Source organism: Rhinolophus sinicus, chromosome 10 (assembly GCF_057876585.1).
Source record: "Rhinolophus sinicus isolate RSI-liver-muscle chromosome 10, RSI-T2T, whole genome shotgun sequence".
NCBI lineage: Eukaryota > Metazoa > Chordata > Mammalia > Chiroptera > Rhinolophidae > Rhinolophus > Rhinolophus sinicus.
Window position 1 is genome coordinate 16565403 of NC_142510.1, and position 70488 is coordinate 16635890.

At 51.5% G+C, this 70488-nt stretch overlaps 1 protein-coding gene, 2 long non-coding RNA genes and 1 pseudogene across 4 annotated transcripts; 2 read left to right on the forward strand and 2 right to left on the reverse strand.

The window, feature by feature from the left end:
- Positions 1-5525: 5525 nt before the first annotated feature.
- On the reverse strand, positions 5526-7657 carry LOC141569438 (uncharacterized). Its single transcript, XR_012493054.2, has 3 exons — positions 6912-7657; positions 6481-6763; positions 5526-6278 (listed from the first exon to the last, which is right to left on the reverse strand). It is a non-coding gene; the product is annotated as an uncharacterized LOC141569438 (long non-coding RNA).
- Positions 7658-10472: 2815 nt separating this feature from the next.
- Positions 10473-11421, forward strand: LOC109438292 (membrane-associated progesterone receptor component 2 pseudogene; annotated as a pseudogene).
- An 18-nt stretch (positions 11422-11439) lies between these two features.
- Positions 11440-21746, reverse strand: LOC141569437 (uncharacterized). Its single transcript, XR_016022640.1, has 5 exons — positions 20584-21746; positions 16146-20393; positions 14487-14579; positions 11909-11978; positions 11440-11639 (listed from the first exon to the last, which is right to left on the reverse strand). It is a non-coding gene; the product is annotated as an uncharacterized LOC141569437 (long non-coding RNA).
- Positions 15867-47994, forward strand: IL4R (interleukin 4 receptor). 2 transcript variants are annotated; one of them, XM_019718087.3, is made up of 10 exons: positions 15867-16020; positions 28776-28863; positions 30372-30519; positions 31984-32135; positions 33268-33419; positions 37893-38049; positions 41302-41401; positions 43189-43267; positions 44614-44663; positions 45481-47994. In XM_019718087.3, exons 2-10 carry the CDS (start codon positions 28794-28796, stop codon positions 47054-47056), a joined length of 2484 nt encoding a protein of 827 aa, XP_019573646.3. In that variant the 5' UTR covers positions 15867-16020; positions 28776-28793; the 3' UTR covers positions 47057-47994. The 2 variants fall into 2 exon arrangements, with proteins under 2 accessions (XP_019573646.3, XP_074178691.2); XM_074322590.2 differs by lacking the exon at positions 15867-16020 and adding an exon at positions 25685-26403.
- Positions 47995-70488: the final 22494 nt, after the last annotated feature.

Genomic DNA, 70488 nt, shown 5'->3' on the forward strand with positions numbered 1-70488 from the left:
CCTAGCAGAACTGGTATCATGTCCTACCGTAACTACTTGATCACTTTCCTCCAGGTGACTACTGCTTCTTGGGGACAGGGACCATGTCATATTCACCTCTGCAGTCCCTAGCTCCTAGGCTGTGATGACACATCATAGGCAGTAATAAATATTTATGGGATGAATGAATGAACTTCAGGATTCTGGCTGACAGGGTTTTAAATAAATGCGCCTGATTCTTTCCCAGGACCCGTCCTGCTTATCTTATTGTCCTGTACCTCCGATTTCTTAACCATTGTGTTTTAAAATCTCCTTGAACCACCTGAGGCCTTAGCCTTTCAGGTTTCCTCTCTCAGGCAGAAGACAGAGGCCTTTCATCATTGTTACTTCCTGCCAGACACGCTGAGGCAAACAACTGTCATTATGAAGATGACTTCATATCCTTATCTTTGTGGCCTTTGTCCCAGAACCCTCCCCAGGCTTGCCAGAGTGATAGCAATTCTGTGATTGTGGAGGAGGTGTGTCTGGTGGATGTGCCCATGCACGTGGAGAGGTGTTCACCAAACTGTCACAGTGGTATCTGAGATTCCAGATGATTTTCACTTAATAGTGTATGCTTTTCTGCACGGCTTCAACTTTCTAACTGAGACTCGCGTCAGTTACCGACTGCTGTAGACATGCTGCCAGAAGCCCTCCGAGGTCTACAATGTAAGTTTCTGGCTCGCACGCGGAGGTCGGCCAGGTGGCTCTGTCGTGGCTGGGCTCTGTTATGTCCGGGTACAGGCTGGAGGTGGTTGATCTAGACTGGCCCTCGGCTGGAGATGTCCTCATGGTAATGGCAGCAGGAAGTCCAATCGTGGAAGCACATTTCAAGCTTCTGCCCCATCCCGTATCCTAACATTCCACTGGCCAAGACAAATCGTGTGGCTGAGCTCAGAGTCCAAATGAGAGACACTTATAAATTAGAAGGAGCGTGGGCACAGGGAGGGGTAAAGAATTGGCACCATCATTGCAACCTCCTACGTACATGGGCTACCTTTATATTCAGAAAAAGTAGTAGAGCTGCTTTCAAGCAAGATGGCTACCAGAGCTGCAGCCCTACACCCTCCAGGTGGTAGAGGTGAAAGACACCGGTGGAAGGGGCAGGTGACTCCATTTCAGCTGCCCCAGAGAAATCTCAAAGCGCCTCAGTGGCTCTGGTGGGTCACATGCCCATCTCTGATCAAATCAATAAGGCGAAGGTTCTGATTGGCCCTCCTGAGTCACACCCACTTTTGGAGTCGGGGCGGGGTCAGTTCTACCTGATTTGTATGGACTGAGCTGGGAAGGGAGGTTCATCAGAGGAAAATCAAGGATGCTATAGGAGGGGGGTGACTTAGATTAGATAGCCCCCCGGAAGTCCCGAGATAAGGACTGACGGGCACTTCATTTACATGAGACGTGATCCCAGAAGACACCTGAGAGAAGGAAGCTGGTGCAGGCACGTTCAATGAGCAGATTAATGCTTGGGGGCTGGGGCTGCATCTCTCTGGGACCTCTGGGAGACTGCTGAACATGCCATCAGACTTGTCCCCCCACGTTCCCTGAGAAGTGAGGAAACTGGGGTATTTATTCTCCAACTCCAATCCTCATTGGCTGAGACCTGCTTCTGCAGGCATTAATTCTGACACTTCCGCCTGCTCCCTGTTCAGGTGAAGCTGGCTCCTCTGGCCAGAGAATGTCCTTGGACAGAGTCGCAGGTGCTGGCAGTGCGCTGTTGGGACTGGCAAGCGTGAGGGGATATTGACAGCATCTCCTATAGTGGGAACAACAGGTCACAGTGCTAACCAGTTGTTAGGACATTGGCTTATTTTGGACTGGGTCCTGCTCTCGAGGAAAGGAAGCCCATAGGTGCAGCCTCTGGATAGGATCCCAGAGAGGAAACAGAGTGGCTGAGGGCACAGGCTGTGGTGTAGAGGAGACCTGGGCTGTGGTCTGCTTTTACCACGTGCTAGCTGTGAGACCTCGGGCGAGACCTCTCTGAGACTCGATTTCCTCATCTCTAAAATGGGAACATTATAGGGTTATTTGAAGGTCCAATGAGACAATTGATTATATGGGACTGAGCACATGGCAGGTTTCTAGGAAATGAGAGCTACAGGGCTGAGTCCAGGCGGGAGGAATGACGTTCCCCAAGGAGTATGTCCGAGTGCCCTGAGACAAGGGGAAGGGAGGAAACCCAGCCAGGCGTGAGTGGAATTAAACACTGAAGATGGGGATGGCCCGAAAGGACATCACCACGGCAAGCATCCCTGAGTGTGGCGAGAGGTGGCGGGAAGACCCAAGAGTAAAGTCTGGAACCGGGAAGGCACTCCATTCAGGAAACATACGCCAGGAATACGAGGCACACATTGCCCTACCTTGTTCACAGCACCTGGTGCTCTGCTGCCTTTTCTTGCAAATCATCCAGAGGGCAGGAGTGGGTGCCACGGGTGTCAGCTTTGCCACGGTGCATCCCTGTGCCCTTCCCTTGGAGATTAATCTGTACAAATATTTCCTTGCCACAGGCTGAGCATCCAGTAGGACAGAAAAATCCAACAAACTGGGTTGAGGAAATGATCAAAATGCCCGGGGTAGGATCTGGCTGGCTTCAGGCCTGGCTGGATCCAGGAGCTCAGACAGTGACGTCGAGACCTCCTTTCACTCCCTCTCCATCTCTGAGTCCATTCTGTGGGTTTCCGTATATAAGAAGGCTCTCTCCTGGTGGTTCTAAGATGGTACACGCAATGAAGGTAAAATTGCACGGCTTGCACACTCCAATCCAGTGCAAAAGGATATAAGTACGCTTGTCCAGCAGTCCCACGACAAGTCGAGGCTCACTTGATTGGACTAGCTTAGAGCACTTAGGTCACAAGCTTGCCCCTGACCCAGCTCTATGGCCCTGTGGCCATGGAACTGCTGGTTGCACTGAATGACTATGCCTGGGCCACACGCTCCAATCCCTGGCTGGGTATGGAGACCCACGCAGATATGTGGATGGAGAGACGGGAGGAGGCAGATCTGCAGAGGCCAGTAAGGGCTGTTGCCTGGCACCCAGGGGCCAAGTGTGTGTGGGAAACAAGCCACCCACTATGACCACAAACAGTCCTGTGTCTTCAGCCAGCTACCTGAGGAGGCAGAGCCCCGCCAGGTGACAGGTGGTAGTCCCGCCACCAGGGGAAGCTGCTCTTGGGACACAAAAAACCTCCCAGAAAAGCACCCAGTGTGGGGAGAGCTGGTTTCCTCGTCCCTTAGATGCCTGGGCTTCAGCTCCTCCTCGGCCACTTCCTGCTGAGCAGTTGCAGGGGAATCACCGATTCTCTCTAGGTTGCAGCTACCTCAGCCATCCCACTGTCCGTTCATTCATTCGTTCATTCATTCATTCATTCATTCATTCATTCATTCATTCATTCATTTGCCAGGCCCTCTGTGGTTGCCAGGGCTACGCAACAGTTGTTCATGGCTCTTATCCCAGTGCCTGGCACATAATATGTGCTCAATAAATATTGGTCAAGCGACAAATGAGCAAGACAGAGAAAGTCACAGCCTGCAGTGAGCTCTAATAGAGATAAAAGGACACCAAGTCTGGGAAGCTCAAGAATTCTCCACCGAGGAGGTATCAAGCCCTCAAGGAAGAGGGTGATTTCTGCAGGCCGAGGAAAGGAAGAAGCGCACAGCTGGCCGGGAAAACGTGTGAACAAGGCACAGAGCTGGAGGACGGCACCTCGTAGTATTAATTACTTACTCTGGGCCAGAAACTTTGTATTTGTCTTTGCACTCTTGGGAAGGATTAGAATGTATCCACCATGACATAGGAGGACGCTGCCTCTTGGCACGTCTAGAATCCTTTCGCCTCTTGCCGGCCCCTCTGCGGGGCCTCGGTTCGCACTTGGATTATTGGGTCACCAGCTATGTCTTCCCTCAAGTTCACCATCCATGCCTCTGCCAGGGATTGTCCTACAACCCCTGGGCTGAGCCTCTCGTGCCTTGGTTTGGCATCTGTGATGGTCCACGTCACTCGAGGCTGGCGTTTAAGACCTTTGGTAACACGGCCCGTGGTGCCCCACCCAGGCGCTCCCTGAGACATGTACCCCGGCCCGTGTTCGTGCTGCTCTTCCTGCCTTGGATGCCCATCAAAGCTCCTGTACCTTCACCTGCAGCTTCTCGCCTCTTCACGGATGCCCTGCGTGCCCTTTTCCGAGGATGCCCTCCTTGGCACTCACTCCCCTGTTGTAGGCCCGTCTTTCCTACACCACTTTCTGTGGGTGTGTCCAGTCTTGACCCCTCATTGCTGTGAGCTACAGATAAAATTTGGGGTCAGGGAAATGAGATGAGGAGAGCCCTCTGTCTGGTGGGAGAGTCTTCGGACAGACCTGTGGTCACGTTACTTTTTACAGGTCATCAGCAGCCTTCCTTTAACCCAGGAGTTCTAAGCTGGGGGCCATTCCCCACCCCAGGGACGTTTGGCAAAGTCTGCAGACATTTTGGTTGTCACCACTGGGGAGAGGATGCTTCTGGAATCTGGTAGATAGAAGCCATAGATACTGCTAAACATCCTACAGTGTACAGTTTGGCCCCCATGACAAAGAATTATCCAATTCAAAATGTCAGTAGTGCCAGGGCTGAGAAACTCTGGTTTAACCTTTAAGCAATGGGAAGCGCCAGGGGAATTCTCAACAAGGAGAAAGAGAGAGAGAGAGAGAGAGAGAGAGAGAGAGAGAGAGAGAGAGAGAGAGAGAGAGAGAGAGAGAGAAAGATAGGGACAGATATTGAGGTTGAGATTCAACTTGCTGAACTCAGACAGCTGAGTCAGTGGTGGCCTAGAGGAAGGAAGCCCACGAGACTAGTCTGATTCAGGACTTTTTTCCCCCTTTCCCCAACAGATCAGTGAGGTAAGCAGGCAGGAATCTCAATCGTCATCCAGATACTAAGCTCTGTGTACATACCGTGTTTCCCCGAAAATAAGACATAGCTGGACCATCAGCTCTAATGAGTCTTTTGGAACACAAATTAACATAAGACCCGGTCTTGTAGAAAATAAGACCAGGTCTTATATTAATTTTTGCTCCAAAAGACACATTAGAGCTGATGGTTTAGCTAGGTCTTATTTTGGGGGAAACACGGTATTGCAACAAGCAGTGTGAGCACGTAACGTCTGTTAGGTTCCTGGGAGAAGTTTCTGTCTCCTGATGAAGTGTGTTCACTCAGCACTCACAAGCTCGGGAATCTTGAGCAAATTACTTACCCTCTCTGTGCCTGTTTCCGCATCTGTAAAATGGACCTAATAACAATATACCTCATAGAGTTTTTGTAAGAATTGATTACTATATGACAAGACCCTACAACAGGGTTGGCACATAGTGCCACACTGCTTGTATTAGTGTTAGCACTTAACGTCATCCTGTTATCACCCACCACCACCATCATCCCCACCACCATCATCATTGTCTCTATTATTCAGTACCATCACCACCACCACCATCATCCCCACCAGCACCACCATCATCAACACATCACCATCACATTCGTTTAGAGAAAGCCTGTTTATTGAACCTGCCTTGCCTGAAGTATGATTGGATGTCATTCTTCCCTAAGGGTGGCAGCCAAAGGGATCGACCCTCAGCCCTTTTGACCTTTGACATAAGTCTCCTGGCTTTACCCAAAGAGCCTGGCTCAGGGTTGTTGGCAGTCCCTCTGTCTTCACCCACTAAAACCAAGTGAACCATGCCAGCTTGGAGGTCCTAGATGCTTCCAATTCTCAAAATAAGCCCACTGGGTCTACAAAATAACAAAACCGCAAAATAACAGAAAGCCAAGCCACAGAAGCACAAACAGAGGTTCAGCTTTCTCCTAGTATTACACGGATACTGGAGGTTAGGCACAGCTGGTGTGGTTCAGCTGCTCGAAGATGTCAGGGATCCCGTGTCTGGAAAATTCTTCTCACCTTACAAGAATTCCAGATATTGGCTGTTGCTGCAGTTTGTTCAGTCGTTCATAGACGTCAGGGATCCCACACTGCAGTTGTCGGGGCCTTCCCTCATGCTGACAAGATGGTCTATATTCACAGCAGGAGGGCCCCTTCTAGCAGGACTGCTAACATTCCCCAGAAGTACCACCCCCAGACTTCCATTTGTGTTTTGTTGGCAGAACTGGGTCACTCAGCCAGGCCTAAGAGAAGAGAGATTGAGAAAACTGCAATTGGAGAGTCATAATTAGCTGAAACAAGTCTTTATCCAGTGCCTCAGGTCGGGTAAACTGCTGCCAGAGATGAAGTCTGGGTTCTGTGGGCAAGGAATACAATACCGGAGGTGAGCGTTGTGGGTATGTGGCAGCCAGGTACTGTAGCTGCAAAACAAATGATCCCCAAACCCACTGGCATTTACTTTGCTCATGAGCCTGCAACCTGCACCACTGCGTGGGGACAGCTTGTCTCTCTTCTACTTAGCATCGGGTTAAAACAACAGCAACATTTATTTTGCTCACGATTTTGCAATTTGGTCAGCGTTCGGTGGGCTCCGTTCCTCTCTGTTCCCCGTGGTGTCAGCTGGGATGGTTCTGGAGGCTGGAACCATGGGGGCTGGAACCATCTGAAGGCTCATTGTTTTATATCTGGACCTGAGCTGGGAAGTCCCTGGGCTTCTAGGGGTTCCCTGGGCTTCTTACTCTACGTGGTCTGTCTGTGTGCTCTCTCCAGCATGGTGGCCTTGAGGCAGCCGAACGTTTCACATGTCAGCTCAGGGATCTGAATATCTGAATGTGCTTAGATCTATTAAAGAGATTGAATCAAAAATTAATGTAAAAAAGCAGCAGGTCCACATGAGTCAAATGGTGAAGTCTACCAAACATTTTAGGAAGAATTGTACCAATTTTCTACAATCTCTTCCAGCAAACAGAAGCAGAAGAATACTTCTTACCTCACTCTTGGAGGCCAGCATTACCCTACGACGAAAACCAAGTGAAGACCTCACGAGGAAAGAAAACTGCAGACGAGCATCCCTGATGAACACAGATGCAAAAATCCTCAGCAAAACACTAGCAAATCCTACCCAATCATGTACAAAAAAAGAATTGTACCCTACAGCCAAGCAGAACTGATTCCTGCTGTGTAAGGCTGGTTCAGCATTTAGAAGACAGTGGTGGCCATCACACCCAAAGAAGAAGAAACACAATCCTGTCAACAGGGCAGAAAAAGCATTTGACAAAAACCAACACCCATTCAGGATAAAAACGCTCAGCAAACTAGGAGTCGAGGGGAACTTTCTCAGCTTGATGAAGAACAGCTACAAAAAACCTACGGCTACCAAAATACTTCATGGTGGGAAACTGGATGTTTTCTCCCTCAAGATCAAGAACAAGACAATGATGGCCCTTCTCACCATGCCTACTCAACATCCAGTTCTCGGCAATGCAATCAGATCAGGAAAGGAAAAGAAAGGGTATACAGATTGGGAAGGAAGAAACAAAACTGTTTTTGTAGATGACATTATTGTCTATGTAGAAATTCCTAAGGAGTTCACAAAAAAATAAATAAATCAATAAATAAATCTATCATCTATCTACTATCTCCTGGAACTAGTAAGCTTTTGTAGGAAGGCTGCAGGATACAAGTAAGGTTGCAAGAGTCAATTGCTTTCTTATGTACTAGCAACGAACAGTTGGAATTTGGAATTAAAAATACACCATTTACATGAGTGCACGTGCACAGACACACACACACATACAAACAACACAAGTATAAATCTAATGAGTTATATGCAAGATCTGTATGAAGAAAACTATCGTACACTGGTGAGAGAAACCAAAGATCTAAATAAATGAAGAGATACTCCATTTATAGCTAGACAGACTCAATGCTAAGATGCTGGTTCCTCCCAACTTGATCTACAGATTCAACATATCCCAATCAAAATCCCATCAAGCTATTTTGTGAATATTGACAGACAGATTCTAATGCTGAAAATAGCCAACAATACTGAAAAGAACAATACTGAACAATCCTGGGTTCAGTACTCAGTATTCAGTATTGGGTTTGGTTCACCTGATGCAAAAAAATCATTCAACAGATTGTTGAATACTGAACAATACTGAAAAGAAGAAGAAAGTTGAAGGACTACCCTTTTTCCCCGAAAATAAGACCTAGCTGGACAATCAGCTCCAATGAGTCTTTTGGAGCAAAAATTAATATAAGACCTGGTATTATAATATATGATATTATATGATATATGATATTATATAGACCCGGTCTTATAGTAAAATAAGACCCGGTCTTGTAATAAAATAAGACCAGGTCTTATATTAATTTTTGCTCCAAAAGACGCATTAGAGCTGATTGTCCGGCTAAGTCTTATTTTCAGGGAAACACGGTAGTATTACCCAACTTCAAGACTTATTATAAAGCTACAGTAATCAAAACGTGTGGTATTGGTGAAAGAATAGACAAATAGATCAATGGAACAGAATAAAAGCCCAGAAAATAGCCCACACAAATATAGTCAACTAATCTCTGACAAAGGAGCAAAGGCAATTTGATGGAAAAAGCATAGTCTTTTCCACAGCGGTGCTAGGATAATTGGATATCCTTTTGCAAAAGAAAGAAAAGGAGGAAAGAACAAAGAATCTAGGCACAGACGTTTCACAAAAACAGCTCTAAATGGACCATAAACCTAAATGTGTGATACAAAACTGAAACCTCTGGAAGATACCACAGGAGAAAATCGAGGCTCTGGGTTTGGCAGTGAATTTTTAGATGTAAAACTAAAAGCATGATCCACCCAAGAAAAATTTTGTTCCCTTGGACTTGATTAAATTGAAAAACTTCTGCTTTGCAAAAAACACTGTTAAGAGAATGAAAAGATAAGCCACAGTCTTGGAGAAAATCATTTCAAAACACATACGCAATAAAGGGCTTGTATCCAAACTATACAAAGAATTTAAAAACCTCAACAATAAGAAAACAAACAACCCAATTTAAAAATGGGCGAAACAGGAGTCCGGTCAAGTTGGCAGAGTAGCAAAACATATTGAATGTGAACTGTAATTGAAAACAACAAAAAAAAAAATGGGGAAAAGATCTCAATAGACAAAAAAGATATACAGATGGCAAATAGACATAGGAAAAGATACTTACCATAATATGTCTTTAAGGGAATTGCCAATTAAAACAACCCCAAGATACCGTTGCACATCTACTAGAATGGTTAAGATCCAAAACACTGACAACGCCAAATGCTGGCGAGAATACAGAGCAACAGAGACTCTGGCTCATTCGCTGGTGGGAACGGTCCAGCCATCTTGGAAGATATTTGGGGTTGCTTGCAAAACTAAACATATTTTTAACATGTGATCTACAAATCGCTCTTGGTATCTACCCAAAGGCGTCGAAAACAGGTTCTGCACATAAACCTGCAGACAAGTGTTTGTAGCAGCTTTATTCATAATTGCGCCAAACTGAAAGTCACCAAGGAGTCCTTCAGTGGGTGACGGGACACATAAACTATGGTACACCCCGAGAAGGGACTAGTATTCAGAGCTCAAAAGAAAGGAGCTATCAAGTCGCGACCGGGAGGGACCCTAAAAGCATATTACCAAGTGAAAGGAGCCAGTCTTCATAACTGCATATTGTCTGATTCCAACTATGACATTCTGAAAAAGGCAGGACTCTAGGTACAGTAGAAAGATCAGCCTAGAGGATGTTTAGGGAGGTGACACGATTCTTTTACATGCTGTATCGGTGGACACAACCATTATGCATTTGTCAAAACCCACAGCGCTGTGTACAAGAGAAAGAGTGACACAGAGGGACAATGCCGACTGTCCTCTCCCCGCAGCCACATACCTGTCTTCCCCCCAACCCCCGTAAGTCACGGAAGCCTCCTGAGTCACCGTCCCTCCACTGGAGCCCAAGAGCAGGTCCCAGGTTTTCACAATGGGGTGAGGGGCACTGGACCAACACCTCTCATAGCCGTGGCAGCCTCTCTGCCTCCACGAGCACATACTCCACCCCCGTCCCCAAGGTTGCATTGGAAAGACCCAGAAGTTCTGGGTGACTGATGAACGCCCACCCCTCACAGAAGGATGGGGACAGGGTGATGCACACCCAGAGACAGCACCCACCCTCAGCTCCATTTGCTCATCTGTCAAATGAGGAGGTTGAGTAAAACGTCTCCCTAAGGACCCCATTGTGCCAACCTTCTGTGATTCTGAAACACCGCCTCCCCCATAAGTGCTGAGGACCATCTTGTCCATAAATAAACTGGTGGAGCCAGATGCTGAATTTCTAATGGTCAAGAGCATCTTTTAGTCAGGATGGGAGCCCAGGATTTCCCCTCTAAGCCAAATAGGCCAGATTGGGACCCACCAAGACCTGCAACAATGACACACTCCACATCTGTAAAAACGACTTCTCTGGGATGACATACTTTATCTTCCTTATGAAAATTGTTCATCAAAATAAAAAATAGACACATACCTTTGGATCCAGCAATTTTACTTCAGGAAATTTGTCTTATAGGAAAGTCATACAAGTGTGCAAGGATGTCTGTACAGAGATAATTTTTGCAACATTCGTTGTAATAGTGAAAAACTCAAAGCAACTTGAATATCTATTTTAAAAAGATGGATAGAGTGATGGCGGGTGATGGGAACGTGAAGCGAGGCACCTTGGCGCGTGGCAGCGAGAGCCGCAGCGAGAGCCCGAGAACCCGGGCGGCGCGGAAGCGACAGCAGAAGCGGGTGGCTGGGCAGCAGCGGCGGTGACGCTTTTGACGGGGGGCGGGGAGAGGCTGCTTAACGTGGCGCTAGCGGCCCTGGTGCTGCTGGGGGCCTCCGGCTGCGGGCGCGCTGGGGGCGCAGGCAGACGCGGGACTTCAGCTTGGAGTCGGCCCCGCACCCCGCTCGCGGTCAGTGGGAACGTATTCGACGTGACCAAAGGCAGCAAGTTCTACGGCCCTGCGGGTCCGGACGGAATATTTGCTGGCAGGGACGCCTCCGGGGGACTGGCGACATTTTGCCTAGATAAAGACGCACTTAGAGACGAATATGATGAGCTCTCAGATCTGAATGCTGTGCAGATGGAGAGTGTTTGAGAACGGGAAATGCACTTTAAAGAGAAATATGATTATGTAGGCAGACTGCTAGAACCAGGCCAGAACCATCAGAATATACAGCTGAAGACCATACCAAGGACCCCAATAAACAGGATTGAACTTTGTAAACAACCAAAGTCAGGGGCCTTCAGAGCTGCAGTTCTTACTCCCTTTCACAGAATGTCTAGAGTCTTTGGGTTTGGTCCACCTGCTGCAAAAAAATCATTCAACAGATTGTGCACAAGCTAACTGAGTCTCACTGTGAAGATTTGAATACTAGACATTCTTTATGCTGCCAAACTCATTTGTTGCAGTTGTTTGTCATGTCTGGTGGGGCTTCATCATCCTGAAAAGAAAGACAGGGATTTTTTTTTTTTTTTTTTTTAGAGAGTAAGAAAGTTACGAGGTTACTTTTTCCTTTTTTCTTTTATTTTTCTTTAAATCAAAGACAACCAGATATGTATTTGCTGCTTGAGTGCACACATCTGAGAAACAGCAAGGGGGGATTCCTATTTCACATGCTCTGCCTTTGTTTTAGCATCGAGGGAGGGAGGAGACCTGGACAGAGAGGTGGGGTTGCACGTTAATTGGAGTAGTTTAGGCTACTGAAACATTAAAATGTGAATTCCCCAACTTTTCTTTTTTGGGTTTTGTCAGGAATTAGGGATAAAAACCTTTACTTCTAACAAATTTTTGGAAATTAGATGGGATTTCAAGTGGATTTAAGTCAAAGCTAAATCCCCAACAGTAAGATCATTTGAAACTAGTTTGCATTCCTTCCCTTCCCCTAGGTCAAATCAATATTACTTGTGCCTTATTTCACTTACATAGACTTGAACAAGCAGCATTAAGACGGAAGTTGGAATATTCTGTTGACCGCAAAACTTTGATGTCATGCTGTGTATAGAGAATGTAAAAGGAATATTCAGTGTTACTGCCATATATGTTAATATACACAAACTTAATTAGCATTGTAATGGCCAAATGCATTCCCCCATGCTTTTCTCTTCAAAAAAATTAAAAAACAAATCAACAACTCTGTCCCCCAACAGCTGCCTAATTTTAGGAGTCAGACCCTCATAGCTCACTGGTGTGGGTGCATGGGGTTGTAGTATGGATGTCGTATGGGTGTGTTTGAATGTGTGACAGCGCCTTGGAAGGGACTCTGCAGATACTGTAAATACCAGTACCATTTTAATAAAGCATGTACAATAAACCAAAAAAAAAAAAAAAATGGATAAATAAATATGGCTCATATATAGAATGGAATCACCATGTAGCTATTAAAAGACATAATAAGGAAAATCTATAAATGCTGACATGGAAAATTGTTCAAGATACAGTGTTGATTGAAGATAGCAGATGCAGACACACACACACACACACAAAAGAGTGAACCTTAATTTAAGCTACTGACTTTAGTTAACAATAACGTATACATGTCACTTCACTAATTGTCATAAATGTACCACATTAATGCAAGATGTTAATAAGGGAAATTGTGTGCAGGTGGAGAGGGTCTGTGGGGGCTCTTGTGCTATCAATTTTTCTGTAAATATACCACCGTCGTAAAACTTTTTTATTAATTTTTATTAATTTTTTAAAACCTGAAGGCTAGGCTTAAAAACAAGTGTGTTGTGATGTAATGGGAGCTGAGCTTGATTGGGGCAACACGTAGGAAGCCCCTGGGGTGAGGGCCTGAGGTTTTATTACTTTGGGGCCTCCAGGCCCCTCTTCCGGGCCTGACACAGCCTCTGATCAAGTTTGGACAGTGTGGGCAGGAACGTGAGACGTGGAACTGCATGTGAGATGACCAGCTTCACATTCATTATTTCTCTTGGGACTCGGGACAATGCCCTGTTTTCTTGAACTATTTTGACATAATTTCAGACTTACAGAAAAGTTACAAGAAAAGTACAAAGAATTCCCAGATTTCCCTTCCCCCAGATTTCCCAAATGTCTTCACACCCGACCGCATCCTTTTTTGTCTTTTCAGTTTCCAGCCCCGTTTCCCAAGCAAGCAAGCAGGCCTGCCAAGGAACAGGTCCCAATGTGGTTTCTTTTTCATCTTCATTCCGGTAAGAACAACCATGGACATTGACTAAGCACCTTATGTGTACCGGACACCGTCCCTGGCACTTTTCACGTATTTCACCACTCCACCCTCCCACGGCCCCCTGAGGGGTTCTGTCATCAACCTCGCTTTGCACACGTGGAAGCTGAGGCCCAGGGACTGACCCACGTTGAGCAACAAAGCCACATGGTTGGTCAGTAGCAGAGCTGGTGTGCAGACAGATGGAGGCAGTCTGGTGGCAAGCAACGAAGGAGTGAGGAATGACTTAAAGACGTACATAACAGGGTGGGAACCCAGTTTGGGAGCCAGGCCAGGAAAGCAGACAGCCCACGCCACATAGTCCCAAGGGAGACTTCTGCTGTTGTCTCCAGATGAGACTAGGCTCAAACTCAGACACACCACGCCAGGACAAAATAAGTTTCTTCTTTACAAAGGGAAGCGGGCGGAGTTCATTCCAAGCTGCCCGGGATCAAATACCGATTGTGCGTGTGTGAATGTGACTGCAGGTGTGGGAGTGTGTAAGGGGCTGCTGCGTGTGTGAGTACATGAGTGTGGGTCCGTGTGTGGGTGTGAATGTGTGTGGATGTGTAAGTGTGAACATGAGAGGTGTGTGGGTAAGCGTGAGTGGATGTGAACACGTGTGGTATTGTAAGTACCTGATGTGAATGTGTATGGATAGATGAATGAATGCAAGTGTGTGTGTGTGTGTGTGTGTGTGAGTGTGTCAGTATATGAGTGTGAATGTGTGTGGGCAGGTGAGTCTGTGAATGTGGGTGCGTGGGACACACTGTGTGTGAGCTTTTCTAGGCAGGAACAAACCCTTCTCCGTGAAGCATCCTGCTGGAGCGGCCTGGGTAGGGGCTTTGTGGAATTCCCATCCAATGTGGGATTCCCATCTGACCCGTGGAATTCACACCTTGTTGGCCAATTCCTACTCCCTCTGGAAGCCCAAGCTCCCGGGTCAGGTCGGAGGCCTCTCTCCTCTCTCTCTGCTGCCCCATCACAGCCGTCACTATACTCAGTTGTTTGTGTCTAATTATGTGTCAGGGCCCCAACCAGACCCCCAAGGCTAGGAAAGCAGGGGCTGGGTCTCTTTCTGTCTCTCCCACCCCGGGCTCAATACCCTGCACGTGCAGGCATCAATAAATGATGCTGAATAAATAATCGTAATTTTTCCCACCCCCATGGCACAGCGCACCTCCAAGTGTTTGCGCATGCAGTCACCTCCACCTGAATGCCTGTCTCCTTTTCCCAAAGGACACTTAGAGACACCATTCAGAGGCCACCTCCTCCAGGAAGCCATCCTGGACTCCCGGGACCAAGTCACTTACTTGAAGGCCGGTGGCTGTCCGGCCCATGTGGTTGTAAGGTCTCAGAGGGCAGGGCCATGTCTGTTTCATATCTTCATATCTGCATCCTCAGCACTTGTCACAAGGTTAAGCACACAGTAGGGCCAAGAAAGAATGAGTACGTGAAGAATAATGAAAGAGAATTGATGTACTGTGCCCTCTCCCTAGAAAGCCAACCCTTACCAGAGGCTTCGCTGCTTCCCTGGCCCACCCTCCTTGCACAACCCCATTCGGCTGACATGTCCTAGGCTCTGAGGAGTTTGCCTCCACTCTCAGACCAGCATCTCCTTGAGCACGAGGTAGGGTGTCAGATTACTCTTTGGGTCCCCGCACTGCTGAGCCTGAGTCTGCACATGTTCTACCTCACCTCCTTCTGCCTTCTCCTCCTCAAACCTACCTGGCCTTCCCGCAATCCCTAGACATGTTAAATTGGTTCCCACCCCAGGGCCTTTGCACTTGCTGTTCTCATTTCCTAAACTAGTATTCTCCCCTACCCTCTTTAGACTCACAGCTCAAATGTCTCCTCCCCAGGGACACCTAACTACGAACGCCACTGGCCTCATAGGTCCCTCTCTGTTTTTCTTTCTTCTAATTTAGTGTTTGCCTTGCCTCGTGGCTACATCAGGGCTTTTATGGTGTCCCGTAGTTAGTGGTCTATGGAGCCTGAGTTCAAGTGCCATGTCTGCTGTGTGATTCTGAGCAAGTTTCTCCTCAGCGGGTCTGTGCCTCAGTGGCAGGAACAGAGTTCCCTCACAGGGCAGCTGTGGGGATTCAGTGAGTAAATACAGGGAGTGCCTTAGCACAGGGCCAGTCAGGTTCTACTAGCTATGCGCTGAAGGGTTGTCTTACTCTCTATACATTTTTCTGGAGCCCAGCATATAGTAGGCGTTCAGGAAACATTGGTGGACGGTACAGCACACATTGGCACTTAGCAAGAGTTGGGTTGCTGGGAAGGGGGGAAGGATTCAAGTTGCCCAAACCCCTAGCTCCAAACACCTGCCCACCTGCCGGCTCTACTCTGCGGGGAGGATGCGAGCTCCCCCCCCCCCCCCCCGCACCCCCCCCCAGGAAGGGCAGCGGGAGGGGCGGAGGGACCGGCCAGAGCCTAATGCGGGGGTGGGGGGGTGTTGTTGGGAGATGGGATTTTATTCTGAGAGCGTGGGGGAACTACTGCGGGTTCTCCGTGGGGCGTGACCTCCAGCTCCTTCCGGGGAGACGGTGTGGGGGGTGGGTGGGGGGTGCCCCCAGGGGAGGTCAGCGGCCGGGCCTGGAGTGGGCTGAGGGGACATCGACAGGGACGTGGGATTCGGCGCCCTCCGCGTGGAAGTGGGGGTGTGGCGGCAGGGCGGGGCATGCAAATCTGGGGGCGGGCGCCAGGCGGGGCGCAGGAAGCTGGGCGGGCTGAGTCCCGCGCCCAGGAAAGCCCCAAGTGGCGCCGCGGGGCCCGGCTAGGCCACCCCACTGTCTCCACTTCCCGCTTGGGCGCTGGCTCGGCGGATGGACCCGGAGCGTGGAGGTAGGACGCGGGGCTGGCTCGCGGGTCCGAGGCGGGAGGGATCGTCCCGGGCACGCAGCGGGCCTCTGGGAAGTGCTGGGCCGCCGCCAGGGTCCCGGGCGGAGGGTCCCTGGGACCTGCCTTACCCGCGCTAGGACCGCTCGTGCACGGAGAGCGGTCTGCTCTGTCCATGTCTCCCAGGGGCAGCCGAGACGGGGGCTGGAAACGCAGGCTGGCCCCTGGGCGCTCAGACACCCGGCGCGGCCCCCAAACTCGTGCCGAGACATCTCTCCGAGCCGTGGGAAATGACGGGAGCGTGGGGTAAGGCAGGTCTTGGGCCACGCAGGTCCCCTTCTCTGGGCAGTCACCTCTGGCCCCGCGCACAGAGAGTTGATGAGAATTGGGGAGGAGAGAAAGGGTGGGGAAAGTTCTGCAAACTGTAAAATTGGATACTAGGTGAAGGAATCTGGGGAAACAACGCCCTTTCCACCTTTGTACTCCTTATTTGAATATTGCTGGATGGATCCAGTACCAGCGATCGTTTTTTTCTGGGGCTTCTTTTCTTCAGGCTCTGTTCTGAACACGGTCAGTATTTTGAGTTAAATCTGAAAATAACCTTTCTGGTCGTGCTGTGTATGTATCATGGCCATTTTTCAGATGAGGACGAGGAAGCGAAGGCAGCTTAAGTAACTCGCCCAAGGTGATGCCCTCCCCCCACCCCCCAAAGTGTGGATCAGGGTGGGGACCCAGGCCATCTGACGCCCGAGCCCTCTGCTCTCCACCTGTCAACAATATTTGCCAACCTACCCCATAAATGAATTCTCCAGGGGATTTGATTAAAGTGCAGATTCCTAGGCCCGGTCTGTGAGATTCTGATTCAATAAACCCAGGAGCCTGGATTAAAAAAAAAAAAATCTGTATTTCCTGTAATCAGGAGAGAGTGGAGACCAGTGACCTGGTGGCAAATGCTGGGTTCCCAGATTTCCCCCAGGCTGCTATGAATCCTGCGTGAATCCTAGCTTCTGCCTTTCCCCAGCCTTCTGTGAGCTGTGGCCCCTGTGGGAGCTGGAGCCTTTGGTGGGACATCAGAGCTTGTGTTAAAATCCTAAAGTTCGAGGGGGAAACTGAGGCTCAGGTGTCCGTTTGGCCCAGGTTTCTGCACACTTAGGGGATCCAGACTCCTGCAAAGGTCCCTTGGACTCAACTAGGATTGGGGGGTGACCGGCCCAGCCATTCCCTCACTCATTAGTCCTTGGCGCTCCTGGAGGCTCTGCTCCAGCGCTGTTTAGGGCATTGGTGTTTACCCTCAGGGCCTCCCTCTGGGGAGAAAGAGCACAGCAGGGGTGATCAGCCCCTGGGGGGAGGCCCCGTGAGAGGCTACGGGGAACAGAGACCTCTGAGCCAGCCTTGGAGCATTGGAGGAGCTCGGCAGTAGGAGAGCGGGAGGGAAGGGTACGCTGCTTGGGCAAAGACATGGAGATGTGAAGGGCGCTTGTGTGGCGCCAGGGAGTGGGGAGAGCAGTGGCGAGGTGGGGCTGGCTGCATTGTGGAAAGGCCTCGAACGTCGTGCTGAGAAGCAGGCCAGTGTCTTCCCTTTGCCTGAGCCATCGGAGTCACAATGCAGATTCCTGGGCGCCAGCCTGGACCTCTGGAGCCAGATCTGGAGGGAAGCCATGGGAAGGCGGCAGGGGGAAAACCACTAGCGAGTCACCATGGTTACAGCACATCCATTTACCGGCAAGTCCGGATGACCTGAGCATTTCCACATTCTGGGCAGTGACTCAATCCGGATGGGTTTTATACAGTACCGTCTCGGTCTCATACAGCACGACCCCGGGATCGCTAGGTGCAAAGGTCCTTGAGGTTTAAAAGGTTAAAAATAGTTGCAAAAACCACAATGACTTTTGCACCAACCTCATAGCAAGGCCCTGAAGGGAAGTCAAAGAAGTGAGGAGAGAGACTCTTTCCTGGACCCCTCCCCCTCTCCTCTCCAACCCTACCCCAGGATGGAGGAGCGGGTTCGAGACCAAACAGGCCACTGAGCTCAGGTGCCCTCCATGCACCTAGGAGGGGGTCAGGGACAGAAGCCTCCGGCTGCTTTGTTTCCTCACCCTGGTCAAAGTGAGCTTTCATGCAGGTGAATAGCATCGTGTTTTATATGCCACTTAACACAGTTTCCCACACCTAGTATGTCCACAGTAAACGTGCGTGTCCGCTGTTACCTGTCAAGACGTATAGCTGGAGGTTAAGAACAGGGACTCTGGAGCCAAATTGCCCAGGTTCAGAGGCTGGGTTTGCTGCTTCCTAAGTTTGCTGCTTCTCAGGCCCTCAGTTTCCCCATTTGTGAAATTGTAGTGACTATGCTGTTGTAGTGATGATGGAAAGAATGAATAAGTGTCAGGCACACAGAACGGGCTGGTACGGAGTAAACACATGGATTTATAGTAAATCAATGAGCCCCATTGGATGGGGTTTCGTCTGCCCATTTTGCAGGTGAAGAAACTGAGAATCACAGCTGTGTGCAGGGACTTTGCCTAAGGTCCCATGTCTAGGAATGACAGAGACATGGAGGGATTAGAACCTGCTTTCCTTCCCAGCCCGTGTTCTTTCCCACTGTCCCAGTTTCCTGGGGTGAGCAAGAGGAACATATTTCCCAGCATTCCTCGTGACTGGCCCGGTGGAGACATGCCTGGTCACGTTTGGTCATATATCCCTTCACTAGTCTAGAAGAGAGGCCAGCGGCTTGCCTGGATGGTGTATGAACTTGCCCTTGCAAGAACGTGGATGGGAGAACCCCACCTGGTGGCTGAAAGGTCCTACAGGACCCACCATCAGATGGGCTATACCCCCATTGCTGTGTCATGTGACTTGCAGCAATTCTGCTTCCGTGAGCTAGAGGCAGAGAAAAGGGCATAGAGGCTTGAAGACAGGGGCCCCACGTTCAAAGGTGAGTTTGCTGCTTCCCACCTGTGATCTGGAAGCAGTCGCTTGCCCTCTCTGAATCTCAGTTTGCCTGTCAGTAAAATGGGTATAGGACAGGGATGTTCGTGAGATCATTTTTATAGGCACTTTGCCCCTGGCTCGGCAATTGCTGTTTTTCTCCCCATTTAGGACACAGTCGCGTCTCCATATTCAGTCCTTGGCTTCCTCATTCCTTGTTTTCTTCAAATATTTATCAAGCCCCTGTACATGCCAGGTACGGTGGCTGGTGCTATGACAGAACACCAGACAGAGCCCTCCTGTTCCTGCAGTTTACATTCTAGTTGAGAAAACAGGCAGTTCACAAACCCACATATATATACAGATCTACAGCCCTTATCAATCATTCCAAAATCCACCAGCTCTGAAAACCGAAAGCTTTTTCATAACTCGCTTGGAAGCACGACCCGACAGGAACTAAACCCGAGGCCCTCTCGGGTCTTTATTTCTCCTTGGTGAGGATGCACGTGTCTCTCTCTCTCTCTCTCTCTCTCTCTTTCTCTTTCTCTGCAAAGATGGTCACGTGATTGCTGCTCTGGCTGCGTGGGGGGCGGGGGTGCTTACGTCAGGTGGGATTTTATACCAGATAACCTTTCTTTAATCTGAGTAATTCGGAAACACGCCTGCCCCCCCAGGATTTCACATGAGAGAACGGGGACCTGCAGTACGCTGTCAGCTAGTGACAGTGCTAAGAGAAAAGCAAAGCGGGGGAGGGCGGGGTCGGTGGAGGGATGTCAGAAAGACGAGGGGCGAGGCCTGGAAGGATGGGCCCTGGGCAGGGCACCACAGCAGAGAAGGGCTCGTCCATCCCACCGACCCCACTCCCGGGCCCCCTGCATGTCCCCGGCTCACAGTTCTGTCTCAGGGTACATGTCTGTGTGTTTCCAAGAAGTGGTGATGCCTCTAAGATTTCAGATTTGGCTCCGACTGACTCATTCTCACTCTAGCCCCCCCCCCCCCCCCGCTTCCTCTCTTCCCCGAGGTTGTTTCAGAAATCCAGGGTCTTAGCTAAAGCAGGCCTGGGTGCTGTGACTCTTTGGGGACAGTCACTAGCTGGGCCAGCCTCCAAGTTCTCTCCTCCTCCCTCCAGTGAAAGAAGGAGGATGTGGGTCCCAGCGAGGGGAGGAGAGGTTGGCCCTCAAGCGTTCAGTGGGACTGATTTCCTGAGGGGAGGGGGTGCAGTTCTGAGCAGTGGATGTGTCAAGGCTTCCGGCCTGCAGAGCCGGGTGACGAAGCTGAAAGCGACAGGCATGGACATGGGTCGAGGGCTGGCACGAGGCTCACCATTTACATTCACTCAGCAAACACGCCAGGGGTTGGAGACAGGGCAGCCAGGGATGTGGAAGGGAGGCCCTCGCAGAGCGGGCAGTCTGGTGGGGGAGGTGACTCCACGGAGGTGACTTCTGAGCTAAGACCTGAAGTAAAAAGACATGTGGATGTGTTTTTTGGGGGTGGGAAAGAGTGGTCCTGGCAGAGAGAACAGAAAGTGCAAAGGTCCTGAGGTGGGAACAGGCGTGGTGCGTTTAGCCCACAAGGAAGCTGGTGCGGTTGGATGGAATTAGGGTGCAGGAGCCCAGCTCAGGGAGGTAAAGGGGAGCCCCGTACCTGCCTTATCTCATTCAGCTTGTAGAATCACCTGACAACGTAGGACCTGCTCTTACCCAGACCTCACACGTGACGAAACAGGCACAGAATGGTGTAGTAACTTGCCCAGGGTCACACAGCTGGAAGGCGGCAGAGCAGGGCTGTGAACCCGAGTTCTCAGCGTTCTCAGTCGTCACCACTGTGTGTAAACACATAATGGGAACCGGGCTCAAGTGCTGAAGACCCACCTACCACTCAGATGGTTGTTGGTGTGCTGTCCTGCCATAGGTCAGCCAGCCTGGCAGCTCTGTGGGTGTGGGCAGGCCAGGCCTGGCATCACAAATGGTCCAATCATTGTGCAAATCATTTTACAGATCATTTGACCAATGAGCACCTTCCCCGGGGGCTGACAGTAAGGCCACGCTGAAGCAGAGGGGACCGCAGAGCAGGGTGAGGGCGAGTGGAGTCCCCAGTCCACAGCAGGCGCTCAGCTAGGGGGAGGTGGGTAGAGGAGTGGGGGCCTCCCCGTTTCCCCCAAGGAGGAAACGGAGGCTATGGTAGTGACTTACCTGTGACACAACTCAGAAGGACAGAGTCTGGATGCAAATCCAGGTCGCTGACCTGGAAGCCGTGACACTAAGCCACTGTTCTGAACCCACCCCCACAAGGCGTCGAGTGGAAAAGAGCTGAATTTCTTGGTTGGAAATAAGGGAGCAGCATTTTGGAGAATAGGAGAAGGTCTGAGCTTTTCCTGGAGCATCCAGGAGAGCATCCTGCCTTTTCAAAAGAGGAAACGGCACTTCTCTGGAGAGGAGAGACACGGGGCCACTGGGCTGGCAGCTGTCCGAGCCTGCAGAGCCACAGACTCCTGTTGACAGCCTTGTTTGTGAGGGTGGAGCTTTCCACAAGCCAGATTTCCACAGCTAGACAGCTCTGACTGGGCTAAGATTTTTCCTAAGATACAGCCAGATTAGCTTTCCAGGAACTTTCACTTTCTGCTCCATCCCTCCAATCACAGCCCAATATTTCTCCTTTTCAGACTACACAGCTGTCGTTATTTTAATCATTCTTCTTGACACAGGGAATTGTAAAGAGTTCAGTCCAGCTTTGGACACGATGCAGTTGGTCGGAGACCCACATGAAACCCATTGCTTTCCCCAAAGCCTGTCTGGTCAGAGAAGAGGGAGGGGGCTCACCTTCTGTTTCTCCTTGCCTCCTGTGGGGGTCTTCTGGTGTCTGAGGACACCCACCCGCCCACCCAGGAGGATACCACCTGGTGATTGTTGGCCAAAAAGGGACCACACATGTAGGGTGGGATTTTAAAAAATCGAACTCTTTTGCAAGCATTTAAAAATCAGGATTACACACATAAAAATGTGGATTTGGGGCTTCTTTTGAAAAACTCAGAAGACCTAGAATGGCTGTGCCTTCAGTCTCACGTGGCAGAAAGCCACTGACGCTGTGTGGCATCTGCCTTCTGGGGCTGGGCATGTGCCCGCCACTTGTCTCCTCTCTACTCTCTGAGGGCACGCATATCAGTTGTCATAGATAATTTGAGTTTCCTCTGGAGGAGACGACTCCTTGGCCGTGAAGGAGGTAGCTGGCATGGCCCCTGAAAAGGCCTGGGGGACCTGACGTAGCACTGGGAGTAGACTGAGGGTCTTTGGGGGTCCCTCCTGCCCTGAGATCTTGGTTGACACCCCCCAATACTCTAGACTGCACACTCCACTCCCTTCCTTCCCTCTCATTCATCTTTTTTTCTTGTCCTTTTTATCGCAACATATGTGCAGACAAGTGCCCAGCTTCATGCATTTTCACAAAGTGAACATGTGCCATGTATAACCCAAGCAGTCCACTAGAAGTCTCCCTCCTGCTTCCTCCTGGCCCCCCGCACGCCCCTCCCCCCAAAGCAGAAGTCCTAACTTCTACCCCGAGATCAGTTTGTCTCTTTCTGGACTTTGTATAAATAGAATCAGTGTTGCCGTTTTGAGCCCAGCTTCCTTGGCTCAGCTTGCACCCACGTGACCTGCTGATGCTTTCCTGGCAGCTGTAATTGCCGTGGGGTCTCAGACAGTTTACTTGGTGCTTAGAGAATGAGCTTTTGCCACCTGCTCCGTCAACACGGTCTGAGGCCTGTTCTACTCCACCATGGTCTCTGCCTCCCTGCAACCGTCCCATGAGGCAAATGGCTCTGCCCACACTTCACAGAGGAGGAGACTGAAGCTCTGAGAGGACCCCAGCTTGCCAGGGTCTCTCAGACAGTCAAGGTGGGGCCTGGGACTTAGCCCCAGAATTATGCTTCCATGTCTTAGATGCCCTGGAGTCCATGCTCACATGAGTGGCTCCACACGTCTGTGTGTTCCTGACCATGGCAGGAATGACACAGGGTGAGACAGCAGGAAGAACTTGTGGGAGAACTCCTCTCCACCCCAGCTGCCCGTCTGCAGACAGAAAACCAACAGGGAGTTCTTATCAGGGCCGATGTGTCACCCTTTGGGTTTTTGCCCAGGGGCAAAGTCTCGGTCACTGTTGAGACAAGTTCACGGGTGAGCGCTGGACAAACAGAGATGGAGGCCAAATTCTAGCTCAGTCACTTCCTGCCTCGTCACCTTGGGGCTCTTTCTGAACCCCTCCGAGCCTCGGTTTCCCGCTCTGTGCAGGGGGCGTGTGTGGCCCCCTCTTCTGCAGGGGTTTTGCCGAGGAGCACACAGAGAGGTGCTACCAGGAGCGAGTTCCTGGCTCCCGCCTCCTTGCCTGGCGCTGTGCCGCGACTCCAGAGGGAGGAGGTCCAGGTTCAAGGCTCAGTCCCACCGTTTACCAGCTGTGCAGCCTTAGGCAGCTTCCTGAACCTCCTTAGGCCTCGGTTTCCCCGTCTCCAATGGGGATGATAGTGACTGTACCCGCCGTGTTCCTTGGGTTGGAGAGAGGTGGAACCCATGGGCAGAGAGCCCTTAGAGAGCTTGAGGAACTGGGGACACTCACGGGCCATGGTGACTTTTGCAGGAGCTGTGACTGTCACGAAGACAGCCAAAATCTCGTCAGCATCCTGGGGTAAGAATCATGGTAATGTCCCAATTACCAGCTCCCTGGAGGTTAGCTCCCCCGGGGAGGCCCACTGGTGCCTGCCTTAGGTTATGACAGAGACGCCAAGCCACAATTGGTCAGTGTTTATCTCGCAGCGAGAAGCAGAAAATGCCAGCTCTTGGCGCTGTGCCCCTGTCTCTGTCAGGGGTGGCTGACCGGGCCCCCTACATGCAGCCATTCAGTCTTCCATCCAGCAAGTATCCATCACCCCCTACTCTGGGCCAGGCACGGTGCTGGGCTCTGGGGCTGTAGCAGTGGACGCGGTGGACACAGGCTCTGGCCTTGTGGGCGGGAGCTGCGTTCTTGGGGCATGTGGACTGTGGACAGGAAGTGTGCGCATGTGATACGCTACAGGGCCTTCAGTGCTGTGCAGACCAATAGAGCAGGACAAGGGCTTGGCAGTCATGGAGGTCGGCTGCTGGCTCAGCCTCCGGCGGGGCCTCTGGTGCTTTCTGCAGGTGGCCGTGGCTTCTAGAATCCCGGCTGGAGTTGCCTGGATGCCTCCCTGGGGGCCCGATTATCTGCTTGGGCTCAGCATGTCCACAGCCAGCACAAATGTCCACGTTGCCATCGAGTGGCCTCTGGCGCAAGATGCCAGCCTGTCCTCGAGGTGGTGCACCCCCCAGGGGCTCTGGCCCAGCCGTGTCCCATGGAGGAGGTCCCTGGTCTCCAGCCCTAGCCTTTCTGCTGAGCTCTAGGCCACGAGGACGCACTTCCGGCATCCTGGATGGGGCCCACTGCTATGTCCACAGCTCTGCAGACTGCGTGGTTTCCCCTAGCAACCCCGCTCCCCTTCCCAGCACCACCACCTGCCACTGTCCCAAACCAGAGCCACCTCCTCCTGGCTGTCAGCTGCCTGCCACCGGTCATCCCTGAACGGTCACGTCCACCTCCCAAACGGGGCTGGAGTCTGCTTTTCTTCTCCAGCTCCAGCAGCGCCCCCTTCTCTCCCAGCCGCCTCCATCTTGCCACGTGCTCGTTCTCCACACACAGGTGGGAGTGGGACTTCTGGAATGCAGCTCCTGTCCTGCCAAGTGGCTCCCCACTGCCCTGGGCTGCAGGCCAAGTCGCTTACCACGCCTGGTAGACAGTTGGCTTCTGGCCCCACTGACTTCTCTGCTCTTATCACCACCTCCCCTTCCCCCCATCACTGCCACCAAAGGCTCGTCTTGTCGGGAAGGGACTGGGCTGTGCCCTCCTTTCTTCCTGGCTGTTCACACACTTTCCACTCATTCCTTCCCTCCCTCCCTCCCTCTCTTAGGATCCTTAAGAATCTGTAAAATGGGTTTAATAATTGTACTCCCCTCATGGGGTGTCTTAAAGTATCCAGAACAGTGTAGGGTACTAAGGAAGCACTAAGTACGTGTAGCCATGAGAATAAAGTCGGGTGCACACGATCATTTATGGAGTGCCTGCTGTATGCCTGGCACCAGGCTCCATATTCTGGTTCCCTGCCCTTAGGGAGCCCACAGCGCCCTCTGTGGGGCATTCTTCCACCCTCTCACACCCCGCCTTCCCCTCCGTGGAGAATTCTGTCATGCCCCGCCCCCCCACACACACACACACCTGACCCTGGAGGACCAGCGTAGGTCCTGGCAGACTCTGTCTCCTAACTGCCTCTTACATTCTCTGATGATGGTGTCCCTACTGCTCCCCGCAGGCCTGTTTCTTTCTCACACTGCCCCCTCCCTTGGTCCACCCCAGCCTTTCAGGGGCGCAGGCCACAAGCCCGAGACCTTGACTCAATTAGTCCTCTTTTCCTCTCACCAACCCCACAACATCCCATTCTGGCAGCAAATCCTGTGGGCGCTACCGTCAAACAGATCTAGACTCCGACCCATTCTTACCGGGCCTTACCCACCACCCTGTGCCTGGACCAATCCGCTAGCGTCTCCTCACTGGTCCCTGCTTCTGCCCTTGACCCCACCACTTACTGGCTGTGCATCCTTAGGCCGTTTCCTGAACCTTCCTGGGCCTTTCATTCCACACAGGCAGATGGATGGTTAGAAACGTCTCTGTTCACTCAAAGATTTATCAAAGGAAAGAAGGAAGAAATGAATGAATGAATGGCCTGTTTTGCATCTGTAGTACCCAGCACATAGTAGGTGCTCAGAAAACGCCTGCTACAAGAATGCATGAGGGCCTGGAGGACACAGTAGGTACACGAGAGCCTGGGGTGGCTCTTGGCTGACGTGACTGAGTCTTGCTCATGGTGGCAACAGAACCAGCCTGCTGCCACCCATCCTCGTCCCTGGCTGGACTCGGGGTAGACCAGGCAGGCAGCCTGGGCCATTTTAGGGCTCTGGCCTGGCCTGCCTCACTGTCCTGGGTGGGGCTGCTGACGTAGCTGCCAGTTCTGGGAACCCCAGCCAGGCAGCAGTTCCGGGAAGGCTGCTGCCTCAGGGAGAAGTGCGTCCTTGGCCCCACGCCAGACCGGCCCAGCTGTCCCCAGGCCAGAGGAAGCTCTAGGCTGGCTTAAGATTGTGGAGTTTCAGGGATCAGTGGCTCCCAGGGGAGGCCTCCGTGGCCCCTGCTGTGCTACTGGCTTCCTCTCCAGTACCTCTTATAATGCTACTGACTGCGCGTCCTGTCGGTGGATCCAGCTCCCACCCTCCCTTCACTCGGGCTTGTAGTCAAGACGAGGAAGAGGAACAGGAGGCCCTGTGGGCACAGGAAGAGCCTCCTCGGTCACGTCCGTACTGCTGCTGGCTTCTGACTCTTCGCGACCTGCCACCCATCTCCCCCCAAATAGAAAGAGTGAGTTGAGTGTGTTTCTTTGCCAGCAGGAGTGATTTTCTACTCCGGTGCTTCTGCTGTCTTCCTGGCTCGGGCTGTCACCAATTCTTTGACTCTGCCGCTTCCTAACTCTGACCTTGGCCTTGTCACTTGCCCTCTCTAGGCCTCAGTTGTCCCCTGGCCAATGCTACCACCTCCCAGTGTTGCAGAGACGGTGTTTCAGAGGTAGTGAAACACATTGGTTAGGCACGTGGATTCCGGAGGGAGACTGCCCCAGTTCAGATCCTAGCTGTGTGGCCACAAGCAAGTGCTCTAACCTCTCTGTGCCTCAGTCTCCTCATCTGTAAAATGGCGATTTTAATGGCACCTCCCTCATAGAGTTCTTGTGAAACCAAATTGATTAATACATTATAAGCACTGAGAACAACGCCAGGCACATAAGTACATACTCCATGTGCATGGCAGTTACCATGGGCCAACGCTTGGTACATACTCCATGTTTAAAAATAGATGGTTGATTTTGTTATGGTTGAATTTTAGCCAGTCATTCAACAGATGTTTATTGAGCACCTGCTGTGTATATGTCAGATACTGTTTAGGCACTGGGGAAAGCAATGACCGTGGCAGACACAGCTCTGCCCTGGGGTTCACATTCTCATGGGGGGGTGGGGTGGGTGACAAACAATACATGTATAGACAAAGAAATCCCGTCCATGTTACAGGGTATCTTCTATACTCCCAACTTCATGAACTAGCAGCAGAATGAGGGGCGGTTTCTCCTCTGCCTGTTTTTGTCTTACTGGCTTGTGAGGCCTCTTTATATATTAAGGCCGTTAACCCTCTGTCAGGTAGGTCGCTACCCTTTTTCTAGTCACTTGCTTGCTTTCTATTTTTCTGTGGCGCGTTTTGACGTGGGGAAGTTGAAAATTTTTTGCAGTCCAATGTTTTCCTTTGCTATCTACACCCTGAAATAAAGTCCATTCGCCCCTGTGAGCTCGGCGATACGATTAGATAAGTAGATGACAGAAATAAACAGGGTGCTGTGATAAGTAATGGGGGAGCCCTTCGTAGATGACGGGGTATTACAGCTGCGAGGGAGAAGAGTGCTGGGAGTGGGTCAGAGCACTCAGGCCAGTGGGACCAACGGATTGTGGGGGAGGGAGAGGGCACAGGTGGGGACAGCACGTGGGTAGCCGGGGCCTTGAGGTTTATTATTTTTTTTCATTTTCTTAAGCTTTTATGATATTTGTAGGCTCACATGCAGTTGTAAGAAATAATATAGAGAGATCCGCTGTGTTCTCAGATTCCTCCACGGGTCACGTCTTATCAGACTGCTGTCAGTATCCCTCCCAGCCAGGATACTGACAACCCGTGGCTCGCATTCCGATCCGGGCCCGCTTTACTTGTACGCATGTGTGGGCACATGTCTTTAGTTCTACCACACAGACAGCTCTGTGTCTCCACCACCACAGCCAAGGTAAAGGACAGATCACAAGAATCCCTCTTTGTTGCCATTTATAGCCACATCGACCGCCCTTTCTGCCCCCCCCACCTCCCAGGAACCACTAGTCTGTTTTCCATTTCCATATATTGTCATTTCAAGAACGTAACACAAATGGAATCACAGTGAGCACCCTTTCAGCTTGGCTGCTTTTACTCCTGGGCTTGGATTGTATTCAGAGTCAGAGGTGCCCCTCTTGAGTGGGCCATGAACCCCTGGGGACTGGTGGCACCCGGGTGAAGACACCCTTCAGGAACCAGAGGCCAGTGGAGGGCATGAGCAGGCAGTTCAGGGCCTCGTTTCCAATCTAAAAACGATTCTGCCTGCCGCGTGGTGAAGAGATGGGTGACTCATGTCTGTAGCCACCCAGGGTCCCCCATCCCCTTATGTTCTCAGCCTCAGACGAGATTTTTGAAAAAGCTTGGACACGGCATTTCCAAACTATATTTCAAGGGATTGTAAATCCTTCAGGGGTTTTGACGTATACGTGCACACAAATGAGGGCTGGGTTGGAAATAAATGTGGTAAGTGGTGGGTTAAATGAAAAATAGATCTTCTTACTGCAGGACTTATCAGAACCTTTACATGCAAATGTGCATGATGAACTTCCAAAAGTCCGAGGGGTTGCTCAAGCTTAGCAGGCCATGGGATTGTTTCTCAAGAAGCCTCTCTTGGGGCAGGTGTTGTGTGGCCCTCACTCTGGGCTTTGTGCTTCTAGATTGGGTTTTGTGACTATAAACAGAGTTCTGTCATTGTTGACAGAGACGCAGTGGCTGGGGCGGGGGGTGGATGGTGGTATCTGGAGTAAGGTGAGGTGTGAAGGCTGCACCTGGGACGATGGGGATGGTGGGGACCACGCTCAACACTGACCTGGTTCCTTTTCTCTTCGCAGGTGCCTAAGGATTTCCCAATGGGGTGGCTTGGCTCCGGGCTCACGTTCCGGGTGAGCTGCCTGATTCTGGTGTGGGCGGCAGGCGCTGGTAAGTCACCACCTCTCGCTCATTCCGCAACCTGTTTATTGACTGTTTACTTGCCAGCCTCCTGGGATAATCAGTGAACAAAACAAAGACCCGTGGCCTTGGCGAGATTACATTGTAGTGAGACGAGACAGCCAGTGGCAAGTGGCCCTAATTCCAAGTACATTCTAAATATTGTCAGAAGGTGACGGAAAAAGACAATCTAGAGCAGAGGCAGGAGGACTGGGAAAGCTGGGTGGGTGGAGTGGACGATCGCAATTTAAAATACGTGCTCAGGGACGTCCTCACTGAGTGGCAGACAGTTGACCTGAAGGAAGGGGGGAGCCATGCCGACAGCTGGGAGAGGAGGGTTTCTGGAGGCCCTGAGCCGAGAGCCCGCCTGCGGGGTAGGAGGAACGGAAGGAGGCCAGCCAGCGCGGTGCAGGCTGTGAGCAGCAGGTGGGAAGAGAGGAAGTCAGAGAAGTGGCGGGGTGACCCGGTGAAGAAGGCCCTTGCAGGGTTTGAGAAGAGCAGCGACGCGGCCTGTTACATGAAAAGGGATGCCTTCGGTTGTAAGCACAAGGGGTGGAGCCGGGCGGTCTGGGAGGAGGTGCACAGTAGGCCGGGTGGCTTGGCCCAGCAGAGGCGATGGGAGCTGATTAGCTTCTGGATCCATTAAGGGGGTGGGGAAGGGTGGCGGGGGCAGATTTGAAGGTGAGAGAGAGAGGTGTCCAGGATGACTGAGATTTCTGACCTAAGCGACCAGGAGGGACGCGGTTATCATTTCTGAGAAGCAGAGGAATCAGGAACTGGTTTTGGATATGAAGTGTGTTTGAGATATTTACTAGATATCTAAGACTCTCCGTAACGTGGTCAATCTTTTATCCCGCGACCAAGTGCAAATTGATGGCAGCTGTGAGGGGGGCGGTGCTGGGCACAGGAGCACCGGTCAGGTGCTGGGCCATCTAGAGCCAGGGTGATTTGGCAGACCCAGCCGACACTCTGCTGGGTTCAAATCCCAGCTTTGCCCCTGACTGGCTGGAAGAAGTCCCCCCAGCTCTCACCCTGCCCTTCCATACTGACCACACCCAATAGGACGCCAGAGGACCAGGGCACTTGGGTGACAAGACCCTGGGGGTCAGCCTCCTGAGTGCAGAGAGGGGTGGAGAATAGGTGGGGGGTGGGGAGGGGACCATGGATCACAGCACCTCCCCCACTCACACAGGTGCCCGTAGTTCTTTAACTTGGCCAAGGCCAAGTAGTTGAGCTGCAGAACCTACAGGCACACTGGATGTATCCCCTCTAATGGACCCTGCACCCCAGGGTATATCTTCCGCTCAGCAGTCACCCCAGTGCCAGCTGGGAAGCTCGGGGAGCCTGGTCCTGGCCCAGCTCTGGGAGCTCTGGCCATGACCGTGCCTGGGACTGTGGTTTCCTTGTTTTGCGATGGCCCCTTTGTGCTGTTTGGGCTGATTTCCAGCATGTCCTGTGGCCCATGTCCCTCTTGCTGAGCACGCTCCTGTGTCTCCCAGGCGGTGTCAAGGTCCTGCGTCAGCCCTCCTGCTTCTCTGACTACCTCAGCACCTCTACCTGTGAGTGGAAGATGGATGGCCCCACCAACTGCAGCGCCGAGCTCCACCTGGCCTACCTGCTGGAGTTTTCCACCCCGCCCTCCGCCGAGTAAGCCGGTGCTGGAGCGGGAGGTGGGGGGGGCAGGCGAGGTTGGCCCTGGGAGTTCGCCCCGTCTGGGCGGTGCCCTGGAGTGCATGGTGCTTTAGCATGAGGTTCATTGTGGCTTCCTGTGCACGGTACAGGTGAGGCCCTGGGCGCCGTGTGTGTAAGGACAGTGAGTGCGTCATGATGCTTGGAGTGCCCTGTCACCGACACCTGTGGGTGTGGGGGGAATATTGGACCAGACCAGCGGCTCTCAGACATTTTAGTCTCAGGACTTTTGCATGCTTAAACAGTAGTGAGGACCCCAAAATCTTTTGTGTAGGTAGCTTATGGCTATCAATATTTACCCTGTTAGGATTAAAACAGAACGTTCGAAGCACGACGGCACACGAGACCACATTCAGTGAATCATCACACATCGTGTAGCCTCCGGAAAACCCCATGCTTGTGAGAGAAAGAGGGAAAGTGGCAAATAACGTCTTAGTAGGATTATGAAAATAGTTTGACCTAATGGACCCCTGAACCACGCTTTGAGACTCACTTGGCTAGACCATTGTTTGGGGGTACAGTGTTAGCGGTTGAGTTCACCATGGAATATGGGGTACATTGTTCCCTGTGGTTCATTAGAATAATCCATGTACACGGGGTACTGTGACAGGTGCTGCCCAGGCCACGGTGGGGTACACTGGGCACGCAGTTCCAGGCCACGCTGGAATGCATAGCACACCAGAATGTAGGGTGTGCTGACAGGTGGGATTCCACGATATACTGAAGTGGGTGGGCTGTGCTTCTGTGTGTGGTACATGGGCCTACACCAGAGATCGCAAACTATGGCCCACGAGCCACATTCGGCCCACCACCAGTTTTTATAAATAAAGTTTTATTGGCACACAGCCACGCCCATTCATTTGCATATCGTCTATGGCTGGCATCTTTTGTGTGTGGCAGAGTTGTGTATTTGCGACAGAAACAGATGAGGCTCAAAGTCCAGAATATTTACGATCTGGTCCTTTCCAGAAATCATTTGCCATTTCCTGGCCTAGCTCATGAGAGGCAGGGTTGGCTGTTTGGGGTGGTACGTTAGGATTTTTGTTGGCGCACAGGGCAGCATGCCAGGGCATGCCACAGTTGCTGGACACTGGGATAGACCGTGCCCTCCAGAAGTACGCTGGGACATACACGTAAGCTGTTGCAAATTCTCTGATGCCATGGGTTCATCCCTTTCACTGGCTTTTAGGGATGAGCCACGTCCTGGGACCAAGGCTGCGGCCAGGGGTATGTAAGAGTCCCTGGTGGGTGTGGCGAGGGGCTGTGGCCAGCAGGGAAGGCAGTGCTAGTCCACGTCCCCCCCATACCCTGGCCACTTTGTTCCCAAGGCCTCAGGGCGACCAGGAAACTGGGAGAGTATGTGGCTCCTCAAGGTGTGTTCAGGGGACCCATGACCAGCCTAACCCAGCCCTGTGTCTGCAGAAACTACACGTGTATCCCTGAAAACAGAGACAGCACAGTGTGTGTGTGTAACATGCGGATGGAAAACATGGTCTTTGGGGATACCTACCTGCTGGACCTGTGGGCTGGGATGCAGCGGCTGTGGAGCGGCACCTTCAGTCCCGGCGAGTATGGTGAGCGGGGCCTGGGGGGAGGGGCACAGGTGTTCCCACAGCCGGCCGCCCCAGCAGGGGAGGCAGGCCTCTTCCCTTTTCCCAAACTTGATGGGGTTCTTGCCCCTTTCTGGGCCTCAGTTCTCCCATCTTTGAAATTAGATTGGGCCCCGCAGCACACCAGGCCCCCTTCAGCTCCAATATTTCAACCCCCTGAATGTAAGGGCCCCGACTGGGGTGCTGAGATCAGGCATGTTTGATGGAGGATCATGCTTGCTGCAGATCAAAAATTTAACGGGGAACCATCCTTCCACTCCGTCAGCTGCTTAGCTGCCGCTACTTCAGGCAGTCTAGAGCCCAGAAGGCTGGCTTTCTCCTGGTACCCAGAGTCCCCCCGGGTACCTCCTCATGAGCTTGCTGTGTGGAGTGACAGGACTTTAAAACACCATTTATTGCTTTGTGACCTTGGGCAAATCACATTACCTCTCTGAGCCTCAGTTTGCAGAAGAGTGTGATTATCCCCATTTTGCAATAGAATGAACTGTAGCACAGAGAAGGCAAGTAACCTGCCTAAGGTCACCCAGCTACTAAGAGCTGAGGCAGCCTGTCAGAGACCCCCATCTTCACCACTCCACCAGGAGTTCCTGAGGGGCCAACTCATCCTGCTGGTGGTTGGGGTGGGCTGGGGGGTTATTTAAATTGGCCCATGAACAAACCCATGAATTAAAATAATTCTTGCATGTATATGTTGATTGTAATGTAGATTATATACCTGTGATCTCATGGATATGATTGCTTAAAAAGAGACCGAGTTCTCAAACACATGAACCAAAAAAAAGAAAATTACTTAGTAAAGAATGTAGTACACAGATGTGACCAAAAATGTAAAGGACGAAAGTGAAACGGTCAAAGTTTGGGTGACTTTGGCGAATACACTTTGCATTCGCTGTAGAAAGGTAGTTAGTTAATAACGACCACAGTGCCAAGTGGAATTGTAGCGACATTTGAATGAGTATTGTCATTCTAATTCTCTGTATGACTCTGAATCTACACGGAGTCTTAAATGTACTGTACAGAGGTGGTGCTGACTAAAAATCAATGGCCCGTGGTCTGCGGGCCAGACAAGCTCTCACCAGGTATCGCTTTTCCGCAGTGAAACCCAGGGCCCCGGAAAACCTCACAATTCAAGCCAACACCTTCCCCATGTGGAAGCTGGACTGGATCAATCCGTACTCGGCTGAAGATTTCCTGTCTTCCGTGCTCTTCTACCTGGTCAACATTTCAAATGAGAACGACCCCACAGATGTGAGTGGGGGTTCTGCAACCCCTCTTGCAACTCAGGCGGGCGAGAGCCAGGCCTGGGGTGGGAGGTGGGAAGGATGGCCGGCCTGGGGCCCACAGCAAACTAGGGGACCTAGAGTCCCAGCTCTGCCCTGGCTCTGTGCTGGGCTAGTCCTGCCTCTGGCCGGGCCCCAATGCCCAGTGTGCAGAAAAGGGAAGTCATTTCTGGGCACTGCTCCTCACCTGTAAAGGAGGGTTCTGCGCCACATCTGTTTCCCAGAGGCCAGGACACTGAGCTTTTAGGAGGTCCCTCAGCAACACACTTAAATGACTGGGTCCCACAGTCAGAGGGAGTCGGTGGCCTCCCAACCCTGCTGGTCAGGGAAAGCATCTCCACTGACTTGACAGGCTTACCAATCCTTCTTCTTCCCAGAGGAGTCCACAGACTCAGAGCTTCCCCCCAAAACCATGTTCAGCCATGACTTACTGCCGTCGCTAGGTTCCGACTGCATTTACTTTTCTGTGACACTCATGGTATCTGCTGTTTGCTTTCCTGTCACAGCAATGATAGCGGGTTCCTTTTTAAATGAACGTATTGACATTTTTAAAGGGGAGAGCTGATTCATAGGAAACTATCAAGGAAATAATAGCCGGGGTTGTACAGTGATGGCTTGGGGCTCCCCTCTATTTTAGTTGCAGGTGGGGGTGGAGGTCACTTCCTGCCGCCCATGTTTTCCCCTCATACATTCCCACCCGTGGTGGTTGATTACATCTCTCAGGTGTGGTTTCCCCCTTGGCACCCAGGCCAGGAGGTGGGTAGGAGCAGGAATGGGGCACACACAGTGTCCCATGGGCCCCGGGCCGGCCGTCTTTCCCACCTCCCACCTCAGAGAGCAGTTGGGGGGAGGGGGATCGCACAGATGCCAAGGAAGGAGGTGGGTTCCATTTTGTCCATGCGTCTCCCCAGTCCTGTACCTGTGCGAGGCTCAGTTCAGGGGATAGCCTGGAGGGGAGAGAAGAAATGTATTTATTGACTTACCATGGCTGGATCTGGATTCCGTCACTTCGCCCTGCTTTATTCTGCTTTGGCTCTGCTGTGAGGCCGGCTCGTCTCTCATTTGGTGGCTGACTTGCCCGCTGGCAGCTCTCAGCCTGTGACCCAGAGCTGCATGGGAAAAACTTTTCTTCCCAGGTACTCTCAGTAACAGGCTTAGGGCTGACGATCAGTTGCGTGGTGGTGGATGGCAGTCCGGTTGCTGCTGGCACGCCGATCTCTGAACCTGTCACAGGCTGTGGCCGGACAGAGGGTGCTCGTGCTCTGCTCTGCTTGCCCAGGGGTGAGGCATGTGCCCACCTCTGGAGCTGCAGGTGGTGTCAGTGCCACCCAAGCCGGATGGGCTGAGAATAAGGCAGGAGTGGCTCCCCAAAGGAGACTCTGGGGAAAGGGAAACAGGGACTGACTGGGCTGGCTGAGACACAGCCAGGTCTAGAACCTGGCACCAGACTCCAGCCAGTGGATAGAATTGGTCGTCGTGCCTGGGCTATGGCTCAGTGGTCATGTGGGTGCTCAGGGCTGCCCCAGCCCTCAGAATTCAGGTCCAGCTTCTGTTGTTGGTGGGGCAGGGGCTACTGAGATGCCCCTCTCCCATGTCTTCCTTCTCAAGGTCATGGCTGGGCCTGAGGAATTCTCCTCATTAGTCATTGGCCAGTGCTGGTCACATGCTTCTCTCTACCCAATCACAGGCTAGGAACGGGATGGCCACGATTGGTTTAGACCAATGAGGACTAACCCTGGGGCTGGAGACAGAGTCTTATCTACACTGAGCTGTGGGGATCTCAGTGGCATAGATGCTGGGTGCGTGTCCAGCCATGTTTGCTACAGTATTATAGACACCTGCACTGGCTCGAACTGGGTGGGATCCATTAAAGAATTTTTATTATAATAGAAGCTTGTCTTGGGATTTTGGGAATGGAGCTACTCTTTGTCCTGGATGATTTCTGGACAAGGTTCCAAAATGGAGGTGGAGTTTTGGCCTGGGCACTGAAGGATGTATAGGAGTTTTCTAGATAAGGAACGTGAGCAAAGGCTTGGAGGCATGAAAATTCATGGCATATCTGGGGATTATGAGAATGTAGGAGCACGTGCGGTGAAAAAGCAGAAAATGAGGCCTCACGTCCGTTCAGAATCATAGATGCCACGCTCACGATCAGTGGTGACCATTTCTTGTGTGCCTACTATGTGCCACACACGACGTACATCATCACTAATGGTTGTGAAAATCCTGCAGGTAGGAAGGTATTTGTCTCTCCTCTTCTGTGTTGAGGAAGCTGAGGCGTGGAGAGGTGGCATGATTCTCCCAGGGTCCCACAGCCAGGGGGGCGGAGCTGGGATTTGAACTGCGGAGCCTGTGCTGCTTCTCCTCCCCTGGATTTTCCTCTCAGAGGTGGTCCCCTGAACACCTGGCCTTTTTGTGAAAGCCAACCAAGCACAAGGAGTTCCTTGAAAGCTCCGATTTCTCTTTTGTTTCCTGGTAAAGCATTTCCCAATCCCCCACTCCTCCCCAGGGTGTTCGATTCCTTGGGTGAATCGTGAGATCCAGCTGTTACTTCCAGCTTATTCATGTTTAGAAAGAAAGGGAAGAGTGAGAGTGTCGTTCGCTCCAGCTCTGGTCTCCTCTCACAACTCCCATCCCATCCTCAGCTCCCCTGGAAAGCTCCAAGCCGCCCTGCAGTCCCTCCAGCAACCTGTTCAGGCTCTGCTTTTGTTGCTGTACTAAACCTCCCCCGCCCGGCTCACTTCACCCCAGCCTGTTTCCCCCAACACGCTTCCAACCCGCAAGCAGAAGCAGAAGCAGCTGCTAGCAGCCGGGAAGGGGAAGGGGCTGCAGGGGGCCTGAGGAGGAGGGAGAGCTGCAAAAGGATGGACCCTCCCCGCAGGGAGAGGAGCCCCAAGCAGAGGGTTCCAGCCACACACTTGCCATCAGACTTGACCTTGACCTTGAACACAGATTTAATTTTATTTTTTATTTTTTAAGGTTTTGTTGTTGTTGTTTCAATAAAAGTAATATTTACATAAAGTAAAAAATTCAAATGGTAGGAAAGGACTCAGAATGGAGATGTGTTTCTCTTCTGACCACAACCTCCATCTCCACTTCCCAGAGGCTGACCACTGCTCCCTCTTTTGCCAGGAGGGGAGGGAGACCAGGCTGGAGCAGGCAAAGGGCCCAGAGGCGTGTGTGTCCTTCCAGAGGTTACGCTTAGTGCAAACAGACATCTGTGTGTTCATTCATCACTGTGTTAGTCTTCCATCGCCACATCGAAATGTCACCACAAACATGGCTGCTTTAAATAGCACACGTTTATTGCCCCACAATTTGTGCTGGGGTCTGGGCGCGCCCCCGCTGGTCCCCGGCAGTAATCAGGGAGTCAGCCAGGGCTGCGTCTCCCCTGGGGCTTGGCTGGGGGAGGATCACGTCCGAGCTCTGTGATGTTGGCAGCGTCCGGTTTCTTGTGGGCTGTTGGATGGAGAGCCTCGGTGGGTCACTGGCCCCCGGCAGGAGGCCCCCCGCCTCGCTCTGCTCCTTCCCTCATGGCTTTCTCAGAATCACAAAGGGAGAGAGAGAGGGAGGGTGTCCTAGCCAGTGGGATTACAGCCTTACCTCATGCAATCACATACGTGTAGTCCCTACGTACCCATCACTTCACCATCATTTATCAGTTAGAGCCGAGTCACAGATCCTGCCCCACTCAAGAAGAGGGGATCACACAGGACTTGATACAAGGTGGGGGTTATGGGGACTCCCTCAGCATCTGTCTGACACCATCACTATGCCTTTTCCCCCTCCTACTTTTTAATACAAAAGGCAGCAGACAACACTTACTAATCATCTTACCTTCTTAACAACAGACCTTGGAATGCCCTTCCCAGTGGGGGCTCGATTGGGCAGGGCTGATATTGGAGGCTAGTGATTTTGAGCTTGACCAAAAGGCTCTACCGAGCCCATGAAGGAGAGAGAGGCACACAGTGGCTATCTGTGCTTCAGAAACATCCTTCTCAGGCCCTGTCCTAAATGCTGATTTGTATAAACCCATTTAATCCTCACACCAACCCCGGGAGGCAAGCACTTTTATTATCGCTGTTTTGGCAGGACATCAAGGCCCAGAGAGGTTATGCCACTTACCTAAGGTCACACAGCCAGAAAGAGACAATAGGGACCCTTACCCTCAATTTACAGATGAGGAAATGAAAACTCAGAAACATTAATCAACTTGACCCAGTAATGTCATATGGCTAATTAGTGGGGATTGGGGGGTCGGGTGAGGGCTGATTCCCTGACCCATCTTACTTGACTCTGGTCACAGTTTCAGAGATGGCAAAGGCCTGAACTGGAGGAATAGCCAAATACCCGGGCTGGCGGCTCTTAAACATGGTGGGGTTGGCTCAGGATGGCAGCCAGAGTGGGAGCTGGTGCACTGATGTCTTCTTTCCTTTACCAGTTCAGAGAGTATAATGTGGACCACCGGAATACCACTCTCCTCTTCCCGGCCACTGCACTGAAGTCTGGGGTTTTCTACATCATACGGGTGAAGGCCCAGGCTCGGCACTACAACGGCACCTGGAGTGAGTGGAGCCCCAGCATCAGGTGGTGGAATTGTGAGTATCCATTGTGAGTCCTGAGCAGCTATAATAGAATCTCTCCTCCTCGCTTTTATTCTGTGGCCAGACGCTCCCCCTGGCTGAGGCTCTGGCTTTCCACATCCTAGGATGCCTGTCACTGCTGTAAGAAATTACAGACTGACGTGGTGAACTGGCTGCGGTAGGTAGGCTAGGCTGCAGTAACTGACAAGCCCACAGGGTCTGTGGGTTAGCACTGTAGGAAGGTATTTCTCGCTCGTGGAGGCTGGGAACTCAAATGTCTGGAAAGGGGATTCAGACATTGTGCATTTCACTGGTTTGTGGGTGGTTTTCCTCCCCATGGCTCCACCATTCTCTAGGACAAAGTTGATTAACCTTTTTGTGTCGCAGACTGGTGAAGCCTGTGGACTGTGGGGAGCCATGGTTACAGGAAACTCTGAGCTTTACAGAATGGCTCGGTTTCCTCCCCCTGAGGCAATTGTCTCTGCCTGCACCTGGGGGGAGCTTAAGCTTGTAAACTGCTCAGGTATGTGGTGGGAAGGCCAGTTCCCGGACACAGAAGCTGATGCCTATCAGGGCAATTGATAAGATAATTACTTTTGGGAGTTTCAGTGAATTTTGTGTCTCCTATGTAAAAGTTAAAGAATTTACAGTTGCTAAGATAATGCATACTTTCGTTGCTAAGTTGCAGTACTCAAACTGCATATATAGGTGCAGTAAAATAAACTTAGGGTCTTCAAGATCACTGAAGTCCACGATCGCCATCATATGTGAGAGTGTCTTTTATTCATTCCCACTCCCCCATTCGGGAACCCATTGACTTGTGGCGGCTGGCCCGTCACAGTGGACCTCACCTCAGAATAACATTTTTCAATGTGTAAAATAAAATATGTAGGGCTGCAAGGGAAACTCATTTTATTGAAATGCAATTATAAAAATATTTTAAAGTATATTTACCTAGGGATATATGCTTCTTTATCAACATGTTAAAAACAGGATCTGGTGGTAGTTCTTGTAAATACTGAAATTGCAAAGTAGATGAGCATCAGTCGTATTTCATGGGATGGCAGCTGTACTGTGAGATGAGAACAGCTATGATTTCTGTTGGGAGCTGTTATTGTGGTTTGTGGAAGCTGTTATTGAGCTGTACTTGCTGCTATTTCCTCCCTCCATTTCGAATGGGAGAAAATGCTAGGTGTCAGAAGTTAGTGGAATTAAAGATGTCATTTCTTTCCCTTCCAAGTTCTCAGACCCCTGAATTCTGTCTGCAACTTTGATGGAGGTCTGTGGACCCCAAGTTAAGAATCTCTAAGGGCCCTGACATTCTTTGCATTCAGAAAGGGGAATGAGAGCAGGGAGACCACACCTGCTTCTTAAAAGCCTTGGCCTGGAAGTGACACATATCACTTCCTCTCAAGTTCTATTGGCGAAACTGGTCACATGGCCAAACATAGCTGCAAGGGATTCTGGAAAATGAAGTTCCTTGCTTGGTAGCTACATCCCCAAAACAATTCTTTGCAACCTTATCACATATGGCTTTTGCAATAGAAATATTGAATTATCTCACATAAAATGAAGTCTTACAAGTGGACCTTCCCAGGTTTATATAGCAGCTCAGTGATGTCACCCCTGAGTCTCGTGTTCTTTCCTTCTGCTGTCCTTAGCATGGTAGTGTTTTTTCCTTAGACTGGTTACCTCATGGCCCCAAGTCCGCTGCTGCACACACCCTCAGACCCCAAAAAACAAAGAGAATGAAAGGCTGCCCCCAGGGAGTGCACCTCATGCATCTCTCTCCTTTATCAGGAAGAAAAAAAAAAAAAAAAATATATATATATATATATATATATATATATTTTATACATATATATATATGTATATAATTTTCAGAAGTTTCCCTAGAAGACTTCCCCTTGTATCTCATTGGCCAGGACTGTCACATGGACTCTCCCAACTGTAATGGAGGCTGGAATTCCAATGTGTGGAAAGGGGACTAGGATAGTCGTGATTGGCCCAAACCTCAGGGTGGACACATTGCTACCTGGCAAAGAAGAAGGGGAGCTAGGGTAAGGGAAGCTGCCTCAGGTGGCATCTCTACAGTGGGGAGGAGTGGGGGCTGTTGTGAACATTCAGTGAAAGATGGATTCTTTAAAGTGCTGGGCACAATGAGAATTGGCAGGTACTCTGACCCCACCCACCACGTGTCCCTCTCAGCATTGCTCACTTTGTTCCGTGGGTGTCTCTTTGCCCGTCTGTCTCCTATGCTGGGCTGCGAGCTCTATAGGTAGTGTCTACTCTGAGTCTGTGTCTCCAGGGCCCAGAACAGGGCCAGGCACATAGTAAGTCCTTGGAAAAGTTTTGTCGAATTGATTTGCTTCTGCTATTGACCTGGGGAAAGAAAGGGGAGGGAAGAGAAATAGCTTGTATGGAACACGTACCGTATACTGGATACTCAGTCTTTATGTCCACAAATGTTTATTGAGCTCCTACTATGTGCCTGGCCCCGTGCTAGACACTGGGGAATCAGCAGTGAACAAAACAGACAGAAATCCCTGCTCTTGTGGAACTGGCATTCTGGAGGGGGAGACAGGAGATAAACAAGTAAACCAAAAAAATGAATAAGTCTGATATATCTAGATCCAGATGGCAGTAAGTCCGGGAAGAGAAGAAAGTAGGTACGGGGATGCAGTGATGAGAGCAGCAACAGTAGAGAGTGTGTGGAAAAGATTTTTGGAGCTGGTGACAGTGATGGAGGAGAAGGAACCAGCTGTGCGAAGAGGGTAACAGCAAATGCTTATTGGACGTGCATTGTAATGTATATTCTGAGTGTAACTTATATTAAATCATATAATCCTCACGTCATCCCTTTTTGATGAGTATTGTCAACCCCATTGTACAGATGAGGAAACCCAGGCAAAGAGAGGGTGAGGGGCATGTCTTGGGTCACCAGCAAAGATGACAGTGTCAGGCTTTGAGCTCAGATAGTCCAGGTCCAGCGTCACTGCCCTTGACTTCTGTGCTTCAGGAAAGAGAGAGCAGCAAGTCGAAGATCCTGAGGTGGCCCTGAGCTTTGGAGGAGCAGGGGACAGCCCTGGAGAGGGCTCAGTGTACAATGGGGAGGGTAGGCGGGGATGGGGTGGGAGGTTTGGGGGTGGCCAGCTCATGCAGGGCCTGGGAGGGTGTGTTCCTGAGGCCTTAGCATCCAGCTTTGGGAACTGGAGTGCAGGCTGTGCCCAGCCTGATGCCGGCTCGCGGCTTCCCTCCCACCTGCAGATTATGAACTGTCCTGGGAGCAACACCTTCCACTGGCTGTGAGCATCTCCTGCATCGCCATCCTGGTCATTTTCCTGTCCTGCTACTTCAGCATCCTCAGGTGAGTCCTGGGCCAGCCCTCTGGGGTGCGGGGTGGGCGGGAACCCGCTCCACCTCCCCCCAGCCTGTCAGTTTGCAGGCCTCCATTCGACAATAAGTATTTATTGAGCAGCTACTATGTGCGAGGCACTGAGGCAACAGCTGAAAGAAAACCAACATGCACCCTGTGTCCTTGTGGGGAGACAGATGTGAGGTCAGGAAATGACCACGGCCGTTTTCCATAGTGGTCCCTGCACTGAAGGGAATACACCAGGGCAAAGGGGAGAATGTTCCAGGTGCTGTTTTAGGTGGGGAGGCCAGGGCAGGAGACCTGAGAGGTGAGACCTGACTGGGGGAACGAGCTGACCAGGGTAGAGCTGGGGCAAGGGCCTTTGGCAAGGGGAGATGGATCACACTCAGGTCCATCTGTCTGTGGTCCAGACACTTGGGGGCATGTGGCAACAGACAGGAATTCTAGCCAATCACCTTGACAGAGTCAAGAGACCTGGGTTCGGATCCTGGCCATGGCTCTTGGTAGCTGTGGGACGACTGGCCTTGGGTCCCTCCTTTGCAAGTTGAGATACAGTGAGAACATATTTCATCCTAAAAGTCCTAAGAGAGTCCAGTGGGTGAGGGGTAGAAGGAGCCTGGTTTCTGGTGAATGCATGGTGTTTCAGCGCCTCAGTCTTCCCACCTCTGAAGTGGGACTAGTGAGCCTAACTCACTGTGTCAGGTTTAGCGGTGGCTGAGGATCGACGTGAGTGAAAGTGTCCGTACTTTGCAGGGCACACATTAAGTGTGCAGGGAAGGCAAGTTTACCTCTCCATGTCTTGTCACTGACCCCTCTGAGCCACGCTAGGCTGGTCTTTTCCCCTTTTCTGAGCCTCAGTTTCCCTCTCAGCTGTTCTTCCCAGCCCCACTCACGGTGCATTCCAGCCTCCTTGCTGTTCCTTGAACACAGCAAGCAGGTCCCTTCCGAGCCTTTGCACTCGCTGTGCTGCCTGCCTGAAAAGCCCTTTCCCCAGACATTTCATGACTCTCTCCTCGGCCACCTTTACTCACCACTCAGCAGTCACCTCCTCAGGGAGGCCTTCCTGCGTCACACTCCATTCATCTTCTTCATTGTTATTCATGGCACTTATTGCCATGAATTAATGATGTCATATAATCATTCCTGTATCTGTTTGTCTGTCTCCCTCTTCTAGAAGGTCAGTTCTGGGAGGGCAGGGCTTTAGTCTGTCTTGTTCGCTATTGTGTCCCTGAGGCCTGGCACACTGAGTGGTACATAGTAGGTGCTCTGACATGTTGACTGACTGAATGGAGTAGGTGGAGGCTAATCCAGGACCTTCCCTCTCAGAGTTGAGCCTCCATGGGTCCAGGCTGACTCAGGAAGAGAGAAGGAATCTGTTTCGCCCAGGGTTCGCTCAGGTTCTCAGACCATCCCGGGCCTCTCCCTGGCGCCTGGCTCTCGGCTGCTCCAGAAAAGGGCTTGTCGATGGGAAAATCCAGAATTCTCTCTCTGCAACTTGAGTCTGTCCTACTTCCCTGGGGCTTCTTCCCACTGAGGACAGAGGTGGCTGCGTCAGAGCTCCACCTGGGTAGCAACATGCCGGAGCAGGAACCCAGCCCTTCCTCCCAGCTGTCACCTCACCTCTCTGGGCCTCGGTCTGCTCATCTGGGAAGGGGGCAGCACATGTTCATGGGGTTCAGGGGAGACATCCAAAACCACTCAACGGGGTCCTTTTTATGGGAAGGAGCACCAACCTGTTAAGGACTCAGAGGTCAGCACCGTTCCCTTTTCTTTTCCAGGATTAAGAAACAGTGGTGGGACCAAATCCCCAACCCCGCCCACAGCCGCCTCATGACTATTGTGATCCAGGAGTCTCAGGTAGGAGGGGGGTTGGGTCGGATGCTTTGCACTGATGTATCGGGAGGTAGGATTCCAGACGCCCAGGATGTGCTGGCTATTCACTGGCCTTTGGAATTGCGCATGAGAAGTCAGGAAGAGCTCAGTGTGTGACCTAGCCGCTCCTCGGCTTTCATAGCTACTCCCCTGGGGTTGGTCTCTCCATCTTTTCCCCTCCCCTGGGAGACGATGACCCCTGAGGGCATCTGCCCGTTCATCTTGTGAGGTGGTCCCCATACCAGGGCAGGAAGCCAAAAGGAGAGGGAGAGGGGGGAGCGCTTCCCGTCTTCCTCTTATGAGCAGGAAACTGCCCCCAGGGCCCTTAGCAAATCTCTTCCTAGTTCTCCTGAATCACATCCCATGCTTTTTCCTAAACCGTTCATCTGTGAGGAGTGGGCCAACCAGATGGCCATCCCTGAGCTAGGGGTGGGGCCAGCGTCCCCAGTGCAATGGCCACGTGGGGTTTGCCTGTGCAGCAGCAGGGTTCTCTAGGGAGGAGGGAGTGAGGGGTACAGGACCTGCTAGAACAGAAGGTCTGGTCTAGAACAGAAGTGTCCTCAATGCTCCAAGGACCCTGTGGCAGTCTGGAGTCCAGTGGTGCTGGATTTGAACCCTGGCTCTGCCTCCCCCTCGCAGAGTGGACTTGAGCAAGTGGCTTAGCTTCTCTGAGCCTCAGTTTCCTCATGTGGGTTGCAATAGTGTTTCCCTCACAGCTGATGTTGGAATTCATGGAGACAGTACATGTAAAATGTATATTACGGGGTCCTGCACATAGTAAGTGTGGTTTATGTATCAGTTAGCTTTTGCTGTATAATAAATCATCCCAAAACATAGACAGTTTGTGACGCCAGCCATTTCTTGGGCTCTTACTTCTGCAGGTTGGCAGTTGGGACTCCGCTCAGTGGTAGGGGTGGAGGGAACCTAGGCTGGCTGGGCAGATCTTTGGGCTGGCGGGTCCCCTGTGGCCTCACTCAAAAGTCTGGCAGTCGGCTGACTCTCACCTGGGTCCGTGGAGGTGACTAAGCCATGGGTCTCTCGCCCAGTTGGCTCGGTATCACTCCCACCACATTCTATTGGCCAAAGCAAGTCACATGGCGGGGCCAGATTCAAGGAGTGGGAGGAGCTACAGAGAACTAGGATCATGTCTGCCATTGGCCAAAGCAGCTTAATACTGGGGCAGGCTCCGTAATTCCCAGGAAATAGGCTCAGAGCGCCGAAGTGACCTGATTGTACCAGACGTGTGTGATGTCAGGACTTCATTTTCCCATAACAAAGCTGATTGGGCAGGCCACTCTGCTCCGTTTCATTGGTTGTCTCTCTGTGTTTAGGTGTCACTGTGGAGGAAGCAGCCCCGAGGTCAGGACCCAGCCAAGTGCCCGTACGTATATGACCTTAGGTCCTTGCCGACATGCATTTGGAAGAGGATGGAATTCGGGGGGTGGACCCCATCATGGAAGTGGATCCCACATCCCCTCCATGTCTGCCTTCTCTTTCTTGGCATTCAGCACTTTTCCTGTGACACTGGGTTTTGAGGGGTGGCAGCAGGGGGAGTGGTCTGGGTAAGTAGGCTGCTGGCTGAGCCCCCTGAATTTCAGTGGTGGGGGGTCAGGCACATGCTGAATCCTGTTGGGGCTGCACAGTCTGGCCTGAGCAAGACTGGCAGCATTGACAAACAGGACAGTGGTGCCAGTTGTTAAAATGCTGACATGACTGCCTACAGGTTGGCACATACCACTATCCTAAACCGCTGAGTATGCCACCATCACGCTGGCCCCCTTGGCTTCTCCTTCAGTGCCTCCTGGGCCTGACCACAGTCCAGAACGAAAGGTTTATACCTGGTACAGCAGAGACTCCAGGACACTGGGAACCCAGGACCCCACAGCCATTCTAATTGGTCATTACTGACGCTGGGTGCTGATACGTATTTTAAATACCATCTTCCCTGACAAAGACATTTCCTTACTCAATAGACTCGGTTTGTATTAGGTACCAGGTTACGTGCTGACATCCCAAAGTCAGACACAGACTCTTCAAGGAGTTCCCAGCTCGTAGTCGGACAGACTGATAGATTGTTGATGATAAAGGCAAGAAGCATGTTTACCATAGGCCAGGGTGACTTCCCGCTGGGGCTTTGAAGGATGAATAGGAGTTCTCAAGTGGTGAAACTGAACCCGGACCAAACTTTGCTTTTGCAGACACTGGAAGACTTGTCTCACGAAACTCCTGCCCTGTTTACTGGAGCATGGCGTAGAAAAGGATGACGATTCCTCCAAGGCGGCCAGAAACGGGCCTCTCCAGGGCCCTGGAAAATCAGCGTGGCACTCTGTGGAGGTCAGCAAGACGATTCTCTGGCCGGAGAGCATCAGCGTGGTCAAGCGCGTGGACCTGTTGGAGGCCCCAGGGGAGAGTGAGGAGGAGGAAGAAGTGGAGGAAGATAAAGGGAGCTTCTGTCCGTCACCCAAAAGCAGCGGGGGCAGCTTCCAGGAGGGCAGAGAGGGCATCGCGGCCCGCCTGACTGAGAGCTTGTTTCTGGACCTTCTTGGGGCTGAGAATGGGGGATTTTGCCCGCAGGGCTTGGGGGAGTCCTGCCTTCTTCCACCTTCAGAAAATAAGGGTGCTCAGATGCCCTGGGCTGAGTTCCCAAGTGCAGGGCCCCAGGCGGCATCGTTCCAGGGCCAGGAGCAGCCTTTGAACACAGAGTCAAACCCTCCGGCCATGTGGCGGCAGAGCCCACGCTGCCTGCCTTTTACCGAGACAACTGCCGTCATCGCAGACAATCCTGCTTACCGCAGCTTCAGCAACTTCATGAGCCAGTCGTCGGGTCCTGGAGAGCTGGACTCACCCCCACAGCTGGCCGAATGCCTGGGGGACGGGGACCTCACCGTGCCCTGTGTCCCCCAGTCGTTGGAGCCCCCCACTGCCCTCCAGCCTGAGCCAGAAACCTGGGAGCAGGTCCTTCGCCGGACTGTCCTCCAGCACGTTGCAGCCCCTGCCCCCGCCCCGGCCCCCACCAGTGGCTACCGAGAGTTCATGTGTGCTGTGAAGCAGGGCAATGCCCAGGCCGGGGAGACAGTGGGCTTCGGCCCTTCTGGGGATGCTGGGTACAAGTCCTTCGCTGGCCTGCTTGCCAGAGGTGCCACCTGCCCGGGGACACCTGGGTTTGCGGCCAGCAGTGGGGAGGGAGGCTATAAGCCCTTCCAGAGCCTCACTCCTGCCTGCCCTGAGGCTTCTGCCCCCACCCCTGCCCCCCTGTTCACCTTTGGACTGGACATGGAGCTTTTTCAAAGTCCTCAGAAGTCACCCCTCCCAAGCAGCTCCGCAGAAGGCCTCATGCTGGAGCCAGTGGCAAAGGGAGAGAACGGCCAGAAGCCCCCACTCCCCCCAGAAGAAGCCCCAGACCCCGTTAGGGATGACCTGGGCAGCGGCTTTGTCTACTCGGCTCTCACCTGCCACCTGTGCGGCCAGCTGAAGCAGTGTCACGGCCTGGAGGAGCGTGGCAAGGCCCACGTTGTGGCCACCCCCTGCTGTGGCTGCTGCTGCCCGGACGGGTCCTCACCCCTGGTGAGCCCGCTGAGGGTCCCGGACCCCTTGCCAGGTGGGGTGCCACTGGAGGCCCGCCTGACAGCCTCCCTGGCACCCTCGGGTGTCTCAGAGAAGGGTAAGCCCTCCCTGTTCTCCCAGCCCGCCCAGAGCAGTGCCCAGAGCTCAAGCCACACCCCCAACGTGGTGGCCACGCTCTCTGCAGGGCTCACATGCATGAGTGCTTCTTAGAGATGTGCCCTCTTGTCTCAGGTCTACAGGTGAGGACTGGGCCTTCCCACGTCTGCCAGACGCCTCCTCCTTGCAGGCAGCCAGGCTGGCAGATTTCTGAAAAACTCAGAGAACCCTGGCATGACGTTGGAAGTTGTCCGACACTGGGGCTCCTCCCTCGTCCCCCCTGTTCCCAACACTGATGGCTCAGCACATCCCGTGGGAGTGGAGGGTGCCCGGCAGCTGTGCCTCCAGCAGGCACCTCTAGGAATCTTGGCTTGTGAAGAGCCGCTGCCACTGTATGCTGCCCACCTAGTCTGTTGCCCATGTCTTGCCCAGTCCTGGGATTAACTGCTGTTGTGTCACCGGATTGGACGCTGAGCCTAGAAACCAACCAAGCCAATGGGTATCCCTTGGGAGGCCTTGGGAAACCAATGGGAATTGAGGCCCTGGAAGGGAGGTCATTTGCCCAGAGGTGCCCATTCATTCCACGGAGCTTCATTAGGTTGATACCGGAGGCAGGCTCTGGGCTGGGGAAGGGTGTTTCATAAAGTGAGGGTAATATGACTAAGCAGTGACAACTTGCTCTCTGATTCCTACACAGTGTAAGACTGGGGGCTCCTGTTAAGCGTGGACCCCCCCAGAATAAACATGCCCAGCTACCTGGGGGCCGGTCAGTGCCCCCACATACCCTGTTGCTGGCAGCCAGAGACCAGAGGGAGGGTTCTCGCCTGACATCTGGCTGAGCTGGGCATTCTAGACACTGACAGCAATTAGCCTGCATGTTGGGCCAGACCTCAGGTTGAGTAATACTTGTTTGTGTGCATATCAAAGATTGTGTAAAACCTGGTGTTTGTTTGTGTTTGCTGAGGAGTGTGGAATGGGAGGGGGCGGAGTTTTATATAAACAAAGGTTCTTTATCTTTTTTTTTTTTCACTTATTAAACATACTGCTAAGCATGCTGATGAGTGTTGTATCTCTGTTAACTCATTGAATCCCCCCCAAGAGGTCCAAGAGGTTAAGTAACTTGCTTGGGTTCCCCCCAGACAGGGATTCAAGTGCAATTCGTTGACTTAAGATGGGATTCCAGGAAACCCTGCTTGGGGAATGGGGCTGTGAGGCAGGGGACATTAAAGGTGTTACCAGCAGTGTGGACAATTCTGCTTAATCCCGTGGGGAGCTTTGGAAAGCCAGGCACAGTGTATGTCTAGAGGTGTCCCTGCCAAAGTGGGGGGGAACTGGGGTGTTTGTCCACCAACTCCCATCTCTTACTGGTGAAGGACCACTTCCAGGGGCATTGGCAGCAACTGTGACACTTTGCCAAGGTCACACAGCTAGTTCGTGGCAGGCCTGTCGCCAAACCCAGGCTGCAGATGGGGTGATGTGTGGGCCTCAGACAGGTAGGCAGGGAATCTTATACTCCCACGTTTGTGTTCACTCTGTTTCTCTGAGTAGATGCCCTGACTTTCACACTTGCAAAATGAGGGGCCTGGCTGTTTGGGGTGCCTTCCTGCTCTGGCATTCTATACCACACTGGAGGTGACGGGGCACTCACTACCTTACATGCAGCTTGATGTTTGTTAGAGGTGCCGCCTTTGTGCTGAGCACAAATCTATCGCTTTAGTGGCCCAAGTCACCTCCCTTCACACCCCCTCCCACACACATATGGTGTACAGATGGGCAAAAAGGACTTGCGAAGGTCAACAGTGAATGGCAGAGCCTGAACTAGCCCTCTGGACTTTTTGCCTCCAACAGTTTCTATAAGAAAATACAATAATTTAAACTAACTAGGGCCAAGCCATATGCTAAGGGCTGTCCACCCACTATATCCGCTCTCGTAGGCAGGTTGAAATAGTATCCCAGTTTTACAGATGAGGAAGCAGGCTCAGAGAGGTGGAGGTTTAGCTTAGGGTCACACAGCTAGAAAGTCCTGGAGCCAGATTTGAACCCCAGGTCTGACTTTGGAGCTCCCAGCCCCCATGGGATGCCAGCTCAGGGACAGCATGGGACCTATCCAATGTTAGCTTTCATCCTCTTTGCCTGCGCACTGTCTCAGAGAATCCAGTTAAAAAATTAAGCAGCAAACAGAAAATACATTTGTGTGAGTGATGGAGACGCAGTTGAATTGAAGTCAATGGAACCGAGGCCAGAGTCATTGTTCTCTCCGGATTTTAGGAGAAAGAGAGCAGAGTTCTCGGCAGAGGCTCATAGCACACAATTGGGGGCGTGGAAGGGGCCTTGAGGAAGCTAGAATGGAGAACTAGACAGAGACACCTCCCATCTCTCCTCCAAATATAACCCCACCCTCCCAGGCTCAGGGAAGCTGGAGAAAGGCCACTGTGCTTGCTTTCCCAGAAACAGAAAAGCTAGAGAGCAGGAAAGCCACACACCCCACCGATATTTACTGAACACCTACTATGCCAGGCACCACTGGGTGCCGAGGAAACTGAGTGAGACAGGGTCCCTTCCCTCCCGGATCTTACAGTTCAGTGGTGGAGACAAACAGATAAAAGGGAAAATTGCCAACACTGATGGGTGATATGAAGAAAATCAGGGTCCGAGACATGGGGAACTAAAGGGAGGTATTTATGGAGGTGCAGGCGTAATGGGGGCTGGAGTTAGGCACTAACATTCTGGCTTAAATGCACATTAGCCCCACCCACTGAGAAACACGGTCTGATAGACACCATTTCTCTTCAACCTTCCTGGTCCCAAAACGTAACCGCCCATAAACAGGAGCCAGCGAGAGAAAAGGGAGCCACTGGAAGTGGTCCTCTGATAGGACACCCTCTCACATCACAAACTTGGGGAAAGAACTAAGTTTCCCACTGAGGACACCAGGGACTGGAGTGGTGCAAATTCTCAGGGCTGGTTTTCTCACTCAGGTGCCAAGAGACTCCCCACCACATGAGTTGATTTACAGGAGGGAATGGCTGGCTGCCAGGGCCTTCCTTGGCATTTCTTTGACAAAAGACTTTTAAAAATCCCCTTAAAATCTGGTCCTCATCCTCCCAGGCACTGGTCCTCAAATTAGGCATGGAACCCCAAAGGTCTTTGGGGTGTGGAGTCCTAGACCCTGTCCCTGTTTTCTGTGTCCCTTTCTCCTGCCTGGGCCTTCATTTCCTCATTTGTAAAACGGGAAGGATAAGAAAATCTGCATTGTAGTGTCAAGCAGGGTGTCATGCGGGGTCTCTGGTCCCGCTCCACGCACAAGAACGCAGGACATGGTGAGGCCAAAAAGGAACACCCACAGAGCCATAGATAGGGGAGTCATACCAGTATATTCTGGCTGGCGGCTGGGTTGGAGACACAGAAAGCAGGAGCCACACGATCCGGGACGCACCGTCCGCTTCTCTGCCAACCACCCTCACTTGCTAACTGCAATCTGCGCTTGCTAGCTCAGCCACGGCAGTTATATCAGTGGCCAATGGCTAACCGGTAACAGCTGATGGCCAACTAGTCACAGCTGATGACCATCTACTACCCGAGCCAGCACCTTCCCACGTGAGGCCGAGAGCCTGGAAACTGCTCTCCTGGGACTCTGTCCCCACAGTAGTGTTGTCCTGAAAATAGCCTCTATTTGTGGGGGCGGAGCCCCAGAAAGAAGTTTCCAGGCTCTCGGCCTCACATAGAAAGGTGTTGGCTCAGGTAGTAAATGGCCAACTGTGATTGCATGGCCATCAGCTGTGGCTAGTTGGCCGTCAGCTGTAACCAGTGAGCCATTGGCCACTAATATAACTGCTGTGGCTGTGCTAGCAGAGAGAGAGGAGGGAGAAGAGAGAGAATGGGGCTAGCAAGAAGATGGCGGCTGGGCTGGCAAGCGTGGATGGTGGTTTGCGGACAGTGTGGATCCAGCCTCCAGTGAGAGTATAGTGCCGCCAGAGAGAATATAGTGGTATGACTCCCCTACCTATGGCTCTGTGGGTGTTCCTTTTTGGCCTCACCATGTCCTGCGTTCTTGTATGGGGAGCGGGACCAGAGACCCCACAGGCCTCCCTGCACGACAAATGGCGCAGCGAGCAGGGTCTCCCGCACGACATATTATTATCACCTTCATCCTCTCTTGGGTTTACTCCAACCTGGCTGGGGCACAGGTGACAGGAGTGAAAAGCTACAAACAGAAATCTAGAATTTTCAGCCCCAGCCACTCCTCTGGGCTTCCTCCCAACATGCCTGTAAGGCTCTGATGGCTCCCGCTGCAGCTGGTTAGTCCTGAAGTGGGAGCCCCCCAATCCTGTGATGTGGGAGCCCCCCAGCCCATGGCCTCCCTCTGTCCCTGAACTCGTTGGTTTATGCCGACTCCTTCCTGACTAGGGGCGACTCATTCATTCATTCAAATGTTAATTATTGCGTTTTTGTCTCCCCGAGAAACAACTGTTAGAAGTAAATTTCTCAAATTATGAGCATGGATCAGTTTTGAGATTTACAGGAAAGAATCAGAAAAAGAAGAGAAAGAGAACATTGGCTCAAAGAACAATCTTAGGAAGGGACGTTTTTCAAGATGAATGAGGCTAGGACCATGCTGACAGAACATTTTACTGTGATGGAAACATTTGCCACTGTCCAGTACAGCCGCCACTCGCTACGTGTGGCCATTAGGCACTTGATATGTGGCTAGTATGACTGAGGAAATGATTTTCAAACTTTACTGAATGAATTCACCTTTACATTTCAATAGCCACTCGTGGCTAGAGATTATAGTATTGGACAGAGCAGGGCTAGTAGATCAATTTAGTTCAAGGTACAACTTAATGAATTTCCTTAACGTGGAGGGGAGAGGGAAAAGATCCAGGAAGAGGAAGGAAGAGAGAGGAGGAATAACGGATTGCACCAAATGTTTGCCCCAAGAGCCATGAGAGGCAGGGTTCTGGTGGATCAGGTGGGCCCAACTCAGGCCAGCCCCTACCCCACCCCCACCCACACCCCACCCCGGAGCTGGAAGTAGGTGGTGGATGTGGGTAGAGAGACGCTGTCTGCGGACTTTCCCAGCGCCTCTAGTCCGGAGGTCCTGAAATCATTAGGGGCACGGAGTGGGAGGGAGAAGTGTCGAGGGGGCTGGGCGTGGAGACCGGGGAGGCCTCCAGAGCCACTGATGTCAGGGTTTCCCTGCCCCAGCCCTGCACACCCCCGACTTCGATTTTACAAAGAGTTTTCCTAAGGAGCAGGGGTGAATGGGTACGTCTTCTTTAGTTTTTAAAAAACAAAAAAAACAAAAACCTACTTATTGCTTCTTTCCTGATTACTAAATTGGCACGTGCCAGCCTTCTCTGATTCAGAGAAAACCTAAAGGTATAAATAGGAAAGTGAAAACCACCGGAAATCCCATCCCCCGCCCCAGCACCTGGCCCCATGTGGGCGGTCACCAATGAATGTTTGTTTCTGAAGATGTGTCTCCGTTAACATCCTGTTGAATAACCTTTCTGATATTTTCCTACGAAATTTATTAATTAAAAACAAAAAACCCGGCGTGACGTTTTTGAGGCCCCATTGCGAGGGAGGCATGACCTCCCTGGCTCCTCACAGGAGACGGAGACGTGGTGTGGGACTTGCCCAGGATGCACCCTGACCCCTAAACTTTCACCTTTTACAGGTGAGAACCTTGAGACTCAGAGGAGCGAGGGCTCCACCCTCGTCTTGCCTCTGTTTGAACCTGCCTTTGCCAATAGAGCTGTGTGACCTCGGGCGAGGTACTTGACCACTCTGGGCCTCAGTTTCCTTCCAGACCAAAGACGGATGAGAGCCGTTTACAGCAGCCCATAGCGGGGTGTGGGGGGTGTGGGGGGGTGGGGGGTGGGGGTGGTGAGCAGCAGATGTCTCCAGGGGTGAAGGCCGGGTGGTGCCAGCTGTTCTTGTGATTAACTTGCTTAAGTTATCTGGCAGCAGCAGACAGTGCCAGTTCTGCCTCAAAATGTCACCTTTTCCCAGGACGTCTACTGACAAAACGACCAGTGGCGAGGCAGGGACCCGCAGGATCAGATTGGCGGGAGGCCAGCTCCCTGGTCCCTGCTGCCCCCTAGTGGCTCACTCTGGCTCCAGCGCCTGCCTCCGCTCCCCCAGCTCCAGGTCCAGCTCCAGGGTGCCACGCCCAGAAAACGAGGCCTGCGACCCCAGCCGTGCGACCCCACCCTCTCTTTCATCTTTGCATTTCTCCCACCAGTTCTAGCACCTGGCAAAAGGGCTTGACTGACATACGTTAGGAACTCAGGGTGCTCCAAGGACCAGCTGTGTGACGCGGGGTCAGTCAGGCAACCTCTCTGTGCTTGCTTCCTCATCTGTAAAATAGGAGTAATAATACCACTGACCGCATGGAGCCCTTGTTAGAATTAAATATGTTACTACATGTAAGATGTACAATGGTCCTGTACGTAGTTAATGTTCTCCAAAGGTTTGCTAGTGTTCTCACTATACTGAATGGGTCCGTGGTATTGTGGAGGTGAGCGTATAAAACATAATGAAAAGAAATAAGGACATTCCAAATTTAATGTTACTTTTCTGCAGAAAGAAAAAAGAAAGGACAGACTGGAACAACAGAAATCCAAGACAAATGGTCCCCATGGCATTGTTCCACCAACTCATGTTTCTGTCTGTGCATCTGACTTGTAGACGTCCCTTTGCAGAGCCAGTGTTTGTGTGTGTTTGCAGAGCTTTATAGCCTGCATATAAATACACATTAAATCTATTTGCTGCTCCCTCCCGCCCCTGCCCTTTTTCTCTTCCCTTCTGTTGTTCCATATACCGCCTTACGGGATCTTGCCCAGTTCTGCTTTTCTCCCCCCCATAGACCCAACTTGCTGGGCTTCCAACAGGTCTTTCCAGAAAAGGAGACCAAGATAAGCGAGACGGAGATGCAGCGACAGAGAAACACGAAATCCGACTTCTGATCCTAGCTTCAGGTGGATACCTGACTCCAACCATGGATGACCTCTGACTCAATCCCCAGGCTGATGCCTGACCCACACTGCGGACCTATTTGTAGACTGACCCAGGCACATGCTGACCCCCAGCCCTGGCCCAGACTAATTTTGGACCCTGTCCATAGACTGATCCCGGATCCCTCACCGCATACACGGACACCCCACCCCATCCGGGAACTGGCATTTCCTGCTTTCCAGCTGGTAAGTTCAGCTTGAGTTGGTCACTGTATCTGGTCAGTCTGTCCTTCCTCCCGGCCATGGAACTGCAGGGCAAGCTGACGGTTCTCCTTTTCACCAAAGGGAGCAGCGTTAGCAGAAGCCCCTTGCCACCTTCCTTCTGCTTTGGTGGTTTGGCAGCCATCTTGTGACCATGAGGAGACAGTATGTGGGTGAAAGATAATGTCCTGACTATGGCAGAATGGATAAAGAAAGGGACCACCTGGGTCCTTGATTACAACACTCAGTGATCAAATCAAACTCTGGAATCTTCCATAAACCACAAACCTACTTTTGTTGAAACCACTGTGGAGTTGCTTTTGCCGCCATAAAGCAGCCTGAAAGATTGTGGTAGGTGGAATCACGGACCTCCACAGATAGTCACATCCTAATCCCGGGAAACTGCAAACGTGTTGTGGCCCATTGCAAGGGAGGATTGAGGTTGGAATGGACATGGCTCATCGGCTGACCTGGCGCTGGAGAGATGACCTGGGTGGGCCCAATATAATCACAAGAGGGTCCTTCTAAGTGAGAGAGGGGTGTGTGTGTGGGGGGGTTAGAGTCAGAGAGAGACTGAAGGTGATATGCTGCTGGCTTTGACGATGGAAGAAGGGGCCACGAGCCGTCGAAGCTGGAAAATCAGGGGACAGTTCCTCCCCTGCAGTCTCCAGAAGGAAGGCATCCCTGCAGACACCTTGGTTTTTGGTTCAGGGACCCCCAGGTCGGACCTCGGACCTCCAGCACTGTTAAGATAATAAATTTTCGTGTCTTGAGCCACTCTGTTTGTAGCACCTTGTTACAGCAGCAGTAGGGAACGAATATACTGACGCTTTCATGCGTTTGATTCCAGGTTCTGGACACTCCCCAGCTTTCTTTTCTTCAAGCCCCTTCCCCGCTTCCCCGTTCTTTCCATCCTGATGACCACTCAGTCTCCCTTCTGGAGGATTCTGTCAAATGCTGCCCACTCCCTACCTCCATCGGCATCCATCATCTCATTAAAGTGACTGTGGGGTGGGGGGGCCTCAGGGACGTGCCCGCAGGGCAGTAGCACAGTGCTCGGAATTAGAAGCTCTGAGTTCCCTGTCTTGAAATTCTCGATAACCTTCTGTTTGGAGTTGTGTGTTGTCAGGGAAGCCCATGGGACAATGGCGCATTCACCCAGGGCTTGCAGCCTCGGCTCCCACGTGGTCTGCGTCCCTGGGATGGGGTCTTGACCACCTGCTCGTCTAGCCTCTGGCACCCTGGACCTCCCCCTTCCCACCCTCGCCCAGCAACCATGCTGCCTTCAGGCCCTGGAGGAGCCCGGGCTCAGGCACAAGGGCGGGTGGAGGTCAGCGGCTCACGTCCCTGATGACCACTGAGCTGGAGCATGGTGGTGGTCGTCCCTGCCTCACGTGTGTCTGCCAGGTCACCGGAGGCCACGTCAGCCAGTTGCCCGCTCCTGATCTGGGTTATCAAGAGTCCCCATCTTGAATTCTTAGTACTTTTGGGACAAGAAGCCCTGACATTTTATTATGCACCCAGCCCCACAAATTATGCAGGCATTCCTAACGCCACTCCCTCTGGACCCCAAACACCGACAGTCCCCCCTCCCCCATGTTCCAGTTTCTTCTGCAGACTTCTTCCCATCACTGTGGTAACCTGTTCCATTCCCTTCCATCTGCAAACAAGCAAAGGTTTCCTCCACCCCGCCTCCTACTTCTCCGCCTCTCTCCTTCCTACCCAGACACAGTTCTCGAAAGCTGTCTCCTCTCTGTCTCCACTTCCTCCCTGCACACCCACTCCTCAACCCTCTCTGTGCAGAACCTGCGTGCACTTCTGCCATGAAACCGCTTTCACTGACACCAGCCTCCAAGTCCAGGCCCGTTTCAGTACATCTCTTTCTGCAGCACAAGCCCGCCCTCCCTCGTTCTTGGACCTCTGCGGCTCTCCTGTTGCCTGCTGGCTCCTGCCCAGACGCCTGGCCTTGGGGTTTCTTCTCTGCCCTTCCTGAAACATTGGGGGTCCTTGGGGCCCATCTTGGGCCTGCCTCTCTCTCTCTCTCTCTCTCTCTCTCTCTCTCTCTCTCTCTCTCTCTCTCTCTCCTCTTCCTCCCACACCCCATGGGCAATCTCACTGTTTCCATAGTTAACTACAACCTTTCCTAAATCTAGACTGGAAGTCCATGAGGCAGGGACTGTCGCCCAGCACCTGGCACGTAGAATGTGCTCAGTCAACACTTGCTGAATGAATGATACCTTCTCAGTCCATGTCCCAGGTGTCTTGCCTGAACTTTAGACCCATGTATCCATGTCAAATTCCACATCTCCAACCCAGACATTTCCCATGTCCTATCTCGTGCACATCTCTGTCTGATGTGACATATATGACGAGAGATTGCATATAGTATTATTAAGTCCTTTATTTCTTATTGGGTCTTTCACGCCTCCCCCACTAGAAGGTGGACCCCATGGGGACAGAGATTTTTGTGTTGGTTGGTTCACGGCTGTATCCTGGGGACTTAGAGCAGTGCAAGGTACACAGTAGGTGCTCAAGAAATACTTTCTGGACAAATACATGGATGTCCACATGGACGTCTCCCCATCTCAGACCCCCTAGATCCAAAGCGGAGCCCTCCGTGTTCTCCCCAGTCCTCCTCCTCCTGGGTCCTGGTCTCAGTCGCTAAGGCTAGAGAGCGGGCATCGCCCCGGGAAGCCCACTTCCTCCTCCCTCCTTAGGGAGATTCAGGCAGGACGGACCCTAGGACTCCTGACCTACAGCAACTCTGTTTAGACAAGTCAGCTGCCTCCTTTTCAACATCTGGAATTATGCAAATAGCATCTTTCTTCTCAAGCTCTGCCCACCAAGACCAGAACCTCCTGGCTCCCATACGTTTGGGGTCCCTAAGATGACTTCAGGTGGCGCGTGGATGTGGTGGATCAGAGCATGTGTGACACGGGCATGGATGCAAAAGGGCATCCAACAAAGAAGGTGGTTCCTTTTTCAGTTCTCTTTCTCTCCTTCTGACTAACCTGCCACAGGCGATACCCATGGAGCTAGAATTTAATACCAACGCCTCGTTTTGGTTTCATTGTTTTTGTTTTCCAGTCCTTTCTATTTATGAGAAAGGATGCTGGCTGTCCATTCGTGATGACGACAGTGTCTCTTTTTAAAACAAAGTTATTCAAGCAAAACAAATAAGTCAATATGAAGAACAAGTTTGAGTCCATAATGACGGAGAAAACAATGTAGATATGGAAGAAATCCCTGGTGAGTGTGAGAGGGCCGCAAGTTTGGAAGACTCTGGTCTGCAGACCCGAGTGCAAACCCTTTTGCAACCTGGCTCCTGGCTCCCTCCGTTCTCACCTCGTCAGGCCATACTGCTCCCTGGATTCGATGTTTGTGACCCCTGGAATCCATGACCGGCTGTGATTTGTGATTTATAATAAATATATATTTGGGTTTTGTCCCTGTTCCTGGCACAGAGCTCCTAAAATTCTTGGAATTTCCTAAGTGATGAGAACCTGTAGTGTGTTTTGTTTTGTTAATAAAGTGACCTTTGGGAAGCCCCTAGGTCACCTAAAAATAAGGTCTGGTTGCCAGGGGAACCAACCACGGTGATTAGAGGGAAACTGTCTGTCCTACCCCTCAACCTCTGGGGAGTGGAGAGGGGCTGGAGTTCAATCCCCATCAGTCAATGATTTAATCAATCGTGTGTATGTAATGAAGCTTCCATAAAAACCTAAATGACGTGGTTTGGGGGTATTCTGGGTTGTGAATGTGTGGAGGTGCTGGGAGGTGGGTCAACTCTGGAGAGGGCACGGAGGCTCGGAGCCCCTTCCCACATAACTTGCCATCAGGCTGTTCCTGAGCTATATCCTTTCATAATAAACTGGTGATCTAATAAGTAACTGTTTCTCTGAGTTTGTGAGCCGCTCTGGCAAATAATTTAACTTCAGGAGGGGGGGTGCTGGAACTTTCTATCTACTGCTGGCTGGTCAGAAGCACAGGCGACAACTGGGGTCTGAAGTGTAGGGGGAGGAGGCTTGTAGGACTGAGCCCTGTGGGCTCTGATCCTGTGTCCAGGTGCATAGGGTCAGCACTGAGTTAAATGCTTGATGGTGTGGAAACACACAAGTACCCTGTTTCCCTGAAAATAAGACCTAGCCGGACAATCAGCTCTAATGCATCTTTTGGAGCAAAAATTAATGTAAGACCTGGTCTTATATTAGGTAAGACCCAGTCTTATATTATAGTAAAATAAGACCAGGTCTTATATTAATTTTTCTCCAAAGATGCATTAGAGCTGATTGCCCAGCTAGGTCTTATTTCAGGGAAACATGGTACACACACACACACACACACACACACACACACACACACACTGGAATTGATGTCAGAATTGTTCCCGAGTCCCCTGAGACACCGTGACGTGGCCAATGTACCGACTACACTACACATTTGCAAACCGCCAAGGCTTTACTCTTGCTCTGCCCTCTCCCAAGTATGCCCCCCCCCCAGTTCTCCATCAGGCATCTCCACCCTCATGCAAAGGGGCTCTGATTACATCTATCCAGCATCCACTCCTTCTTCTTCTGATCACAGCACCTGCTCTTCCTTGGAGACAATCTCCCCCTACTCTTAGTTCCTGTTGTTTCCATGATCTAAATTCACTCCCAGCTTTCCAATAGGACACATTGACTCAGGCTTGGCCAATCAGAACATTTCTTCCCATGTTTATATTGTGATTGGTTTAGGGACAGACATGTGATTAAAACTGACCAATAAGAGCCTTTCCTGGTGTGATCCTTGGGAAGACTGGGAAAAAGATCTTTTCTTTGTGCTTCCTAAGCTGGTGGGTTATAAGCCTGGACTTCTGAGAGCCTTTTCTTCCCCGGCTGCCATTGAGTATCACTCACCCTGTTTAAGAACGAAGTCAACACATAAGAAAGCAGATCCCCGAGGTGGAGACTTCCAACCTGAAAAAAAAAAAAATTATTTGGGAACCCTGACTCATCCATGCCTGAAACTATTTCTTGAATTTAAAAATGTCATTTTGTGACCCAATAAACCCATTTTAAAAGCTCTCACTTGCAAACCACAATGTTCCTCGTTGAAACAACTTATTTTTTTTATTGAGATAGAATTCATATAAAACTTTCCATTTTGATCATTGAAAAATGTACAACTTAGTGGGCTTTAGTATATTCCAAATGTTGCATACCCATCCCCACCCTTTGCCAAATAAAACCTTGAACCCAATAGCAGTCACCCCCAGCTTCCCCGCCCCCATTCCCTGGTAACCACTAATGAAACATCAGCTTTTCAGACCCAGTTACAATGGGCATTTCTCGGAAACTTTACCTAAACACAGGGCAGAACTGTTCTCTCTTTTGTGCACATCCCGTTATCACTTGTTGTAATATTCCATTTTATTTTTTGTTTTTAATAATAGACTAATTTGAACATACATAAAATCACTACCCATCTGACTCCTGTTAGACTCCTTCATGCTGTAACTATTTCTTCTTCTGTCTCCCATCCCCAGTATCATGCAGGGTGTTATGCGGGGTCTCAGCTCCCGCTCCCCGCATAAGGACGCGGGATTTGGTGAGGCCAAAAAGGAACACCCACGGGCCCGCCCGGTGGCTCAGGTGGTTAGAGCTCCATGCTCCTAACTCCGAAGGCTGACAGTTCGATTCCCACGTGGGCCAGTGGGCTTTCAACCACAAGGTTGCCAGTTCAATTCCTCAAGTCCTGCAAGGGATGGTGGGCAGCGCCCCTGCAACTAAGATTGAACACGGCACCTTGAGCTGAGCTGCCGTTGAGCTCCCGGATGGTTCAGTTGGTTGGAGTGTGTCCGCTCAACCACGAGGTTGCTGGTTCGACTCCTGCAAGGGATGGTGGGCTGTGCCCCCTGCAACTAGCAATGGCAACTGGACCTGGAGCTCAGCTGCACCCTCCACAACTAAGATTGAAAGGACAACAACTTGACTTGGAAAAAAGTCCTGGAAGTACACACTATTCCCCAATAAAGTCCTGTTCCCCTTCCCCAATAAAATCTTAAAAAAAAAATAAAAAAGGAAGACCCACGGAGCCATAGGTAGGAGAGTCAGACAACTATAGTCTCGCTGGCGGCTGGGTTGGAGACACAGGAAGCAGGAGCCACACGATCCGCAACCCGCCGTCCACTTCTCTGCCAACCAACCTCACTTGCTAACTGCAATCCGCGCTTGCTAGCTCAGCCACGGCAGTTATATCAGTGGCTAATGGCTAACCGGTAACAGCTGATGGCCAACTGGTAGGGGTGATGACCATCTACTACCCAAGCCAGCACCTTTCCACGTGAGACCGAGAGCCTGGAACCTGCTCTCTGGGACTCTGTCCCCACACCCAGCCCAGGGCCTGGCCCAAATGAAGTGTTCAGTGAAAAAAACAACAAAACAAAAGATGAACAAAGTCTCCCTCCAAACACCCCAGTCCTGGCCGGACCAAAACATGAAGATGCCGGCACGTGTTTGTTGATTGTCTGATTGACATCTTGGTGAATAAACTCTTCCACACTGAATAACATTCTTGCCTTGTTTGTGTGTGAAGGGGGTGGGGGAGCATGCTTTAGCTGAACGGATCACTTCCCACACTCTGACATTTAATTAAACCCCAAACTAAACTTACAGTTGGTTGCCGTGTCTGGGTACCCCCTAAAATTTCCCCAAGCCGCACCCACTTCAGATGCTTAGGGGTGGGGTAGGAGGGGGGCGGAGCAAACCAGTGATTGTGGCCCCATTGACTTAACTGCTCCTGGTCTCAGTTGTCCCATCTGTACAATGGGATTAAAAATAGTTAAATACCTCATAGGGTCATCTGAGGATTCAATGAGTGAAGGCGGGTACAGTACTTACGCAGTGCTGGCTCATTTAAGAAGTCTGTTAAACAGGATGCTTTTGTTGTGTTAACCAAAAAAGTACATGAGATCGCTAAGCATATGCGATTTCCTCTGCTTGGAAATAACTATTTTGTAGTCTTACTGCCACACTCCATTATGTTTCAACTTAGATGCCACCTCCTCCGCGAAGATCTCTGGTCCACTCAGGCCTTGGTTAGGTGCCCCTCCTGGGGGTGCCCAGTGTCTAGCACACGTAAGGATGGCCTGAGACACCTCAGGGTGACCAACACAGGGTGGGTACTGAGTTAATGAAAGGACAGATCAGAATACGCATTGAAGACTGAACAAGTGGTTTTGTTCTCGTCCCTGGCCCCTCTCAGTGGGGCTCCTGCCCTGCCCTGGGCACCAAGGCTCTGGCTCCATCCCGTGTGTCCCTGGGAAGAGGTGGTGGGTCAGTGGGGAGCTAAGGCCAACACACAGCAGCTCCTGAGAACCCCCTGTGCACGTCTTTTGTCAGCTCTGCATTCTGTGACGTCACATTGGTAGTTCGGAATTGGCTGTGGTGGGAATATTGACACCACGGAAAGCAGCAGACACCACGTATCAGGTTTTTGTTTTTTGGGGGTTTTGATGGTGAGCTTACCAGCACACTGCCAGTTGTGATTTTGGGGCTACAAAAATGCTTTCCCACTGCCAGGTTTTCGTGCATACAGTTGCCCCTGCACACTGCCATCCCCCACCCCACCCCACCCCCTCTCCCACCAACCACAGCTCCCTCATGGCCCCTGACCTTTTGCAGAACAAGGCCTGTGTTTATTTCTTCCCCTCTTTCCCTGTACTGTGCCCGGTCCAGTGTGAAAGCTGCAGCTGTCAGTAAAAGCTTGTTGATTGACTGACGGACAGCTCTTGGTAAATATTTTTGTGAGTCTGATCTTTCCCCTGTGTGAATGTGGGGAAACCACGGCAGCCTGAACTTTCAGTAAAGAAGGGCCTGTTTGAGGAAGGGAGTCTTTGCAGAAACTCACCACAGCTGCCTGGAAACCGAGTCATTGCAGCCCTTCCTCCCTGAGCTCACAGACTCTTGGAAGACACAGGTGTCTCTGGGCCACGGCTCCCTAACAAGCAAGATGGGGAAAGAGGAGGGGGTTGAGGTCTTGAGGACAGAGGCTCCTGATGGGGTGGGAGGCTCTGGAAGGACTGAGGGAGTGCTGGGGGGCTTGCACACACATGTGCACACTCATGAGCATATGTGGGGTGTTCACATGTCTGCAAATGCGTGTGGCATTTGTATCTTGGATCATGGTCTGTCCCAGCAGAATGGACGGAGGCTCGGGAATCCTCAGACCACAGGGCATGCTGAAAATAACACTGATCTCTGTCCCCTGTACCCCATCCAGCCCCTGCCGAGACCCACCTGCCCCTGGCTCCTGCCGAGAGGGAGGTACGTACTCACGCGTGTGCGTGTGCTCAAGGGGGTGCCGGTGCTGAGACCGCTAACATCTGGGAGGGGTCAGCTCTGCATCTGACACATAGTAGGAACTCAGTAACCAGAACCCGTCTGATCTGACCATGGAACTTGCATGTCTATGCGTGCGCCCCGCTAGACGACACACACGGGGCGGGTCGGAACTCTGTTTCTTCACTGTTAGATGCCTGGCACATAGTAGGTGCTCCATAAATATTTCTTCATAAGCAAGTGAGCTCATGTGATAGCGTGTGTGTACTTGCCCAGGTGTGACCCTGGGTTGCTGGGGGTGTCGCATGCTTCCCACGCAGGCAGGGCCGTGCGTGCTGGGTGTGGGTGGATTGAAGCCAGTCTGTGAGTGAGCAGGCTGAGTCCTTGCTGGTCTGTAGAACCACGCGTGGTGAGTCTCATGCTACGAGGAATCTGAGTCTGTGGGCTTGGGCTGTCTGTGCACGTGGGTGCGTGAGCAAGGGTGTGATTTCATGTGCCTATGCGAGCTTTGCTCCTATGTACACACGGGGCTTGCGTGGATATTTGTGAGAAAGATCCTGACGCCGTGGTTTAACAGCTCAGGCTCTGGAGCCAAACCATCCTGGTTAGAATCCTAGTTTCATTTCTTATTTGCACAGTTATGGACAAGTTACCGAAAGTGTTAGTCTTTCAGTGTCTTCATCGTGAGCGGGGGATAACAATGCATCTGCCTCCTAGGGCAGTTTGGGGAACATAAGATACTAGCGTGTGCTCTGTCAGGACACCTGTGGCTGCTCCCATCTGTGTGTTGCACGTGCCTGTATAAGCACATCTGTGCCCCCCAACATGTCCCGCACTGTAGCCCTAGAGAGATAAGGACCCTATCTGCTGGGCACCAAGATTTACATGTCGGCTACAGGGACCTGATCAAGCTCCTGGTCTATGATGCTTGGAGGTTGGGTGGGGGTGGGGGAAAGGCCCTTGGGAAACCGTCTGGACTCTGTGAACTGGGACACGCGTGCCTGTGTGTGAAGCCGTCCTTCCTCCCCACTCACCAAGGAGAACTTGGTCTGTCCTTGGTCACAGGACTCCATCCTCCAGCCTGGAGGGGTCAGTCTTGGCCAGACCAGCTCACTGGGCTCTGAGGAGGCAGAAATGAGACAATGGGTGCAGAGGGCACTCTAAGGAATAGAAGATGCCAGCATGTGCCCACGGTGAGTCCTTCAGGGGTGGTTCTGGGTGTGTCCATGAGGCCAGATTCTTCCCCAAATGCCCATAAAACAAACAGAGCCAGGTGCCTTTGAGGAGTCTGAAAGGAGCTGTCATGCTCAGGAAGGAAACACCTTCCTCAGACGGCAGCAGAGGAGACTGGCACCCACAGAGTGATTCAGGAGGAGGGGACCTGCCCAGGCCCTGGGAGAACCTGGAGGACAGGAAGTGACCGCTGAGGCTAATTCAGAGTGTTTGTTCATCACGGACTCACTCAAATCCCGTTTGTAGGCCCTGGCGGATCCAAGACAGGTCCCTGCCTGTATGGAACTTGGGGTCAAGCCTACAAGTACCCATCATGCAGTATGGTCGTGACATGATGAGGGACGTGTGGACCCACAGGAGGGACAACTCACCCAGATTTGGGGCATCCGGGAAAGCACCCTGCAGAAGGTGACATCTCTGTTGAAACCAGAAGGACCAGAATTAGTTCAGGAGATGGCAGGGGAAAGAAGGCACCAGGCAGAGGGCCCAGCAGGTGCAAAGGCCTGGAGGAAACAGCCCAACCTGGCTTGGCCACGTGATGTGAGATGGGTGAGGTGGGAGGGGACTCGAGCCATGTGAGTCGCACGCAGCATTTGAGACTGAACAGGCCTTGTCACTGATAGACCAGCCGGATGGGGGGTGGCAGGGGTGGAGGTAGAAGTGGGGCTGAAGGTGGAGAGGGCCCCGAAATACTCATCCAATCATTCAACAACTATTTAGTGAGCACCTACTATGTGCCAGGCACTGCCTTATGGGCTGGAGGTCTGCAGCGAACAGAACAGACAAATCCCTTCCCTAATGAAGCTGCAGTGTGGGGGCCAGACAGCCAAGGGATGTGCACGCAGCACACTGGGTGACACTGGGTGACCTGGAGTGTGGTCCAGAACAGGCCAGCAGAGTAAGAGGACGGAGCGGGGAGGGCTGCTGTAGGAGGTGGTCAGGGAAAGCCCTCTGAGGAGGGGACAGGGTGAACACAGGCTTGAATGAAGTAAGGAGATGAGCCATGCAGCTATGAGTGGGGGGGGGGGTGGTAAGGGAAAGGGGTGTGTCCCAGGTGGAGGGAACAGCCAGTGCCAAGCCCTGAGAAGGGGATGGTGTGCCTGGGGCAGTGAGATCCAGAGGGCAAGAAGCACGGACGGCTTGCTGGCCACAGGGCTCTGCGTTTATCCTATGAATGGTGGGAAGGCTGTGGAGGGCTTGGGACATGGAAGGGACGGGATGTGATTTTTGTTTTAAAATGATCCCTCAGCAGGGAGGAGAAACAGGATGGTTTCAGGGCCCGAGGTAGAAGTGGGGAAACCCGCTAGCAGCTGCTGTAACTGTGCAGGGGAGGGATGCTGGTGGCGTGGGGCAGGGGGTGGTCGTGGCCATGGATTCTGGGTGGGTTTTGAAGGTACAACCAGCATGACTTCCCAATGGGTGGGTGTAGGGAGGTGAGAGAAAGCGACAAGGCAATGACGACCCTGCACTGGGGCCATCCTGGGGACCCAGCCCCACCGCCTTCCCCCCCTTTGGTCTGGTCCCAGGAGCCAGTGGAATAATTATCACTGAGGAGCGTCATCAGAACCTCTACTGTTTGTTGCGCCCTGACTGCCAGGTGCCATGATGTCTTGCTCCTCGTTATTATAACCTGTGTGTAGGTCTCCCAGCCCCATTCGGTGGGTGGGGCCGTAGAGGCTCCAGAGAGGCAGGGCCTGACCCGGGCTCACGCCATCCCAAGGGCTGGGGTTCCCACTCAGGACCGTGGGACTTGTGCTCCTCCTACCAGAACACTAACTGGTGGCCTCCTCCAGGGGGTACCTGGCAATGTCTGGAGACACTGCTGGCCGTCCCTCTGGGAAGAGGTGCTGCTGGCGTCTCGTGGGTAGAGGCCTGGGCTGCTGTTCCATATTCTCCCACGCGCAGGACAACCCCACAGCAAAGAATGATCCAGCCCAAAGGTCCACAGCGCTGAGGTTGAGAAACACCAATCCCCCAACCCTCGATGGCTTCCTCAGAGACCTCCCTGAAAGGGAAGTGAGGCTGTGGCAAGGTGGCAGTGGGCAGCAGGCAGCTGAGGTGGCAGTGAGCCCCATGACAGAGGCTGGTTCCTGGAAAACTGAACTTGACCTCCTTGTGGCTTTTCTTCTCCTTTTCAAACAGCCCAGGCAGCTGGGCCACGGCGCCTCATCTGAAGACGGTCTCTGAGGGCCCAGCGTGGCCCTGGCCCACTACTCTGCAGAGAACCTTCCCTGGCTTCCACCGTGCAAGGGGTGGGGTCCCATCCTCTGGGCTCTGGCACCACGTTCCCCTGCAGCCTATGGCCGCCTCACTTCCCTCTTGCTCTCTGGCCCCCTGCAGCCAGTCCACCCACGTCAAGCACTCATTTCCCGAACAGGAGATGCAGTCACGCCGCGTGTCTCTGGCTAACCAACGACCCAACTGGGGCTCTGTTGATCCTCTCCAGGGTATGCTTCCTTCCTCTTTCAGTCTGTTTGCATCTTATTTCCCTTCTTTTACTTTCTTCTGTGTTCTCTGGCTGCTCTTTTTCTAACTTCTTGAGAGGGATGTGGGGAACATGCATTTTCTTCTTTTCTAATTTATGATTTTTTAAGGCTACAATTTTCCCTCTAGGTATTGTTTTAGCTGCAACCCACAAGTTGTGATATGTACTTTTTATAGCATTCAAAATGTTTCCTAATTTTTCCATTGTGATTTTTCTCGTTGTCCCTCAGGTTATTTAGAAGTGTATGTCTTTACAAAAAAAAAAAAAAAAAAAAAAGTGTATTTCTTAATTTCCTTATCCACAGGTTTGAAAAGTTTTGGAATGGCCTCTTCTATCTTGTCAACATGATGAACTTTTCTTCATCCTTCCAAGTCCAGTTCATGTGACCCCCTCCTCTGTGAAGCCTTCCCTGGACTCTGCGTCCACACCCCTCTGGGCACATAATTAGCAGTTGCCTCCCTTCTGTTCCCGTAGCACTTTGTACAGACCATCCTTGTTGCACTTTTAGGCACAGAGAAGTGTATCTATCAAGACTTTCAGTTTCAAGTGAAAGAAAACTGATCCTAACTGGCTGAAACCAAAAGGGAACTATTGTCTCATTTCACCAAAATGTGTGGCTTTCAGGCATAGCTGGATCAAGGCGTCCTGACTTCTAATGACTCAATTCATCGCTTGCGTCATTTCCTGTATGTTGACTCCATTCTGCAGCAATTTTCCTGTTGTGGTCACACAATATCTACAGTAGCTGCAGAGAGCACTGCCTCCCTTTTCCATGTCTGGATCTTTGCCCCCATAGGCCCATTAAAAGTTTCATGGGGTCCTATTGGCTCTGACTGGGTTACATACTCTGACTGGAGCAATTCATATAGCCTGAGGTATACTGGATTGGCTTGGGACAGCATCATGGGCTCCCTTGGGAAAGAAGCTGAGAGTAGAGAAAGGCTGATACCCCATAAAAAATTAGGATACAATTATCAGAGAAGAGTAAATCAGCGCTAGAAAGCACCTTTTCCCCCCAAAAGTCACTCTTATACTCACTGCATGCCACCATCTCAAGTGCTTTACTTACTGTCCTGTATGTCCCTTCCGTACTGGACTTGAGACCTTCGACCGTGAAGAGATCTGTTCCATGAACTGAGAAAAATTGGAGGCAACGGGGAGGGAGAAGATGGGCAACTCCTTCTTGATCGTCATGAGCCTGCCCTCTGGACCTTGGAGACTGGCGCTTCAAGGGTGGGATTTCCGCGCCTAGACACCCTGCATCTAGCAGAAGCACTTGATGAACTCTCTGTCTTAGCTCGGGCTGCTGTAACAAAATACCACAGACTCGGTGGCTTAAACAACAGACATTTATTTCTCACAGTTGTGGAGGCTGGAAGTCCAAGATCAAGGTGCTGGCTGATTCGGTTCCGCTGAGGACCTGCTTCCTTGCTTGCAGGTGGCTGCTTTTTTGCTGTGCCCTCACATGGCTCTTCCTTGGTGCATGTGGAGAGAGAGAGAGAGAGAGAGAGAGAGAGAGAGAGAGAGAGAGAGAGAGCTCCCTGGTGTCTCTTCTATTTGTAAGGACACTAATGCAATCTTTAATGGTTTCCTTAGGGGCCCATCTCCATATACAGCTACACAGGGAGTCAGAACTTCAACATATGATATTGGGGGGAACATGAACACTCAGTCCCTTATACTCTCCTTCCAGGGTAAGCCCTCCCACATATTTCCAAAAATTAGTGACACACAGACATTCAGCATAAAAGTAGCTGCCATGTCCCTGCGGTCCAACCACACAATCACCCACATCAAGAGGCGGCCAAGCCTCGGTTTGCATACGACCAGGGACAGGAAGCTCACCACTTACCCTAGATCAGCAACATTGATTGCTCTGGTCTGGACCTAAAGGTCAGTGCTCACATGTCTATTGATTTTTAATGCCTTTCCTCCCGGCTGCGCTGTCTCCCCAGCAGGCTGATGCTTTGTTACTTTCTTCTTCTTTTTTACATTCCCAAAGTGGAAAGAGCTTTATGATTTTTCCTAGATTCTAGAAGTGATATATCATGTGAAAGATCAGTACAGAAAAGTACACAATTAAAAAAAAAGGTTCCCATCACTCAGAAATGGCTGTTAACACTTGGAGCTACAATGCCCGGGTTCAAATCCTGACTCTGCCACTAACTAGCTCTGTGATGGGTAAGTAGCTCTTTCCTCATGTCTATAACGAGGATAGTAAAAGGTGGTTGTGATAGCTTATCACAGTGTCTGCTAGATGGTAAGTTCCTTACAAAATGTAAATACCCGTTATTTCTGTTATTAATAATTGTATTAGTCAGGGTTCTGTTTCTTTGGAGAACCCTGACTAATACAGATAAATCTGTCCTAGCCTGCTCAGGCTTTCATAACAAAATATCATAGACTCAGAGCAAGGGGAGGTTAAACCACAGAAATTAATTTTCTCACAGTACTGGAGGCTAGAAGTCTGACATCAAGGTGTCAGCATGTTATTTTCTGGTGAGGACTCTCATTCTGGCTTGCAGAAGCCACCTTCTTGCTCTGTCCTTACATGGTGGAGATGGTGGGGGGGAGGGAGAGAGAGAGAGAGAGAGAGAGAGAGAGAGAGAGAGAGAGAGAGAGAGAACTCTGGGGTCTCTTCTTCTTCTTATAAAGTCACAGTCTTATCAGATTAGGGCCCCACCCTTATGATTCCATTTAACTTTAATTACCTCCTAAAAACCCTATCTGCAGAAAACAGTAACATTGAGGGTTAGGGACTCAACACTCTTTTCCTAGTTTATTTCAACCCTGTCCGTGTTTTTATATGTACCTGGCATAACTTACTTTACCCGTTTGGGTACACAGATAAGCCCCTTTCTCTTTGTGGTAGTTGTTCAAGCCCTTTGTGGAATTAGAGATTGCATTCAGTTGCTATAACAGAGACCAACCACAGTGGCTAAAACACTAAAAGGTTTATTCTCCTGTGTAATGTGAAGCCTGGAGGCGAGTGACTTCAGGGCCAAGTGTGATTCTCTTGGTCTTTCCCTTTGGTTTCAAATGGCTGCTTCAGCTCCAGCCATCACAACTACATTTTAGGGAGGAGAAAGGAAGAAGCGTAGAAGGGTCAAAGGGTGCTTTCAGAATTTCCATCCACTTCCATCACTAGCTGCAAGGGAGGCTGGGAACTGGTCTGTAAGATGGGCATGTTGCTGTCCAGAATGACACCATGGTTCTGATATGAAGAAGGACAGGCTGGCAGCTGGGTGACAACTTGGTTGCTGCCATTTGGCCTGTAGCAAATGTTGACGTCTCGCTCTTATCCCCTCAGTGCACACACTGCGGCATCCTTACTGCAAATACCTGCAAATCTCTGCTTGAGGGCTTGTTTTTGGCTGCAGTGCATATCGTTGGCCAGTTCGAAGTGCCAGATTAAGTCCCCAGAAGCAGCCTTCCATTCATGACAGAAGGGGTTGTAGTGGAAACATACCCTCGCTTCCCTGTTTCTTGTGAGGGACAACTTGGAAGAATGTTCTACACGGTCTTCCAGAGGTCCTCAGTGGAATTAAGTTCCCACAGCAGCAACCTGCCCTTCATGGGCTCCTCCCCTCCCGTACCTCATTTCCTTACTCCCCTACAAATGTTTCCCGGGCTCACCTCCCAAATCTACTTGCACCTGAATCCTTGTCTTAGAAGTTGCTTCTGGAGGAACAGAGGCCCCCCTCATGCCCCAAACATCAATCCGTGTGGTTAGTGGCTAAGGGAGTTATCAGCTCACCAGACAGCCTAATTCTGGCAAGAGATTTATAAAATTTTAAGATATTCTTACTATCTTCCCGAATCATACCCCTATTGGTCCAGAGCCTCACACAAACCAAGGTGAGTTTTTACAGCAGTGTAATCATATCCACTCTGTGTTACTTATAACTGAGGGTCCTATTTATTAGTTTTTACTTTATATTCAGTCATTGCTCTTGAAATAAGCCCACTGTATCAGGAGGGCTCCCAGCGTCAGTCACATGTGTGTACAACCCAACCTTCCTTCCACGACCCTCTAGACGTTGTCTTCCTTTGAGGTGAGGTTCTAGTGAAACACCGCCTGTCCTTCGTGGGTTGTGGTCCTCAGCAGACCATTTGGTCCATCGGAGGAACCCCACAATGTTGGAACCTAAAAGGAAATAGATGAGGAAGGGGGTGCCTGAGAGAAATTTTAAAAGATGGAAATAAATGGAGAGATAGTCCCTGTTCATGTGTCAGAAAACTCAATATTTTTAAGTAGGCGAATTTCCTCAACTTGATACAATA

Bases quoted from the DNA above. Each gene is read 5' to 3' on its own strand.
- IL4R (XM_074322590.2), top strand. From the start codon at position 26,215: ATGCTACTGACTGCGCGTCCTGTCGGTGGATCCAGCTCCCACCCTCCC. The intron at 26,404-28,775 runs GTGAGTTGAGTG...TTCTCTTCGCAG, and splicing joins TCTCCCCCCAAATAGAAAGA to GTGCCTAAGGATTTCCCAAT. The intron at 28,864-30,371 runs GTAAGTCACCAC...TGTGTCTCCCAG, and splicing joins GGTGTGGGCGGCAGGCGCTG to GCGGTGTCAAGGTCCTGCGT.